This window comes from Linepithema humile, chromosome 4, assembly GCF_040581485.1.
Source record: "Linepithema humile isolate Giens D197 chromosome 4, Lhum_UNIL_v1.0, whole genome shotgun sequence".
In the NCBI taxonomy this organism is placed as follows: Eukaryota; Metazoa; Arthropoda; class Insecta; order Hymenoptera; family Formicidae; genus Linepithema; species Linepithema humile.
In genome coordinates this window covers 11,018,637-11,090,725 of record NC_090131.1, presented here as the reverse complement: position 1 = coordinate 11,090,725, position 72,089 = coordinate 11,018,637, and the positions used below count along the sequence as shown (strand labels likewise).

Genomic DNA, 72,089 nt, shown 5'->3' with positions numbered 1-72,089 from the left:
ATGTGTGCTCGACCTCGTTTCGAGTGAAAAGTTGCAAACCCACGTGGAATCGTATAAAAATAAATCGTTGAGCACCGTGTGTCAAACGGGACCGTGGTCAAAACTATGTAGTTGAAATGATATATCATATTTTTTCTTAAAGACAACTGTTTTTTTACACTAATCGATTCCTTTCATTATCTTGTGCATAAAAATGTTCAGGTAAGATAATTGAGAAATAAATATTTAACGAGATATTTTATAGTTTATGTGAAATTATGTCAAATTAAAATATAAAAATCTCGTAAACCATTCAATTTTTGGCCATCTTACCCTAATAACTTTTTACGCCGAATATTGCGAGGAATCGATTTATATGAAAAATTAGGATGGTTTCATTAAAAAAAAATGAGAGATGACCTTCAAATTTCCGAAGCGTCTCCACCTAAGGTCAAACTGATAAGATCAGTAACTACATCTTTTTAAATCCTACAACTTTTATCTAAAACATTTTTTTATAAAACTTATATTTTTTGAGATATTCTGGGATTCTGGTACTTTTTATACATCCTAGTATTTCTGTTATAATTATAAATATTACATTTAAATTTTTTGCATTCCAAATTTTGTTATCACAGTTTGAACTTTAACGTACATCACAGAAAAATTATATATAAAATTTGTAATTGTATAGAAGTTAATTTTAATGATAACATATTGCTTTAGCAAAATGTGTTACACAAAGATAACTGAAAGACTACATAGAATACAAGAACAGAATCAAGAATCGCTTTTTTTCAGAAACTTTATTGTCTCACATTTAATTTATATTTATATAATGGTTGATTTAAGTACTTGACGGACGGCAGTAGTTTGCTATGTACACATCACTTTTTCTATCATCTCTTCAGCATGCATGCATTGGTCGATACTTAAGGACGAAAGGAAAATTATATATGTATATACAGGGTGAGTCATTTTAAGTGACACATTAATTTTTTTCTTTATACCAAAGTGTTTTTTTTATACCAATTGATTCCTTTCATTATTTTGTGTATAAAAGTATTAAGATAAGATTCCCGAAAATTGAATGTTTTACAAGATATTTTGTATTTTATGTCAAAATACTGTAACTTTCAAGCCTCATAACTCAAAAAGTACTTAATGGAAAATAACTTCATTATAGTGTTTTAAAAAAGCTCTTGACACCAGCTATTAGATTCTGGAATAAAAAATGGGGTGTTCCATTTAAAAAAACAAAGTTGACCTCCATATAACCTTGGCATGTACACTCTAGGTTAAACCAATGGCACCATCTTATGTCCCCCTTGAAGTTATAAAACTTTTGTACAAAACATTTTTTGATACAAGTCTTAGTTTACGAAAAAAATGCGTCACTTAAAATGACTCACCCTGTATATGTAGTGTTATCAATGATTTCTTCTCCGATTAACATGCTTTACATAATAAACAATAAGCATTCTCTTTTCAATTGAATGCTTTAATCGCTTATGCTTTTAATGCCATATGGCGAGATGTGAACAAAACTGCCGTTTTTCGAGAAAGATGAGATGTCTTTATATGATTTGAGTTAAAAAGAACGGTTTTTATGGAAAAACCTTGTTCAGTTAAATTGTCTAAATTGTTAATATGTTATAGTTCTCATATCTCTGAACAAAAGACTCACTGAGCAAAACCTTTGTATATACAGTTTTTGAGTTATAGGCATTTGAATGTCTTTTTCACAAGATCCATTTGTATGATTGCCTACTCGAGTTTGTCGTACATACCTGCCGGCTAGCGACCAAGCGCTGAGAATATTGGTGTCGTAGCGCTAAAGTGAAGCAGCCGACCATAAGTACACCAACTTCCATCAATAAATAAAAGTAGCATACACGCATTAACATCTATGGATATCCATGCACACAAAAATATGCATACACAGGCAAGTATATATAACAAGCTAGACTAGCATATAAAGCACGGATCTTGTGAAAAAGATGTTCAAATATCTATAACTCAAAAACTTTACATATGAGGATTTTATTCATTAAGTTTTTTGATAAAAGACACACGAACTATAACATATCAAAAATTTAAACAATTTGACCAAACACGGTTTCTCCATAAGAATCGTGCACGGTCTTTTATTACAATCTTTATTTAGTATTAATTGTATTTAAAGTTCGTGCAGAAATTGAGCTTTTGCTCGGGATTCGCGGCATTTATTGTAAGAATTCGAGTTTTATAGAATCTTTACATTTTACAGTGTGAAAAGTAACAGTTTTAAGCGTTTTGATAGATCGTCGTAGAATTCGTATTCTAAGAAATCAATAAATTTAGACAGATTGATAATCCATTTAATTTAACCACTCCTGCGATAGGAGCTGGCTTTGGGTTTCACTTGGATTTCCTCCCGCTGGGTCTCCTCGACTTCCTCTTGAACAGTTTTACTTCCTCTTCCACCGAATCTAGCACGACCTGACGTTTTTGTCTCGCCACTTGTGCTGGCTTTGCTACGACTGTTTGTGACAGCTCTGAAACATATGCAATTGTTTGGTACGTTCGTTGTGAAATATAAATACATATTCTATTTGCCATGTTGCGTTACTTTGACTTGGCTGTAGTGTGTTCTACCGCAGAATGTATCGTACTAGTTTCTCGTGGATGACTACTAGATCCGGTCTGGGCTCTTCTCCTCTTTAAGGCAGCCAAAAGATCCTCGTTAGATCTAAAATTAAATCGCGCATATGTGTTGAAATTTCTTCTCTTGTGTTGTAAAATATTTACAAAATGTTTAACAAAGTGATTACCTGAAGGGTCTAACGCCACTATTATTTCGAAGTTTCTTTGTAGACGGTTCAGTTGTTGTCGTAGGAGCTTTGTGCTCCTCATTTTCTTCAAGCATGTCTTCGCCTTCTATTTCATCTTCTTCAGGTGCTTGTTCTATCGGCTTTGATGTTGTTGATTGAACCTAAAAAAAGAAAAAAATACATAAATATAAGAAGAGAAATTATTTCATATATTTAGTTATTAAAAAATAAAGATATTATAAAAATTTAATTCAATATGATTATAATTAATTAATCAGTTTGTATTAAAAGTATTATATTTAAGCAAAATACAAATTAATGTTTATGTTTATTAAATGTTGTTATGTTTATTAATGTTTATTAAAATCAATGTATTAATAAATTTCCGTAAAATTAACAAGAATATTTACAAAGTAGACTGCAGTAAACGACACTTTCAAAATTTTTTGTCACCGGACAAAAAATTAGACCCCACTTACTAGTAGCGTATTTAATATTGTATTAGCATAATAGCGTATTTAATATCGCGTTATTTCTCCTTTTGATCAAATCACAGTAGCAATTCTCTTCGGCATGGACTCCATAAATGTGCAGATGTAGGTGACATCAATGTGAAGCCACTCGATCATCAGCTGCTCTTGAAGTGCGAAATTGATCAGATGTCTGTATCGACGTTTTATTTTTTATTTCAAGTAGTCACAGATTTTCAATAGGACATAATTATGGGGACTTTGCTGGCCAGTCAAGGTATGAGAAGCTCTCTGAATATTTGTCGTACCAATCACAGACGGTTTTAGCCTTGTGCACTCGGCAATTGTCGTCTTGGAAGATTGGGGTATTCAGAATGTATTCCTTCTTGAAATGCTGAATAAAAGATAACACTTGGTCGTCCAAACATCAAATATAACCCTGCTAGTTTAAATGCACAGTCACTTCAACCAAAGGCTTTAAGTTCATTTTGAGCCACCATTGCGAGGACCATGATTTCATTCCTTTCATGAGTTATTCGCTTTTCACGTTTATTTTTACGGGTATCTAAGCTACCGATTTGTCTAAGTTTATCGTACACATTTTTAAATGTTTGACGCGCAGGCTGAGTGCGATTAGGATATCGTTCAGCATATAAATTTTTTGCTCGCAATGAATTTTTTTGACATTCACAGTAAATGACGATCATGTCAATTTGTTCTTCAAATGAATACATCTTGCACGATTAACTGATTTATCAATACGAGATATCTATCAATACGAGATATCTATCAATACGTTGCGAGAGACAAACTCAATGAAAAATTTGCAAATCGCTGGATTGGACGTGGGGGTCCTGTAGTATGGCCAGCTCGTTCACCAGACTTGACACCACTGGATTTTTTTTTATGGGGAACCTTGAAGGACATGGTCTATAAAGATGACCCAACTACATCTCAAGACATGCAACAACGAATTATTAGAGCCTGTACGTTAATAACTCCCGATGCTATTAAAAGAGCAAACAGTCAATAATCAGAAGAATACAGTGTTGCATTGATAATAATGGCTATCATTTCGAACATTTTTTATAAACGTTGTCACTTCATTTCAGAATAAAGTGTAAAATATCTCGTAAACTATTGATTTTTCGATATCTTTACCTTAATACTTTTATATGCAGAATAATTAGAGAAATCATATTATGTAAAAAAAACATATCATTCCATTTAAAAACACGAAGTTGACCTTGAAATCTCCGAAGCGCCTCCACCTGTATAAAAATTATTATCGTCATATGATAGCCCCCTTTGTACCGTGCAATTTTGGTTATATACATTTTTCTCTAAACCTTATAGATTCGAAGATATTAAGGTGCTAATAGCTATTGAGACACCCTGTATAAAACACCCCCACAACATCACGGACCCTCCTCCAGCCTGTACCACACTTTGCACACAGTCTTTATGGAAAGCTTTATTCGATCTATGATGCATTCTACGTCTACCATCACTAGTGTATAAGCAGAAACGTGACTCATCAAACCAATGGACACGTTTCCAGTCCTTTACAGTCCAGTGTTTGTGGCGCTTAGCCCATTGGAACCGTACTGCTTTGTGCACACGTATGAGCAGGGGTCTTTTGCGGAGTGCTCATATCCATGATATGTAGTTATCTTCTCAGTGTACGTTTTGAAATCGGTTGGTGTGGGCCAGCATTGATAATTTGGAGTAATTGTTGCCTACTTGCAAAGCGGTTGACACTATGCGCGACACTCGGCGTTGGTTCCTGTCTGTGAGCACTTCTTTCAACTACAGTTCTCTCGCCGGTTTGACGTCGACCGCAATTCACACTGCCTAAAAACACGTTTGATTGTACTGCGTGACACATTAGCATAGTCAGCTACTTTCTTTACACTGTGTCTTTTGGATCACCTAAATGTAATGACCCTCTTTTGTCACTGATTCACATCTTGCTTTCGACTCATATATTCATTGCACACAATGAACATATTGGGTGCATCTAGTGCTACAAGCGCTCACTTAGTGGCTAAGTAATAGTCGATGTGATTAGTTTTTACCTTTGAATCCATGGTGGATTCAAAGGTAAAAACTAATCACATTCGACTGCTACTTAGTTGCTTAGTGAGCGCTTGTAGTACTGAATGCACCCATTGCAACACGAACCTGACTACTGAGCTGAATCTGGCTACCCAACACTACTGCTATTGAGACTACAGGGCACATGCCTGTCGATGCAACATTCAGTTCACTGAACTTTCCGATTTCTGCCGATGTAAATATTAACTATTAGCTCTTTTCGTGGAGGGATCTAATTTTTTGTCATTTTTATAATACGTTTTACATATATTACATATATTGCATGTGGCACTAATGTATAAAAAATAATAGGCTTACTGTTGGTTTTTTTTTCCCTATATTCGCAATATTAGTACGTCCTCTCGAGGACAAAAGTCCTCCCAGTCGACCTCCTGCTGGTTTCGTCGGCACCGACGTCACCGGTGCGGCCGCCTCTTCCTCGTAATCATATTCCTCTTCAGCTGATCTGCAGACAGCTATTATATAGAAGGCTAATATTCTGCAAAGAATATGTTATATATATTACAATTTTTATTTATATCAACGCCTGTTTTTAATTTTGCTTTATCTTTGACAAAATAATATATAATTATTTTGTTTTCTGTTTATTTTTTATGCTTTGCACAAATTCGGTTAACAAGAAAAGTACGAATATAATATATAATATAATCCTTTTTTATTAAAATTTTCTTAATCATTTGTTACTCATTGTTATTTACAAATTGCATATTTCTTATTATTATTGGATTATGTTTTAAAGTTAGAATGTATACTAAATAAAAAAAATATATATATTATATTTATATTGTCGTTCTTCTTTTTTATTTTAAAAAAATAGTGTGCGGAACATATTTATTCCATTAAATTTTAAATGAAATAAAATTTTAAATGGGAAGATAACTGGGATATTTATGTCATGAAAAAATTGAAGAGTATAGGAAAAGTTTCAAATATATAACACGATATGACGTATAATTGTAAATTACAGACCGATAAATGTTACAAGAGTCACGAAAAAATGATGCCGTTTTGTCAGATGCATGACAGCTACAGCTTATAGTACGCAATTGCTCTTATGCAGATCACATCCTTAGAAAATGACTTTCTTGGTTGAGGAGAAAAATATCAAGCCGAAACATTATATGAAACACCACGGCAATTCGTGCTGTCGCTCACGAACGTTAAAAAAGTATGTAATTTTAGCACTAGCGTAACGTTATCGCAAAACGAGTTTATGGTATTTACTGTGGTTTGGCAGGTTGCACTTAGGAAATAATAAAATATGCAAATCAAACTATTGCTCTGAAAATTTATAGAAACTAAAATGCAAGATTATATGATTGTTATTATAGATTTTTTTTTTATAGAATTGTTACTTTGTGACAAAGTTGTACAAGTGACATCTTGTCAAAGTAATATTTCATATAATGGTACTATATAATTTAAATAAATTCCAGTATCATTTCTTCTATAATCCAATTTTATGTAATCTTAACTTTTATTATTTTTAACGAAATGTTTATTTACAATCTCTTTTGACAGGAAAAATATTCTTAATATTTTAATTATATAAAAATTTTTATATAAATTTTGACTTAATAAAATATAAAAAATGTATTTATTATTCTTATCTGTAATTATAAAGTTTTGCAAAATTATTTTTAATATATGTTTTTAGAATTTATATCCTTCGGTTGCTCGAGTATAAAATCTTAATTTGCGAAAAAATATATACAAAATGAATAAAATTTCTTTAAAATGAAATCGGGCGTGTTAAGGAATCACGCGTACGAGTGTTTTGTGTAGGACGCATGCAAAACAGAGTCCGGCTACCAACTTTCGCCAGGATCAAAAAAAGAATCCGAGGACGAAAGATCCTACTCTCATGACGTACAAGCTGTAGCAATTATTACGTACACTCGACGCAACTCGATGTAGCGTACTCACTCGTTCGTATGTCGCGTTTACTCGTTCGCTCGTAGATCCGCATACACCAAGTGGATTTTGACCTGTGACATTCATGTATACGAGACTCACTTTCTCTGCTCGACTCTCGTGTAACTCGCGCACGCCGCGTGCACTCGGTATTGGCCGCGTCGTTACAACGGGACGTGAGGCGGCTTACAAATGTCAAGAAAATCAACCGAACTGTGGGGGCCCCAGGTAAAGAAAAGGAGAGAAATTTCGAGGGATCTACAGGAGTCCAGCGATCTTGATCGATAGATCGCCGCGAGAATACTCGATGCTGGACGATTGCAAAAACACAATCGAAATGAGAACGTCCTGGGTCTTGAAATTCCTAAATGGATAGTTTGTAATGGATAGATTAATTTTTCGTGTTTATTTAAATATTTTTTTACTAATATTTTCTATGTTTTAATATTGTGAAATATTAATGAATAAGAATTATATTTTTATGAATCAAGCTTTCTTATTTAAAATTCAAGTGTTATTTTCTGCATCATTAAAGTCAAGCAGTAATAATCAGTCAACAAGAGGTCCAAGATTATTTGCGCCCAAGATTAAATTATTAATTTTTGCGTTTATTAACGCATAATAATTGCACTTACACGCACAGATTGACATTAGCTATATGTGATGCACGCAATGTTATTTTTAGAATGGAAATATTTAAAATATCTTAGTTCTTTGCAAAATATTTAAATTTATTTCTATTATGTTTACATTAAAATTACAAACATATTTTATATTCTTTTATAAAGTAAACATACTTAAATACCATCAAAAAAGAATCCAAAATTTACTTTAAAAAAAAGTTAATAATTTATATATAGTTAAAGTATGATAGTTAGTTTGCAAGTAAATGGAATTTTATTACCCTTGCGTTATATAAATAATATAATATGATATAATATAAATAATTTTAAACAACAATGTGATTATTTTTGGGTTTTCAACTTTTATTAAATATTATCGTTTTAGGACGTAATGATCAAATTTGTAGAATTGTTGAACTTTCTTAATGGATTTCTAACTACTAAAGATGTTTGCAAATCGATAAGTCTGCCAGAACTTTTTAGCACAAGATTATTTATTTAAACAACAAATATTTGCAAGTTTTAATGTGGTTTTATAATATGTTTGTAATAAAAGAATATTGTAAACTTATTTGTAAACTATTTGTCAATTTTTACGTAAATTTAACAAATAATAAATTATTAGATCAAATAATGCAATTTGAAACACCATTATGAATGATATAACTCTCTGCTAAAATATTATAATATGTGTGCGCGCGCGCGCGCGCGTGTGTGTGTGTGTGTGTGTGTGTGTGTGTGTACATATTACACAATACAAAATAAACAAACATAATATAAAAAATAATACAAAAGAATTAGCATAAATAATTGAGTTATTTAAATTTTTTAATTTTTATAATCGATTTATTTAGGAATAGAAACGCAAAGTATTAATTCTTTTATTTCATTTTTTTTCCTAAAAACAAGCTTAAATTTCGCGACTGATATCTCACAGTATCCTTACGCGCGCGTGGGCACGTGTTTTCACTTTCATAATTTCGAGCTTTTCTTTCTTTCGAAGGTTGGCTTTTAGCAGTTTCTCAATACAAATTTCTTTATATTTCTAGCTATGATCATGATTATCTCATTGCAAAAAAGTCATGCACACGAATAATGATTAAGCTCTTTGTTGAAAGGACATTTCGATGATTAAAAATTATACTGAGATTTCTCTTTGTACGCGAAACCGATTTAAAACAACGTACCATTTATCGAAGTGTACCGTGTGATGATAACTTTTCTTCTATAAATATTTTCGTATTACAGAGACATTAGAGCTAACACTTAATTAAGATTCTAATATATTTTTTACATCATAGATAAAAATCTGATTCCTGAGTTCTTCGAAATGGAACACTGTTACTGCTATTATTATTTGCCACGCACAATTACACGACGCGTATCTTTCACCGTTAACAAAGATATTTCTCGTTTAACGGGATTAGAGTTTTTGTGTATACTCTATGATCAATAATATATATTTATGTCTGATAACTTTCGATTATTCGACATTTTTGTAATACATTTATATGCATGTTATTTGCTCATTATAATAAAATTATTACATTATAATAAAAAAACCAGCCAAAGATGAATAATAACAATTTTAAGTATGTTGTATTTTAAGTATAATTGTTAGCTATAGTCTGTCTTTGTTTTATTTTTATTTTTTTAATTTTATTAATAGATTTTGATCACAATATTTGTAAATATTATTTTTTTAAATATGTGTTTATAAAATATGTAAAAAGGAAAAATATTTGGTTAACGTCACATTACATTTTATTGCAACTGATATAAATTTTAGCCTTCAATGTGCATCAGAAAAAAAATTACGAGTTCAAGTTATGATAATTGTTTATTATAATCACATTTAATTCTGATTTTGTTAATATTATATGGAATAATTTGATATATCCGTTTTAATTTGATATCTTGAGATGTGTATTTCAATTAGAATATGTAATAATTTACAAAGAATTTATAATTTATAAAAAATGTATTACTTAAAAAGAGGAAAATCCTATGCAAAAAAACAGGAAAATGCAACTATTGACTCATGATTATTATAAGATATGATTATTAATAAAATTGCTATGATACATTTAAATTTGATTATATCGTAGTAAAAATATTAGTACATTTTATTGACACGTTTCTCTTAAAATCGTAACTTTATAGTCACTTGAAATTATATCTTGTGTTTCTTTAACTTTTTTACGACGCTAATACTAGTTAAATAATATTAAATTTTTACTAGCTATTTAATGTTAAATTTTACTTTAGTTTACTTTAATAAAATATTTAAGAAATAAAGCAATGACACGAAAAACGGTTCAAGAACTGAGACTAAATGTTATATAAAAATATTTTTTACACTATTTACACAATTGTCTTTAAGAATATAAATACAAATGACAGATGTTTCAGTTAATCATTTAATCTTTTTCATCTTAACTTGCGATTTCACTGTCAACGAGTACGAATAATTTATAACACATTATAATATACATGTAATACCACTCCAGCAATAATTACAAATCACGCTCAATTTACATGTCTAGAGTCTTTTGAGTGACATATTAACGTTTTCTTTAAATCGACCATTTTTGCGCTTAAAACATCTAATTTATTATACGATATATTATAATTTTTTAGATTTTGTATTCTTAAAGACTATTATGTAAATAGAAGAAATATAACATTCAGTTTTAGCACTTGGGTAATTTCTCATGTCATTAAATTTTTTTAACTATAAGAGCTTTTTATAATTTATTTTTAAAAAACGTTATAATTACTATTGTTATTATCAACCTAAAACTTTATCTCGGAAATGTATTTGAATAAAAATTTTGCGAAAATAAGTAATAATTTAATAGTAAAAAATAGTAACAATTTAATTATCGTTAAAAAGAAGAGCATACATCGAAAATATGCAATTTGGTCAAAGTAATAATTAATTGAAAATTTCAATTAAAAGTTAAAATAAAACACGAAAGAAGTCGCACTTAAATTGCTCACACGTGGAATTTTAATTCTCCTTAATCTTTTTATCAGTGAACTGCTTTACAGTAAATGAGAATAGTTATTCGGTGTAAAATAATTAATCAGCATTATCTTCGCTGCCTTCATTGACCATCAAATAAAGAATATGTTTTCGCGTTAGTATAGTCATTCAAAATATGAAAATTTCGATTTGTGCCTCGTGATTTTATCGTAACGCAAGATTTTTGGACTTGTTAAAACTTTGTCTTCTAGAAAGTAGTAATTAAAATCACGTATTCCGCCTGCACTGGATGTCGTTAACGTTGTGCGTGGGTCCATAATGTTTCCATCATGCATAAGTCTTGGTTGCTTAATGTCTTTCATCTTTTTTTTTTATTACTTTTTGTATTTTAATTTTATTCCTATTTTCACTTATATTTTTTTTAATTAGCAAAAAAATTATTATATTTATCGTATATAGTTAAAAATAAAATCACACAGTTTTACAGTAATTTTTGTCAGTTAAGATAGATTGAATCAATATATTTTTTCAATTAAAAAAATTATTTTTAAATCACTAAGTTATTTCTTTTTCTTTTACCTTTTAATTTGACCAATTCTATTCTCTCTTTTTTTTTATCTTCTCAATTTTTTCTTTATATCTCTCGGAGTTTTATCTTTTTTATTATTTCTACAACTGTAATTCTGTAATATAAATTTATACGTCATTTAATGCATTTTTATAATATGCTTAAGAAGATTTACTTAGACATAATAAATGCCTTTTTCTTTCTCTGCTAATTTATAATTCACAATACGTTACTTGTTAAAATAATGTCAAGGAAAAAATAACAGTAATTCTATAATTGAGGAATTGGTGATATTTATACGAATATCTCGCTTCTCGATTGAGGGACATGCATATATTAATTTCGGTTTCAATAATAATCGCCGTTATGCGCTTTCGCTCTCGCTCTAATTCTAATCAATTTCCTGGTCAGAACTAGGAAAGGACTTGAACAGCTACTGCAACCGTTTGCATAATGTGCACCTCTGCGTCCCGTTATTAATTTACTTAGTTCGCAACCACATTTGTATATGAATTTGATCGAAAAGACGTCGAACGTGAGCGTAGTGCAAAGTAATACAGGCGACGATTTGTAAAACGCGATGATTGAATAACTTCTTACCAAGTCGGAGCATGTATTTTGTAGTCTACGATCGACAAACACTATACCAGACAATCTGAGCTATATTGGTCACTAAACACCATATAAATCAATTCATGTTTGCGATCGAAAGTTCGAACAGCCACAATTTTTGCAGGCGTTAGCAATTTTGATTACAGGTAACAGAAAGACAGATATTAAGCCTGAAATAACATGTAGGTACATATACCTTTCGATTGCGAATCGACCTTGGAATTACCTAGGTTAGTCAGCGAAACTGATCTACAAATTATGCGTCGTCAGAATTGACCGGTATAACAATACACAAATGAACGATTGAATCGTTACTCATTAACTTTTTTCGCATTCTTATTTCTTATCAATTTTGTGTTTTCAATATTATTGTCCGAGTATAAAACGTTTAATAATACCGACCAATATGTTAATGTTTTAGCAAAAAAAAAACATTTTTTTAATATACAGGCTGTCTCAGAATGGTGAGACCAATGCTTGTCAAAGATGAAAGTAAACTGGACAGAAAAATTCTTTACCATCTTTTGCAATTCATAATAATTATTAAAGTAATAATTAAAAAAGATTGGCAAATGAGCGCGCGTTTCGCGCAGCTAAACCGTGGGACGTATGTTCTATACGTGCCAACGATGTCAGCGTTAAGTGTCGCATGGTAACAAAATGTTTGGCCGCGCGGTGTGGACAGGGGTAATGCGTAAAAGAAACTTTGCTTTTCGTTGCCATGCGACACTCACCGCTGGCACGCCTAGAGCATACATCTTACAATTTTGCCGCGCGAATCGCACACTCATCATTTACCAATCCTTTTTAATTATTATTTCAATAATTATTGCAAATATTGCAAAACGGTAAAGAACTCTGCTGTTCAGTTTACTCTTCTCTACTCGCTCACGAGCGTTGGTCTCATCATTTTGAGACACTCTGTATATCCAAAATTGCAAAAAATTTATTATTTTATATTTACCTTTTATTTATTAATATTGCATAAACAGATATCTCATGTGAAAATTGTGAAAGTTTGCTATATAAATATAATTGATTGAAAAATCTAAAAACCCGTAATTATAATTATGTTTCGTTTTATCCTTGAAATAAAACTGTTGAAAAAAATGTTAAAAAATAAATAAAAAATAAAGTGAGTCCACAATTCGATCTATTTTAAATTACAAAATTAAAGATAAATCTCTTACAAGTTATAAATTTTTACACTAAATCGCTCAATTATCTTACTGGTTGAATTGCGAACTGTACTTACGTGAACAATGTAAGTTTCATGATGCTGATAGCCCGAGGGGAAAAAAATTCTGCGGATGTGAGTGCCCTTTCGTGATTGTGATATGTGTCCTCTCTGTAGGGCCGACTATTTCCATCAACGAGGCCGCAAGGAATGAATATCAGACAAACGGTGGCAGGAATCAAAAGAGTACACCACTTGCAATCGCGGAGGCTGTGTACTTTGGAGTGCCGAGTCGAGTTTCCCCTTCTCTCTATATATATGACACTCTCACTTTGTAAGTATATAACAACCACCCATAGTCCGAAGCCGAGTCCGCAATAGTCGTACGTGTTGCACTCTGATATATCCTTAATGACACACGCACATTCACCCTCACATTGCATATAATGCCGCAAACACACCGGATTTATTCTAAGTTGTATAAAGTCAGTAAAGAGATAAATTGAAATAAATGGTTAGATATTTGTGTTTAGGAGTTTCGAGAAATAGCGTGTGGGATATTTGTTGAGTGGCATAAAATAAAAAGTATAAAAAGTGATAGTAAAAAATTAATAAGTTATAAGTAGAATATATATCTCACTGATTACGAAAAAATTAAGCTTTTTTTTGAAACTTTTAAATTAAAATATGAAATATTGCTTAGATTGTGGATTACACTTTTTTCTTAATAAAAAACAAACATATTTATTTTTTCTGTATAATATTTGATAAAAATTTTTCATCAATTTTTCTAATCTTTTGACAAAAAATTTGATTGCTCTTTCAAAATAGTACTTAATGTTTTTCATATAATAAAGAAACATTCGATTAAATACACAATTTCAAAAATATAAATTCGAAAACAATTTCAAAAATTTTACACATGATTGAAGGAGAAATATATATAATATACAACAAAAAAATAGAAAAATAGAAAAAATAGAAAATTAATTGTATACTTTAACATATTTTTATAAATTAAAAAACATCTATAAATTAAATTGTCAAGAAGTCTGGTAATAAAAAATAATACAATGGAAATAAGGCATTTTGCATAATTATTACATCGTTTTGCTTATTGTCAATGCTTTAAAAATGCAATTTTAGCCGAATTCTTCTGCTAAATATTTTAATACAAAATGCATTGGAGCAGTGTAAAGATCGTGATTTGAAAAAAAAATTTGATTGTGAGCAATTGAGCACCTTTTCGAATCAGTTGCAGAACATTTTCCGGCAATAACGACGTGCACATTGCCTGATAAATTGACGTGACAATGTCTTCAAAGATATTATTTTCTTTTGCGTAAGAAACGCGGTAAATATCAAATTCCAATAATATTTTGGATAATCAATGTACTTCTTTTTAAGTGAAATAATGTTACACTCGATAATCACCAAATCGATAAATAGACACGACTTTTAATTTTTTGTTATTTAATTTTGTTATTTAATTAGATTTATTTATTGTACATTATAATATATTATAATAAAAGAAATAATTAAATGTATTTATTACAAGTTTAACGCTATTAACATTAAAAGTTTTTCGCATATGAAGATGTTTGGTTCGAAATCATTATGTTAATTTAATAGTTCTTTGCATAACGTTATTAAGTAATTCCGTAGTCATGTAATTTTCTAAAATCGTAATGCACATCACATTAAATTTATCTTCCGTGAAATCTGAAAGAAACGAATAAACCTTAATTATTTTTCTCCCTCATTTTTTTCTGTTGCCTTCAGTTTGAATCCCAGGGAGACAGAGCTCCTCGTGTAACTCGTCTTTTCCCTTTCATTTGCGGTTTAGGAGACGATTGGCACCGCATATCCCATCATATTTTCACCACGCATATTCCTTTTCACTGTTCCTCTGTCTTTGTCTTTCACATTTTTAATATCTCAATTGCCCACACATCGTACACACATGTGTCGCGAAATTTATGCCAACCGCTGGAATCCGTGGTTCGTCTTCGTTCAATGCAACGTAAATTCAAATTCCAACGGTTTCTCGCCGTATCCATGGCACGGCAAAGATATTGTCCGGTTAGCGATTGAAACAAACAGATCGCGATCGAAAGAAAATGCGCGATTGCACTCAAACAACCGATATTCACGAATTACTCAATTATTTTTCTTTTTACCCGATTCGCGAAAATGTCAGAACGTTTTGATAGTCTTTCGGGATGTGAAAAGGTTTTCACGAGAGACAATATGTCTTAGATCAAACGGCGAGCAGTGAAAGTATCAAGATTCCTACAGCACACTGTAGACAAGAATATTGTGGTAACCTGCAACTGTTGTTGCTGGCTCCTGCGACCGAGCTCTATCATGTCATGTTTCATTTTGTCACGAAAGAAAACACGAAACCGGTGTCTCGTCGATCGTGAAAATCGAATCGATCCTCTTCTCTTCGTTTTGTTCTTGTGCGATTGGTCGTCATCCATATTTTTTTATATCAAAAAATAATAAAAATAAATTTTTATATCAAATAAAAATAAATTTAAATCAAAAAATTTATATTAAAAAAGAATTTTATAATACTTATAGAAATGATTTTCATTCAGCTGTACGAAGCTATAGCTGAATAAAAATCATTTCTATAAGTATTATAAAATTTTTTTTATACTCAATTTTTGAAAAAAAAAACTAAAAATGACTAGAAATAAAACAATAAATTGATTTAACAAAGATTGACAGACAATAGTGAAGTTTAGTTTTAACTTCAGAATATTGAAATTATATAGAAAATATCTCTACATTAAATTTTTAGAAAATATCTCTAAATTAAATTTTGCAGAGAGCGAGAATTTACACTAAAAAAAATCTGGTTGTATAAATTGAAAATCTGGTAGATTCAATCAGTATGTCTAATTGGAAAATGAATAAATCAAAATTTTTTTAGGAATTACCAAATGAGCATGATTAATTCCTTCCTGTTGAATATATCAGAATTTCTTAATAATGATACTAAATTTATTCAGTTCACAAAACTTTTTCGTGAAAAAACGAGTTTTTTGTTGGATTATTGTGGTTTTTCTTTGATTGTTGTAATTAAAATAAGAGATTGATTATACAAAAAAATATAAATTTTTTAGAAATAATAACATAATAAATTCATATATAAAGTACACATACACAGAGAGAAAAATGTGTGATATTTAAGACTATAATTACATAGTAAAATATATATTATAGTCAGAAAACTCATTTTTATAGGAACTGCTACTGTAATGATAGCAATAATAACCATATACTCATAGTGCTGCCAACCATATAATTAACCATATAATCAATACAAAAATTTTATTATAAGTTATAATAATTTAAAATATAAATGAAGTAATATAGTAAAATATTGATATTGTGAAACATTAAAATTGTAAATAGTAAAAAAAAATAAATATTTCTATAAAATGGATATTATATACTATAATAAATTAAACTGAAGGGGATGCTAGAGTGAAAGCCGAACTCCAACGCGATAGCGCCATTATTTCGATGGAATTAAAACAGATATAGACATTATCGTCATCATATCTGTATTACGTATTTGTTTATATTGGTAACTCATTACACTGACGTGTGGTCTATGTATATGTGTCGGATGGTTGCGTCAAATGACGCTCGCACTTCCTTCCTCGACTGAAATTCTGTCGCAAGGCTGCAATATAATGTACACCAGGTCACACAAATGCCTTAACACATGAAGTTGCACGGGTGTCAAGACATATCGAGTCGGCGTGTTCCGACTCTACATATTTTTACATCATGACTGGTTATGAACATAACGGCAATGCTGTTTTGGCTATTTCAAAGCAACTGGAGCAATTGATAAGTAAAGGTTAATATTTATAATATTTAATATTTATATCAATATTTATTAATGGTGGAAAACAAGTTAATATACAGGGTGTCCCATTTTAAAAACCCCACGTGAATAACTTTTCAGAGAGACATTTTCAAGAAAAATGATTTAGACCAAAGTTGTTGGGTTTGGAGGGGGACATCCAATGATGACATTGGTATAATCTAGGGTGTACATGCCAAGATCATATGGAGGTTAATTTTGTTTTTTTAAATAAGACACCCTATTTTTTATTCCAAAATCTAATAGCTGGTGTCAAGAGCTTTTCAAAACATTATAATGAAGTTATTTTTCATTAAGTACTTTTCGAGTTATGAGGCTTGTAAATTACAGTATTTTGGTATAAAATATAAAATATTTTGTAAAACATTCAGTTTTTAAGAATGTTACCTTAATACTTTTATGCACAAAATAATGAGACAAATGAATTGATATAAAAAAAACACATTGGTTTTAAAAAAAAGTATGCAGTTGCATGTTGCAAATTACATATTTTTTCTTGAAAGCAACTATGTGTTTTCTTTATACCAATTGATTCGTCTCATTATTTTGTGCATAAAAGTATTAAGGTAAGATTCTCGAAAATTGAATGTTTTACAAGATATTTTATTTTTGTATTTTATGTCGAAATGCTGTAACTTTCAAGCCTCATAACTCGAAAAGTTCTTAATGAAAAATAACTTCATTATAGTGTTTTGAAAAGCTCTTGACACCAGCTATTAGATTTTGGAATAAAAAATAGGGTGTTCTATTTTAAAAAACAAAGTTGACCTCCATATGATCTTGGCATGTACACCCTAGGTTAAACCAATGTCATCATCAGATGTCCCTTTCCAAACCCAACAACTTTGGTCTAAATCATTTTTCTTGAAAATGTCTCTCTGAAAAGTTATTCACGTGATGTTTTTAAAATGGGAAACCCTGTATATACTGAATGATGAAGAAAAGTGTAATTATTTATCAAAATAAGAGGAACTTATATAAAGCAATTAACTGATTTGAAAGTATTAGCATAATAATAAGAAAAAAATAAGTAATATTTTGATTTAATAATATTATCTGTGATTTATGTATTTAAACGAATATTTTTACTTACATGAGAAGTTTCTAAATTTTCAGCAAATTCTTTGACTACACTACAATCACATGCTAATACTTTCAAATCTGTTAATTGCTTTATAAAAGTTCCTATTATTTTGATAAATAATTACACTTTTCTTTATTATTTAGTATATATATTGTTCGTTTTTCATCAACAATAAATATTCATATAAATATAAATATTATAAATATTAAACCATCAGTAAATATTGATATAAATATAAATATTATAAATATTAACCTTTACTTGTCAATTGTTCCAGTTGCTTTGAAACAGCCGAAACAGCATTGCCGCTACGTTCATAACCAGTCATGATGTAAAAATATGTAAAGTCGAAACACGTCGACTCGATATGCCTTGATACCCGTGCAAGTTTATGTGTTAAGGCATTTCTGTGACCAAGTTTACGAGACGAAATAGGCATATACAAGATGACAAATAAATATGAACTAAATATGATAAAATAATATTTGAAAAATACATATATAATATTATATATTTCGCTGAAGAAAAATGTTATATGCTTTCCTTATTTTTATCCTTGTATAATAAATACAAAATTAACTAATTAATCAATTAATTAATACACTACGTACAACAATTAGAGGATCACTGTAAAACCTGCAAATTTTATCGATTTATAAGAGGCTGTATCTCAGCTTTCAGGAATTGCAAGACAATTTTTCTTGGTGCGTTGAAAGGGTGAAACCTCGACTTTAAAATGGCTAAAGCGATATTTTCCGTCCGTTTTTCATTAAACTGTCTTTTTTATGAAGACCAAAAGCAGATAGTGTTAGAGTCCTGCAGCCTTTCACAGGCAAAGCAAAGACGAGGCAAAAAATGTCACCACATAAGTTTTAAAGTCAGGAATTTTTCCTTTAAAATAACGCTAAAAAAATTGCTCTAGTATGCCTAGGAGCTGAGTTATCGGGCTCCAAAGTGAACCCTGCACTTTGCAAGATTTTGGTTAAGTACCGCCGACATTTGCGTTACCCAATACGCACCACGAGGAAGTTGCTCAGTCGGAATTTGCACATTTTTATGTGTTTGCGTGCGTGCATGCGTGCGTGCGTGTGTGTGTGTATTTAGACTGCGTGAATTGTGTGAAATCGTGTGTTTGAGTAAATTTTTCCGAAAAACTTTTTCGGTGTGTGTAACTCAGTTAATATTGAGTGTTTAAATTTCTGAATGTGAATGATTTGTTTTGGGTGCATATGCGCGCGCACCATTGCACACACGCACTATTTAATAAGAAGTATATTGCCGCCTTTTCGGTGAATTACCTCAAGCAATCAATTTTTCATATTGATACATTCACTGATTTTATGTTGTGGAATTTCCTGCCAATTCTCCAGGAGAACCCGCGCACACGCACACATGCATGCATCTCAAACAATTCACATTCAGAAATTCAAACACTCGACATTAACCAATTTACACACACCGAAAAAATTTTTCGGAAAAAATCACTGAAACACACGATTTCACACAATTCACATGCACACACACACACACGCATGCACACGCGCGCGCGCGCACGCACACACACACAACAGAGGTGTAAATCCGACCATACAATCTCCACGCGATACATCTTGGGTAATAATGCTAATGCCATCGGTACTGTAAACTTCAAGCCTTATAACTCGAAAAGTACTTAATGAAAAAATACTTTATCATAGTATTTTAAAAAGCTATTTAAAAAGCTACAAGAATATGCAATGAAAAATAGGGGTTTCCATTTAAGAAAATAAAAGTGATTTTTATGTGATTTTCAAACGACTATCCAAGGACAAAACAATGGTACCATCTTATGTTCCTCTCGAAGTAATAAAACTTTTGTACGAAACATTTTTTTTCTAAAATCCCATAATTTCCAGATATTTTACTGTTTAAAATAAAATGGGACAATGTATACCCTGATGGAAATATTTTGCTGAAAATACTATGAAATCAATAAAAAGTAAAATAAAAATTTTTGAAAAATTACTGAATATATTTCAAAATAAATCATAATTTTCCGTATAAAAATTTAATGTAATACTGTGAAATATAAGGAAAGTTAAAATACACTGCTGAAAAGTAATAAGAGTTTTTAAATATTAGACATTATGAAATTTACTGAATTAAACTAAAAACTGTTACTTTTTAATGAAAAATTGCTGAACTATTTATTAAATTAATTTGTAAAATTATTGAAAAATTTTACGATATTCTGCTAATTTTCATGGAAAATTGACAAAAAATATTGATTTACAATACATTTTTTATGAATTACTTTGAAGATTACTTATTTCTTTAATTTACTGATGCTTACCGAAATTTTGCTTTGTACAATTTGTTAGATATTGGAAGTAGGGAAAATTATTAAACTATCGTTGAAAATTACTGCTATATCGAGAATCTGATTCTTTCACTATATTTGTAAATAAATTCATAAAATTGTTTATTTGCACCTAATATAATGTATAAATACGCGAAATATTGTAATTTTATAATTACAGAAAAAGTTTTTATTTTATCTTAAAAGTAATTTTTTTTTTATTATATAAAGTCACGTTATTAAGTTTGTAATAAAGAAGAAATAATAAATAAATACTATACATAAAAAGATATACTTATGTATACATTTTTAGTCAATACCAAGCATTAGTTACATTACATCTATGTTATAATTTCGTAGCTAACAATGCAAATGCAATATAACACATGGTGTTACATTGTTGAGTACAAAATTATAACATAGATGTAATGTAACAGATGCTCGGTGTTGACTGATTGTGAGTTACTACAGTGTATTTTTTTTCTCTGTCATTGTATGCATTTAATGAACTACAATGAACAGTGCTGAATAACTTTTTTCTGAAACTGAATACATAATTAAATTTCATAAAAAATATTTCAGTATAAACAAAAAAAAAGATTTTTTATTGAATTTTTACTGAAATATTGATGAAATGATAATAAAATGGGGTTAATTGAGATAATTTTCAAATATATTTCAGCAAAATTTCGTTATATTTTCAGAAATATATTTCCATAAGAGTATGTAATTAAAATTTTGAATAACATATTTTGTAAAACTAATAAAGCCCAACAGTTATATATAAAATAATATCCACATTTTATATGTAAATTATTATATAAAAATAATCTCTATTAAATAAATTGAACTATTATTAAAAAAATTGTGTGGTTACTTTATAGTTATTTATTAAAAGTAACTAGAATTAGACTTTTTGTAACAGTTTATTTATAACAAGATGTTAACCGTTTAAGATGACAGAAATAAATGATGATTCATGAAAAGAATAACAAAGGTTGTTGTCATAGAAAATAAATATCAATAATAACAATAACATAGTCATAGTAACCTAAATCAATATTTGTAATTCACAATCGATAACAAGGTTGGTAACAAGGTTGCCACAGTACCCCCCTCCCCCCCCCCGCTTACGTTGCGAACTGCACTTTCTTCTTAGATACAGGATAAGTCTTGAGTGATTTCTCACAAGTAAAGAGTAGAGTAGTGGAATGAAAAGAATTTGCATCTGTTTTTTTAGACAAAAATGCTGGTTTAAGACGATCAATAGAAATATTGGCTAATTTACCTGCAACATCAAAAGATTTGCAACGTGAACTAGCCTCGGAACCACGTCTGAGGGAGCACGCCCAATGGAAATCGGTAACCCGCGGTACTCCACGTAATTCGGGAGTTAGGTAACTTGCGCGGTATCGGCAATAAATGCACGATTCGGTAACCAGGTCGATAACAGCGGTAACAGCGGTAGCCCGAAGGAGAAATACGGTAACTAGAGCGGTAACTTAAAATCGGTATCAGAGAATGGGCGCCAGATGCGTATAATCGCACCGCGGTAACAGTAACTTTAATAAATCACTCAATTTGTTTGGCCGCTCCTTGCTTAGTATATGGCAGAGGGGCGTAGTTCGTTGATTTCTATTGGAGATTCTGGAGAAGAGATGTCGTCAGAAAAACACCACGTTTAACAATAAAAGTTAATAACATTTATTATTAAAGAATCATGAATTAACATTGCAGAACAAGCTTCAGAATCTCTTTAAGAGAAACGGTACCGCACGCAAATCAAAATACAATATTCGCCAAACAATGCGTCACAGAAAACAATACTCAAACTGATATTATTTGGAAAACGATAACCAAGAACGATACTTCCAAAAACGATACTCCAGAAACGGTACACGGAGACAACAGTCGAAACGATACTCAAACGATATTTGGAAAACGATATTTGCAAAAACGGCAATTGGCAACGGCACGCCAAACGATACTTAGAAGCGGCAATCAAAGCAGTACTCAAAGAGATACTCAGAGAACGATATGCAAAACGGTAGCCGAAAACGTTACTTACAACGATATTCAAACACGATACTTGGAACGCAAAACGACAATCAGAAACGGCAATCGAAATGATACGCAAAACAATACTTACAAGGAAAGGGACCCAAGTGTCCCCCTCCGATTTTGACGAGCTTTAAATATGTTGTAAAGTAGCTCAAAATAAAAGACACGTATTTTTTTTTATGTGCTTTCTCGCACGTTTAGGGTTGAAACAACCCCTACAAGCTAAAACGGTTTTTTTGGTTTTGACTGAATATCGTCAAAACTATAAGAGATATCAAAAAATGTTTCGAATAAAAGTTGCATGGTCTTTTATGAGCTTTATAACCGCGTAGCTCGATTTTTAAAAAATTTTATATTTTTTAATTTACCCTTACCCCTTTTTATTATTTTTACAAAATTCAAAATTTTTGTTATGACAAAAGTTGTAGCATTTTTTACGCTGAATACAACCATATATGATTTTATTATATTTTGAAATCGCATCTTTCAAAAATGAGCTGTCAATGTCGCACTATATGCGTCGCGCTGCGATATATGCATATATATGCATAACGCATCGTTTGTGCCGCTTGTGTAATCGATGTTTGTCGTGCATGTGTAATTGATAAGACAAATAAAATTAGAAATAAAGATTAGCATGTTATGAAACATTCGGAAAAATGTTCTGATCAAAGAACAAAGTTCACTAAAGTTGTTGCCAAAACATCCCCTCTATTTTACACTTTTATAGTCGCATTTTGAGTGCATTTATAGCGCAGCGCGTTGTCATATCCCGTCAGTGCATATTACGCTTTAAAGTTGTGCGCTTGTTAGTGATTACGAAAAAACAATATATAAAACAGCATCAAAAAAAGAACAGCAAATTCACTATAAAGTATTATTTTTTTGTACACAAATAAGGAGAAATATTTAATTGTTATATTTTTTAGAATGGTTCAATTAAATCCATTTAACGTAATAATGTTAGTATACGTAACTTTTTCGGCCCTTAATCTATCAACAAGTCCGATAACATCTGAAGAACGAGAAATGGCACATAAAATAGAATCTATGCTGAAAGAAATGCGCGATGAGAGATACAAAATGGAAGTAGAAGAATCTTTAGATTATGAAAACGATAACGATATTTCAACAGCAGAGCAATTCGAACTAGGAGATAAAGAGGAAGAAGGTGAGCTATGGACGCAAATCCTAAAGTTATATGTACTACAGATGGACGTATTCCGTATGAATATATAAAAAATGCAGTCGAATTTTGGAAAAGCAGTACAACAAGGCCAAGAACATTAGAAGGAGTAAAACAAAGATTTCGGAAAGTATATTCATTACGTCAATTACGACGATGGGAAATTCAAGTGAATCAAGGTGGCAGTAGATTCGAAAAATTAAAACAAATTTCGGAATATACATTAAATAATTTTCATATAGCTCTTGAAAATAGAATTATTGTTCACGACGCTGATTTAGCTCGATAGGCTATTCGGGCACAGAAAAATTTAAATGTACCAGAATTTACAGCTTTATCGCGATGGATACGAAAATTTAAAATAATACATAATATTGTATCTCGTAAAATAACAAAATTTATAAGAAAAACATCTATATTGTTTAACATCGATTTTGAAGAAAAATGTAACACATTTATTGAAAACGTTAAATATCAAATAATAGAATATAGAGTTGAAAATATTTACAACAGTGATCAAAGCGGATTCCAATTAAAACTTCATGCCGGTCGTACATTGGCATATAAAGGAACAAAAAAAATTGAATCTGCAGTACAATCCGTATCGGCAACTACGCATAGCTATACTATACAACCTACTGTTTCAGCCGATGGTAGATTATTATCGCCTCTTTTTATTGTACTGAAATAAGTTAGTGGAACATTTGGTCCCAGAGTGCAAGAAACAATGTTTAAGGCACCTAATATTTTTGTTACGGCTTCGAAATCCGGAAAATTAAGCGCAATACAGCGCATTATTTTAAAATTTGGTTGCAAGACGTACTTTTTCCAAATGTAGGTCCAAAATCTGTTTTACTACTAGATTCATGGACTAAACTTTGGTCATTGTCCAAATATTATTTAAAAATCTAAACCAGAATCTACAGAAGATATTATTTTGTTGACTATACCAGCTGGAACAACAGGAAAAATACAACCATTGGATGTATATGGTTTTCGTTTGTGGAAGAATTTTATTAGACACTTTTCTGATACTGTAATGCTTTTAGGTTTGGAAGTCAATCTGCATGCAAGAAACATCATTTTAAAATTACAGTCATTGACTCAATTTTCATCGCCAAGATTCAGAAATTTATTGAAATACGCATGGTATAAAAGCGGGTACGTAATAAATAAGCCCGAAGAATTCGAAACACCAGTGGAATTTTGTTTCCATAAACAGTCAAAACCAACATGCCATATTTGTGGCGCACCTGCAATAATTACTTGCGCATGGTGCAAAAAGTCACTTTGTATAAATCACTTTTTTCACGAACATCACCTTTGTGATACGTTTGTTCCATAAATTCATCTGATTTTAATATATGTTAATATATGTATTATATTCAATATATGTAGTATGTTATTGTTGAAGGTAAAGTTGTAATTGTTTCGACATATATTATTATAAAAAAAATAAAATAATAAACAAACAAATGTTTCTAGTATTGATTAATAGAAAAACTTGAAATTAATTAGATTTTTTTGCATTACCATTGAAAAACAATAAATTGCATTTTAATTGTAAGATTTTTATTTATTTATTTCTCTTTCGATATAATCCACTCTTAAAAAAGGCATGAAAAATCGATACTCGAATGTATCAAAAGTATTGTTGACGCTTATCCGCGACGCTGATTGGTTATCTCGATTATTCTGACAGTTTGATAGTTTAAGAGCAAAGATTATTTTGATGGTTATTTAAAATTTTAAAAATTTTATTAAAATATTTAGATTTTATAATTATTAAATTATTATAATAAGTGCACGGGCGCAGCGCGCGCTTGTATTGTTCTAGTATAACTATAAAAGTGTAATATAGAGGAGATGCCTTGGCAACAACTTTAGTGAACTTTGTTCTTTGATCAGAACATTTTTCCGAATACTTCATAACATGCTAATCTTTATTTCTAATTTTATTCATCTTATCAATTACACATGCGCGACAAACATCAATTACACAAGCGGCACAAACGATGCGTTATGCATATATGCATATTGTGGAATAAATAACGTTGAATATAACGACACAATTGTAAGACACAGCTCGACAGCTCCGAATATTCAAAGGTAGCGTTACAGCGATAATATTTGTGTTTTTCGTACACGCGTTTGCCTCGTGCTGTTCGGCTTCGAATGTTGACGGTTTTGCGAAGACAGTCAGTCGTCCTCGAGCGATAAAACGATACATCACGACGCGAGAATAATAGAGAGAACTCTGTAATTCCGATCCTATATCCGCCTGTGTTTTTGATGATCGGAATGTATATTATTTTATACTACATTTGGGGGCTCGTCAAAAATTCGGGATCGGATAAAACGGATTTAGAAGACGTGTATCGTGTGAGCGAGTATTTGAGAGAGTGACGTTGCGAATTTTGAGACGGTTGTGTGGCAAACGACGGTTGCGACGACGACGACGACGATAGCGAGGACGACGAAAGGTGACGACATACGTTTCGCGAGAGCATGTTTGACCCTAACGTGCTTACAGTAGCGAAATTAAGAGAAAAGCTAAAAGTGCGCGGATTACCGATGGCGGGGTCAAAGGCGGAACTCATCACGCGTCTTATGGATGCCGATCCGGCTGGCGCGTGGATGGCGGAGGAGCAGGAGCATGGTGGAAACGACGAGGATGCTTATATTGACCAGGCTCAGATAACAGCAGCCGAGAAGTTCAAGGAACCACCAGTTATACCAGCCGCCGAAGCTGGTAGTAGCACTACTTGTATGTTACTCCGATACAAGAAGAAAACGACATCGAAAGGAGAGACAATGCATTGCGACGGCGAGAGGTCGAATTTTATAAGCGCGAAAAGGAACTCGCAGAGCGCGAGCTTGAGCTAGCCCGACGCGAGATCGCGATACTTCGCGAACAAAGGCGAAACCCAGAGACAGCGGTTGTCCCGGACGCGAGAGGAGTAGCAGTTTTCCATGAGCAACCACGAGTGAGTCTCACGATGATGGGGGACCTGTTGAGCGATTTTGATGGCGTTTCGAGTGATTTCAGCACATGGGAAAGACAATTAAGATTTGTGAAGATGACCTATCGATTGGAGGACGATTGTGCCAAAATCCTTATGGGTATGAAGCTAAAGAAAAAAGCATTTGAATGGTTCCACTCGAGGCCGGAACACATAAGCATGTCGTTCGAGACAATCCTGGAAAAGCTGAGAGCAATGTTCGAGCGCTATGAAAGTAAGCTAACGATACGGAAAAAATTTGAAGACCGCGCCTGGAGAAAAGAAGAGTCGTTTCATGAATATCTTCACGATAAGACAATCATGGGCAACCGTGTACCAGTGGACAAGGACGAATTACTCGAGCACATTATAGACGGCATTCCGGACGATACGCTGCGCGACCAGGCACGCATGCAGGAGTTTCCATCAGCTGATGCACTTTTGAGAGCGTTCAGCAGAATAACGTTACGAAATCGCAATGTGACCGGCCTGGATCGGCGGGACGGGCGAGGCGTCGGACCGGGTGAGCGGCGTGAGCGGATTGTCGGGTCTGGAGAGTGGAGCGGTGGGGGAAGCGGTGACGGCAGGAGAGGAACACCAGGCGCTGAACGCTGTTTCAACTGCGGTGCCCGAGACCATGTTAGCGCGAATTGCCCGACGAAAAGTCTCGGCCTTAAGTGTTTCGAATGTGGTAAAAATGGACACATCGCATTGAAATGCCCTAAAAAAAATGGTGAGCCAAAGAAAACTGTCGTAGCAGCGGTGTCACAAATAGAACGTAAGAAATATACGAAGGATGTAATAATGGGCGATCGAGTTATCACCGCGTTAATAGATACGGGAAGCGACATATCGATAATGCGAGCCAGCAAACACGCGAAGGTGGGGTCGCCGAAACTGCGCGCATCGGAGATGGAATTTTGCGGGGTGGGCGGCTATCGTGCGTCGGCTTTTGGCGAATTTCAAATGAAAATTATGATCGACGACTTTTCTTATTCGATACTTATTCGGGTTGTCCCGGATACCGTTTTACAGTATGGACTACTTATCGGCGCGGATTTTTTAGATACAGTAGAGGTTAATTTGAGGCGGGACCTGATTTCCATTACTCCGATTTGCGATCAGGCCGCTGACGACGAAACGCGGCCGGAAGTGTTCGCGATTGATTTGCGGGACGCGAGCGAGGCAGACGTATCGAACGTACAAAGCGCCGAACATAGACATATTATAACAAATCTGGTTGAGAATTACCGACCAAACAGAATACAAGAAGTCGATGTAAAAATGACGATTATTGTAAAAGACGACGAACCAATATACCAAAAAGCGAGACGGTTATCGCAGTCCGAAAGAGATATAGTTAACGCCCAAGTTGACGAGTGGGAAAAGCAGGGTATAGTCCGACCTTCTATTTCTGATTTCGCAAGCCCCATTGTTCTAGTAAAAAAGAAGGACGAGTCGCATAGGCTTTGCGTAGATTACCGAATGCTCAATACGAAAATAATCAAAGATCGATACCCACTTCTAGTTATATACCCACTTAAAGTTATATAATCTTTTATTATTTTGTTCGATGGTTTTCTCTACGTCACCAATGTGCGCTATCGTGGTATTTAGTACCTTCAGTTGATTTTGCGTAATATGTGTAATCGTTTTTTCGTTATTTCGTATTAATGCTAATTGTTCGTTAATTCGTTTTTCATCGTCGTCATCCATGGTACCGAACAATGACTTCGCTACTGTGCCTAAGCCATTTATCAAACCGCGTCTTTTGTCCGCTGTGTCCCCGTAGATTCTACTTATTCTATTTATTAACAAGCCTAATTTATTCTCGTCTTTTTTAATTATTGACAAAAGGTTCGCGAATTTGCTACTTTCCTCTCGCGTCGGATGAATTGTTTTCTGCGCGGATTCCGCTAGTTCGATCCAGTTTTTTATTTGGTCGTGGCGTTGGCCTAGTGACGATACTTTTAGCTTAATCACTAATTTCCAACTTGAATCTATTAAATTTAAATCGCCTATTTCTTCATAGTACAGTCCGGGTTCCTGCGAAAATCTCTCTATTCTCACCGGCAGGCCCGTTTCGGGTTGCGTCGCTGAAGTCAACGTTCCGCTTAGCGCGAGGTACCTACGAGCGAAATTCTCTTTATTTTATTATCTTCTGCAGGCGCAGCATATTTTATTCTACCTGTCGCGAAGCTACCGAAAGAAAGTTATTCATTATGTGTTTGACCATGCCTTCGTACTCGTACGTAGTCTCGTTAGACGTAGCTTCCGGAACACGGCGTGTGTTGGCCGTGCGTTTCCCGATGCCGACAATTATAACCCGCGTGTTCAAACTGCGTGGTGCACAATTCAAGAGGGATTTGCCCCCTAGCTTTACGAATAATCCCAAGCCTTCCACCTCTGTGAAAAAACCGGTCGCGACGGTAGCTCCCTATACTGTTCGACGGGAATCTTCTCCGTTGGAGTTATCTGAGGAGGATAGCCTTGTGCAGATGTGGACGGATTGGGGTGGTTTATAAGTGAGTGTTTTTATTATTATATGTTATTTTTTTTTTTTTTTTTTTATTTTTCTATAAATAATTTTAATCTGTTAACATGTACGACCAAGCTTTTTCTGGCTGCTTTTATTGTATAATTTACGTCCGAATTCTTTTTAATTATTAAGTACGGACCTCTCCATAACGCATCTAATTTTTTCGACCTGCTTCGTCGCAAAGCCTCGTCGTATAGCAACACTTTGTCTCCTGCCCTAAAACTATTTTCTTTAGTCTTCTTATCGTATGTTTGTTTCGCTTTTATTTTTTCTTCCTGTGCATGAGCTTTTGCTACTTGGTGTGCTGCGCGCATTTTTTCTTTTAATTCTGATATGTAATCATCGTACGTGTACGTGTTCTTTGCTGGCTGCATCAGAGCCGTAGGGAGTGTTGCGCGATGCCCGTATACTAGCTCGAATGGAGTATATCCCGTGGCTGTATGTGGCGTAGTATTATACGCGAACATGGCGAATGGTAACCAGGTATCCCAATCGGTTTGATCTTCGTTTATATAATTGCGTAAATATTCTGCTAATGTTCTGTGTGATCTTTCCAATGCACCATTGCTCTCTGGGTGATACGCGCTGGTTCTAATTTTTTCAATCTTCAACAACTTGCATGTATCCTTAAATACTTCGCTGAGAAAATTTGTTCCTTGGTCAGTCAGGATTTTTTCAGGGATTCCATATTCCAAAACGATTTTTGTCACGAATTCTCGCGCTATCGTGCTTGCCTCTTGATTATTTATAGGCATTGCCTTACTGAATTTCGTTAGATGATCTTGGAAAGTTAATATGTACTTGTTTCCGCTTTCCGTTTCTGTCATTGGCCCTATTTTATCCAATGCGCATTTTTCAAACGGTTTATCCGGTGTATCTGTGAGAATCATGGGTGCTTTATTCCTTATCTTTAGTTTATTCTTTTGACAATATTCGCATTTTGCGATGTATTTCTCGACGTCTTTCGTCAATCCTTTCCAATTATGCGTTAATCGTATGCGCTAGATAGTGCGCTGGATTCCTTGATGCCCGCCGATCGGTGCATCGTGATATTCATATAATATTTATTGTTTCTCTCCCTCTGTATATATCTTTCTTTCTTCCTTCTTATCTTCCTCTTCTTCTTCTTTCTCTTCTTCGCTTTCTCTCTCTCCGTCGACCGTGTGTATGCCGTGCGCGACGTTGCGACTTAACGCGTCAGCATTTGTATTGCTCTTCCTGGCCTTATGTACGATCTCATAGTCGTATTCTTCCAATTTTAATCTCCATCGAATTAATCGTGAGCCTGGGTCGGTTACATTAAATAACCATACTAGTGGTTTATGGTCGGTTACGATCTTGAACTTTGTACCATATATATACGGACGAAAATGTTTGACCGCCCATACTATCGCCAGTAATTCTTTTTCGGTCGTATTATAATTTTGTTCCGCCTTTGAGAGAAGTCGGCTAGCGTACGCTATTGGACGATCTTGTCCTATTTTTCCTTGAGATATTATTGCGCCTATCGCAAAATCAGATGCGTCTGTCGTGACTATAAATTCATTATTAAAATCAGGGTAATTTAATACCGGTGCAGTAATTAACTTGCTTTTTAGATTTTCGAACGCGTTTTCTTGCTCTTGCGTCCATTCAAATTTTACTCCCTTTTTTGTCAATTTAGTGAGAGGTTTCACTATTTTAGAAAAATTTTCTATGAATTTTCGATAATATCCGGCTAATCCAATGAATGACTGTATATCTTTTACTTTTTTCGGTGTTGGAAAATTTTTTACCGCTTGGATCTTTCCAGGGTCAGGTTTAATGCCTCCCTCTGTTATTATGTGGCCTAAGTAAACTACTTCTTTTCGAAGAAATTCACACTTGTCCGGCTGTAATTTTAAATTATTTTCGCGAATTCTGTCGAATACTTCTATTAAGCGGCGATTATGGTCTTCTAGACTAGTGCCGTATATGACAATATTGTCTAAATATACTAGACATCGTAAACCTTGAATTCCGGCCAATATTGTATTCATTAATCTTTGAAATGTCGCTGGAGCATTTTTAAGTCCGAACGGCATTCTGTTGAACTCGTAGTGTCCATACGGCGTCGAAAATGCTGTTTTTTCTCTGTTTTTTTCCGCCATTGGAATTTGATGGTAACCAGATGCCAAATCTAACGTTGTAAAATATTTTGAATTTCCCAACTGATCTAATATGTCAGTAATGTTCGGTAACGGGAAAGAATCTCCGATCGTTAAGTCGTTCAGTTTTCTAAAATCTACGACAACTCGTAATTTGGCTTTTCCTGATGCATCCGGTTTTTTAGGCACTACTAAAAGTGGCGCGTTCCACTGACTCGGACTTGGCCTTATTATTTTGTTATTTAGCATTTCTGTCACTTGTCGGCTCACCTCCTTTTTATGTTTCTCCGGCAGCCGATAAGGTCTCGTATTCGCGGGCGCTGCTCCGGCTCGCGTGGCGATCTCATGTTTCATCGCCTGTGTGCTAGACAGTGGTTCTCCGTCGAGATGAAAAATATCGCAATAATTTTCGCTTATTTTCAGTATTGCTTTTTTCTCTTCTTTATTCAAATGGTCTATTCTTAAAAGATTTTTGACCTTGTTTTCACGTGACCTTGGAGTTGTTTCTTCCTTAACAGTTCCAATCGTGTGTACTTCCTCTTTTAGTTCCTCGAATTTTTCAATGTTCACGAAGGGCGTTTGAAAGTCTATTTCCTTGTCCGTGGTATTAATGACACTAACCGGGCAACAGTAGTCCTCTGCTTCCACTATGCAACTACCGATGATCACCCCTGGTTGTGTTTCCATTGCATGCACTATTCCCAGCGCATTTTTGCTTGTTGATGCTTTAATTATTGTCTCGCTTCTGGGAGCTAGTTTTATGTTGTTATGCTGAAATAGTTTGAATGTTGTTCCCTCGACCGTCAATTTCTTTACGGGATAGTCCCATTTCGTGACGTATTTGTTTAAAAAGTCCGCTCCTAGAATACCTTCGTATCCTATCGGAAAGTCGTCTTTTACTACATGCATTTTATGCATTATTGTTTTATCTTTTAATGTTATATGCGCTTTTATCACGCCTAACGTGTCAGCTTTCTGTCCCGTGGCACCGACTAATGTTACCGTTTCGTCATATAAGGGTGTTTCTTCTAATAGACTTTTTATTTTAATCAGAGTTAGTGTAGCTCCAGTATCCACAAGCATTGTTGCGTGTTCGTTTTTCGCTTCCACTATTGGTAACGCGATTAAATTTAGATTTGCGTGTATTTTAGCTGTCTTATCTATGTATGTGCTAACAACGCTTTTATGGGCCGTGTCTTTCTCTTGTTTGCTGCGTCATCTTCTTCGTCGTTGTCGGCCTTCTTTGCCTTATTCTCTTTAACTGTTTTATGTTGCGCGTTCTCTTTCGCATTCCCTTTTTCGGGTCGACCGTTTAATTGCCAGCACTCTTCCTGAAAGTGTCCGGGCTTTTTGCAATGTTTGCAATATTTTTCTAATGCGTTTACTTTGTGTCCGTCAGCCTTCGGTAAACTGAATCGGTTCGCAAAACGACTTGAACGGCACCCACGCCCGATATGCCCCCATTTTCCGCACTTTGCACATTGCGGTGTCTTTTCCCGCGCTTTATTTGTGGTTTTATAATAGGCATTATATTTATTTAACGCTGGGCTTGGTCCTTGTAATTTTTCCTCAGCTGTTGCCACAGCAATAGCCTCTTGTAGCGTTCCGTAGTCCCTTGCGCGTACAATAGTTTTAATATTATCTTGTAATCCTATCTGGAAATTTTGTAACGCCAAGTTTTGTACGGTGTTTTTAATAGTGTTTTTCTCCATAATTGTGTGAGTTTTTCCCTCTATCATCGATTCATAGAGTTTCATAGCGAGTTGGTCCACTCTCGAACCAAAGTTTTGAGCACTTTCACCTTGTTTTTGCTTCAGGGTATTAAACTCTAATTGTAGGTGCGTAACACTCTTATGTGTAGTATAACCTCTTTTTATTTCTTGTTTTAATTGGGCGAACGATTGAATATTTCTCGTTTGGAAATCAAGTAAGATTTTCCCTTTCAGTTTTGTGCACAGTATAGCCTTGAGTAATTGTAGCTCCTCTGTTGGATCTATGCTTTCCATCGCGTAGGTACTAGCACTTAAAAACTCCTGTATTCTATTTTGTGCTGTCCCGTCGATTTCCGGTATTAGGCTTCGGGCTTCTTTCAACTGCATATAATTGTTAGAATGGGTTGGCCTATTCCTTACGTCAGCGGGGCCTTGGCCGTACGATACGTTTACTTCTGGCGCGTTCATCGCTCCACGTGACGCGTTATTTAGTTCACGGTTACTAGTTGATCCTTGTTGCTGCCCTTGTATACCGTATATTTGTGCGTTGAATCGTTCGTGCAAGTTAAATATCTGTTGGTGTAAATGTTCTTGCAGCACTTGCGTTTGCGCTCGCATCTCGTTTATCGCGTCTACTAGCACTCCGATCTGTGTCTCTATTAAATTCTCTTGTATGTCGTTTGTGGCATTGGTCACATTCCCGTCTATGTTGATCTGTCGCCGCGGAGGCTCTCCGTCCTCAATTCGTGCGGTTACGTCGTTTGGCGGTTGTGCCATTGTTATTTCGTTGTTTAATTCTCGCGAATCAAAGATACTACTATCGTACGTAGTCGATGCAGTCTCAGTGCGCTCCGATATTCTACTCAATGGCCTCGTGGGTGTAGGCCTATCCTGGCGCGAATCCTCGCTTACTCCGGATATTAAGCTGTTATCTAATTCGCGGAAAGAATATTCTCGCGTTGTTTCAACGTTTTCGTCGACGTTCGCGACGCTTTCGTCTCTATCGTTTACTACAAATTCTCGCGGTGTTTCGCGCGGTGCCCTCTCGGGGTTATTCAAAACGTTTATTGCGCGTCGTCCTTGGTCGCTTAACAACCAGGATTGATTCGGTTGTAAACCGGGGTCGTTTTTACTCGGATTACCGCCTAGCCAATATGGAAAACCGTGTCCTTCGCGTCTTTCGGACATTCGCTCTTATTTTACTAATGCGTCTTTATTTCGACTTACATTAATACGCTCGCTCGCATGGTGTTGCGTTGCTCGCTGCTCAGTGCTTCGCGGTGAGGTAGGTCACGTTCCGTTCTCGCTGTGCAGTGGCCCTTGCTCGGATTTCGCTGACTCTGCTTGGTCGTTGTGCTCCGTCGGACTTTCTCAGCTGCTTATTGCTCGAACTGCCTTGACTGGACCGCTTCCTTATGGAGATTTTATTTTATTTTTTTTTTTTTTTTCGCTTTCATTTTTCGCACTTCTAGTTTCCGTGTTATTTTCGGCCACGCTGTTCCCTTGGGTTGATCGTCTTGGTCCTGCTGCCGTGCCCAGGCCACCAGGGTGTCCATCAACAACCGGACTACGGTGAAGAAGACGGATCCCACCGCTGCCACCAAAATTGTTACGCCGTGCCCGTGACTCAAAGATCTCGTCGCGGGCCAACGCAGGATTCGGGATCCGTCGTGTAGGGCCAAGGGGGTTGATCCAAGGGAGATAATTATTGAACAATGTTCAATGAGAAATAAAATATCTTTATTCACTTAGCACTTGCGTATACTTTATTTAACGGCTTCCTCACAATCGTTACGATCGCGTAAGATACGAACTCGGAGTTCGCAATACCGACGTGCAGCTCGTGCTTAGATCAAACTTAAAAACCCGTGGTGACGATCGAGTCACCTTCTTTTACACAGATCATTATCAAGGTTAGCAACGTCTGCTTTCCATGAATGCTGATCTACTTCGCTTGTTTGTGAGGCAATCCGCCGATCGTTTCCTCATGCGGTTAACGCCTCAGCGTTTAATTATAATCGATTGTTACTTGTCTAAAGAATAGCATTGGTCAATATCTTTGTTAATTTTAAATACCTTATTCGTCTTTTTAAAAACGTGCTTCGAGTTGAAAGTTTTATTTGCTAATTCTTTAAACAATAGCGTTGCTAAATTAAAATATCTCGTTGTAGTCTTTCGACACACAACAGACTTAACATTTTAATTTGATTGAATTTATAATTAGGATACAAAACTCAACTCTTATTCGCATGTGTTTTATAATTTTATTTGTGTATTCTTTACATGTGTGTGTGTGTGTGTGTGTGTGTGTGTGTGTGTGTGTGTGTGTGTGTGTGTGTGTGTGTGTGTTTTATTTTTCCGGAGGGAGGACAGAAGAAATAATAAAATAAAGAGGAATGAACTGACTTACTCGTTGCAGAGTAGTTTCGGATCGGGTTGAATATGTTCGGTGGTTCTGAGCAGGCGCCCCGTTGAGGGAAAGTGTTGTATAGGCGTCGGACCCTTTTGTAAACGTGTGGGCACCCTGCTGCGAGATGGTGTCGTCAGGGTGATGGACCCTCTACTTGAGATGCACCACTTGGTCGCGGCAAAGTATCGACTAATTTTACTTTTTGATTCGCGCCCCCGAACTACTCGAAAAACTATTTCAAGAAACTGAGCTAAACGGAATAAACTGCGCAAAAACTGCTTGAAAAACTGTGTGTAATTGTGTCCGAAGCCACCAGAACACGGGTTTTTATACCCTTTCTTTGGGGTAGATCCCTTTGGAAAATCTTAAGTTTTTGGAGCGGGGATCGAATAGGAACTAGTCTTGCGAGAAGATTTTTAATGTGGGGGAGGATGACGTCATTTTTAGCTAATAGGATTGGGTTTAGATGATTAGGTTACTTGAAATGAGATAGGAAGAAAGGGGCCTTAACGAATAAGGAATAGCGTCGTTTTCGGGTCCATATATGATGGGGGTAGGTTTTTGAGGTGGCGTAACCCGGTTGGTGTTAATTAGTATAGGTGGGGTGCATCTCAGTGTCTTAAGATCTGGGTGGGCGTAGTCTTTAGACCATACGATGGAATGATGGGTGGTCTATAGAGGTGCTTGCCCCTGATTCCCGGCTTTCGGATTGGATGGTTAAGAATCGGTATATAAGTTCGCAAAGCCTTGGGTCACTGATCTAATAAATTTGACAGTTTACGACTGTCGCGTGCCCTTGGTGTCGCGTGGAGAGTGCGACTAATGCATCTCGGTTTCCCAGACCTACTAAACACGTGCGCCGTATCAGGTGTCGCGCCTTCTCGGCATGCGACTGCGGTCATTCCCCGATCGTTACTCGGTAAAACCCTATCTATTAGCTAGGGTTCCCGTAGGTGGAATCCAAGAATATGACTAGCTGGTGCCAGTTTTTTCTTTTTATCTCTTACTCTAACCGTCTGGAGTCGGTTAAGGACTCCAGCTACCGCGAAGTTTTGACTTTTACGGTTTTTCTGGCAACGATAGGCACGCTGAGCGGCCAAGGTATTTTGAAATATCCATGCTATTTTTCTCTGTGAGAAGATTCGAGCTCCTGGTGTCTCATGAGAAAAACAGCTCTGGCGTTATAATATTTTAAAAGTTTTTGTTGTTCCCGCGTTTACTAGGTCTGGTATTTAATGAAAAGAAAAGAATCGTGTAGTCTGATCAGGACGTAACACTTTGTTAATCGTGAGTATTTTCCATAAATCCATGCAGATAATAATTTTTTTACAACTCCTAAACACACAAGATGCATGTACTCGAAAGGCACTTGAGAAACCATTCCTATGGGTAGTTCTGACAATGGACTCTTACCATCTTTATGATGATCCTCATCTAAACATGCAATGTATTCTTCATTAGTTCGCAGGGAATGATTAACACCACAGAAAATATTACGTCCTTCACATATTACACCAGAAATTTTACATTTAGAGCATGGATGGCTGGACATATGGCTTCAATGATTGAGAATAAAAGCACGAGCTGGTGCATCAGCTATGAAGCATCTTAAACGTATAGATAATTTTTTTCTATGAAAAGTAATACCCCAATTAGCCAATATATTTTTTATATCCGCAATAAATTTGTTAAAAAATGCATTAGAGTCATTTGGTTTTGCAGGGCCTTTGTATATCCCTACCACTATTGGTTTGGAATGTCTAATGTTCGCGAGTCTACACTGAATTGGCCAAATATGAATACTGCCTGATTTGTCCAGATTACATCCGTCGGTATTAAAGTCAATGTCTAATTCGCTTGAAAGAGATAGTATTGGAAAGCGCTCAAGTTCTCTGGAAATGCGTGCTCCTATATCAAAATGAATGTATTCGCCTGGATCAACTTTACATGTGACAATTTTATCTCGTGGAGTACCTACAATTGTTCTCACATCTTTCTGTAAGTTACGAAAACAAGAATGTGTTCTAAGAAGAGATACAATATTATTATCTTGCACATGAGTCAAATTATTTTCTACAAAACAGGAGGCCAGTTTCTCTCGAAACGATGGCTCAACCGAGGAAGTACTAACAGAAGACAAAGTATTATCAAAAGAAAGAACATCATTATGAAGAAGAATATTGTCATCTTCAACGTTTATAGAACACGTACTATCGCAAATATTATTTTCCACACAATTAGTATGTTTTGTATTTGACGCGCCCAACGTATCTTCAGTATTAATATTATCTAATTCTCTTAAAGTATTCTTTATATACAAACTTTTACTTTGCAAGTTAGTTTTTATTTCGGATCTAATTCTTCTTTGTTGTCTATCACTTAATTGATGCCACCTTTTTCGCGAAATAGAGCGTTTTAGTAAATAAGGTTTTATACTTATCTGGTGTTATTTCTCGCTGTTGTCCAAGTAGCTATTTTCTCTCCGATGAAGAGTGTATAATATTTCTTGCTGTAGTCTAAATATTCTGTCTCACCAAATAAGAAATCTGAAAAATTTTTTAATTTCTAAATTTTTAATAGACAAAATATTCGCACACCAAGATAAAATTTTTGAGACCGTTGTCAAGGGCAAAAAATTGGCATCTGTTTTAAATAATTACTATCGCATAGCAATACAGCTCGTTTTATTGTTTTATAAATGCTAGCAAATGTAAAAAATCTAAAGGCCATATTACACATAACAAAATAAATTATTTAATAATTATAGTATTGGCTCAAATAAATTATATTGGATATATATATTGGATAAAATAAATTATAATTTATTTTAAATTTATTGTAAAAATGTTTAGTAATAAAATTAATTAGTAATGTAAAAGTATTAGTAATATACAGTAGAACCTCGATTATCCGTGGTAATGTGGGAGGAGCATACCTCGGATAACCAAAATCTCGGATAATACGGAAAATAAATACATACAAAGGCTGTTTTAACTTTTATGTATGTATGTTTTTTTATATATTTGAAAACATAACTTTATTATTAGATAAAAATATAAAATATAAGAGTCAATTGACGAATGCACATTATTCTTTGTTGCAAACATGCGTTATTGGCTTAACAAAGTCAGTAATACGAAACTGCTTTAATTTGCTCATGCGTTTTTTAGCTGCAATATCTCTCCATCTTTTTATTAATAAGAGATCACTTGCAGTAGCTTCTGATTGTTCCTCAACATATTTAAGCAGCGTAACATAAATTCGTATTAACGTATTATCCGAGTTTTTCCGTATTATCCGAGGTTTTACTGTAATGTAAAAAACCTAAAGCTCATTTTTTAACTATTTTACATGCGAGCATTTTACTAACTACTAAATTAACAGAATTAATTGTAATTTATTTTAAATTTATTGTAAAAATGTTTAGTCTTAATAAAATTAATTAGTAGTAATTTTTTAATAAATTATTAGCTAGCATAGCATGTTCCGTGCCTCGATGGCTTACGCTGAATTTTCCATTCAGGCCGTTCAATATTTTACATAAACAAATACATTATCATAAAACATTTTGCAATTTATTTCTTTTGTTCTACACTATTTTGATAATACATCTTAAATTTATTATAATATATACGGTTGGGCACGGAACGTGTTAAGGTATAAAGGGAAAAATAAGGAATATAAATTATTTTATTAAAATTATTAAAATAACTAAAACGAGACAATTGCAAATTCGCGAAATGGAGTGTTTCAATAAAAAAGACTTACCTATCTGATATTATCCCTCGCTGTTGTCCAAGTAGCTATTTTCTTACCGATGAAGATTATATAATATTCCTTGCTGTCCAATCTTTGCAGTTTAAATATTCTGTCTCACCAAATAAAAATTTGAAAAATTTTTTAATTTTCAAATTTTCAACACACTATATTCGCACAAAATATTCGCAGATGAAATTTTTGTCCGGCAGCTCTCGCTATTGCAATCAGAATGATGCAAAGCGCGACAATTGTTAAAAATGCCACTCGACAACGCTAACGGTTCCACCAATCACAAGCTTGTAAAATGTGACGCAGCATGTGTCCGCGAATCCGCAGACCGTTGTCGAGGGTAACAAATAGGCGTCTGTTTTAAATAATTACTATTGCGTAGCAACACAGCTCGTCTTATTGTTTAATAAATGCTAGCAAATGTAAAAAACCTAAAGGCAATATTACACATAAAATGTAAAAAACCTAAAGCCCATTTTTCTACTATTTTACATGCGAGCATTTTACTAACTACTAAATTAACAAAATAAATTATAATTTATTTTAAATTTATTGTAAAAATGTTTAGCATTAATAAAATTAACTAGTAGAAATTTTTTTATAATTATTAGCTAGCATAGGATATATATAATACAACTTAATACAATATATTAATAAAAAAAATTTATATTAAAATTTAAACGCATATTTTTAAAGAAGAAATCTGTATATAATTCAGCACACGCATGCTATTATGCATGTATAATTTTATTATGTATAAAGTTCTAATGTCACTTATACAACACATAACAAATATTGAAGAAAGTAGAATGATAAACTCACATACGGAACATTTTTGATATATTAAAATAAATATAACGCTTCTTATATTTAACATTATATTCATATCGTATTGCTCTATAATTTAAAAACAGTTTTATTAGATAGTATTTTTAGTAAGCAATGTGGATAGCTATATAAAAATGTGTTCAAAATAAATTAGAGCTGTTTCTTTCGAATGTTTTAGAAAGGATTAAAAAATACGTCACACGCATGTTGTTTGGCAATTTTAAATAAATTTGTAAAATTTTATTTAAATTATATCTTGTCTACAGAATGTATGTATACAAAATCTATAGAATTAACCATTAATAAAACAATTTGTGTTTTTCAAGTTTTTTAAAAATAAATTATTAATTTTATTAATTGTATTAAAGTGCCATTAAATTAAATGTACGATGTATCATAATACCATTTAATTAAATATCATCATGTGACGGCAGAGCATGCTGCATTTCTGCCGTGTTTTTGCCGTCATAGCGTGCTCGCCGACAAGTTTGATTTCTACCGACAATCTGCTGTTACACCGTGACAGCAAGTTATGTGCAATCTCTGTATGCATTCTGCCGATATATTATGCCAGCATAAAATGTTTGAAATTTGCTCTATTTATGTTGGTAAGCTATGCTCAATTTTTGCCGCATTTCTGCCATTACATAATGATACACGTTATACTCGATTTTTGCTATGTTTCTGACGACATTAACTAAAACGGCATACTCTGCAAGAATATTGACAGCATTTTGTCGATATAGTATGCAGCATATAATTTGCAAAACGTGCTCTGTCCGATTTTGCTATCTGAAATTGACTATTTGACACTTTCAGTTTTCTATTAGCTGGAAAATTCAATTATTACGTGTTTTAACAGTTATGTGCCATTTATGGTTTTTCTGTGTGGTCTGCGCACATAACTTAAGAGATATAGATATCTTTAAGTTAATATAATATTGACTATTTGACACTTTCAGTTTTCTATTAGCTGGAAAATTCAACCCTGTTGAAAAGGTCTTATATATTCTGATAAAAAAATATTAAGATTAGACTAAACTAGATTACATGCGGTTTCTGTCATCGAAATTTCTCATACATACAAGTAGAAAAGTATTTTCACAAATTAGGAATTTCCCATATATCCTAATAAATAAGGATCAATATGTTTTACTTCTAATTAGAATATATCAGAAGTTATAAGATTGACAGAACAGTTGCATTATATGAGATTTTATGAGAATATATGAACTCAGTACTTTTATATTTGAATTATTATTACACTAATTATAATCAGAAATCTTGAAAATACCCATTAAATTAAATATAGAACACATAAGAGAAGCTCAAAAGTTCTAATTATAGTTCAAAATAAATAGATGACCCTGTTAATACTAATACAAACTCATGTTGGAAAATATTACAAATCCCCGTTACATCGAATAAAAGCATGTGCAAAATGGTCGAAAGTTCGAGTTAAAATATACAATTAAAAATAGACAGAAGAACCTGTGAATTCAAATACAAATTCCTATTCGAAAATATTAAAAATATTCATTCAATCGGGTAACGGCATGTACGAAATAATCGAAAGTTCTAGTTAAATTATAATTCAAAATAAATAGATGATCTTGTTAATGCAAGTACGAACTCTTATTTGGAAATCTTGAAAATACTTGTTCAATCGAGTAACGGTATGTGCAAAATAATCGAAAGTTCTAGTTAAATTATAATTCAAAATAAATAGATGATTTTGTTAATGCAAGTACAAACTCTTATTTGGAAATCTTGAAAATATTTGTTCAATCGAGTAACGGTATGTGCAAAATAATCGAAAGTTCTAGTTAAATTATAATTCAAAATAAATAGACAATCCTGTTAATGCAAGTACGAACTCCTCATTTGGAAATCTTGAAAATACTTGTTCAATCGAGTAACGGCATGTGCAAAATGATCGAAAGTTCTAGTTAAATTATAATTCAAAATAAATAGATAATCCTGTTAATGCAAGTACGAACTCCTCATTTGGAAATCTTGAAAATACTTGTTCAATCGAGTAACGGCATGTGCGAAATGATCGAAAATTCTAGTTAAAGTATAATTCAAAATAAATAGATAATCCTGTTAATGCAAGTACGAACTCCTTATTTGGAAATCTTGAAAATACTTATTCAATCGAGTAACGGCATGTGCGAAATGATCGAAAATTCCAGTTAAAGTATAATTAATAATAAAAGTATATTAATAATAAACAGATAAATCGGTGGATTTACGGTTCTAGGAAGTTTGCAATTAGAATGATATTTGCGTGTCGCCCATCAAAATTTATAATTTATTATTGTAATAATGAAATTGAATTAATAATTTTATTTTCGTGAAGACAGAAATTTTCTTCATATATGCAATGTGGAACATCCTAATGTTTCTCATTCAATTAAAAATCGTAAATTTAATAAATTTTCATATTTAAGATATATTACATATATTTTCAAATAAAAATAAAAATTTATTAAATTCGTAATTTTACAATTTATTGCAACCTAAGGAGTGTCACTATCATTTAATATATAATAATACATATAAGTTACGATTAGTAAGTAATTGTTCAAATCAATCATATTCAAATCAAAAATGTTATCTTACTCGTTTAAGTATTATATAAAAAAGAAATACAAGGTTATATTTTTAAATTGTATTATTTATGTATTATTTATTATATATTATTATGTATTATTTCTAAACATTTTTATCTTATATATTTTTTTAAACATCTTTGTCATTGGCTTCTTTTTCGTTTGAATCACAATTATCAGATTCGTACGATGATGAGTCATTTGAACTGATCGAATCGTCAGATTTTCCCAATTCGCTGGATTCATCAGGTGTGCCTAATGCATTCCCGACATCCTCGTCATTATCTTTTTCATTTCTCACTTTTGGCACCTCATTCGCTGAAAAAAATTTTACGTTACATTAACAATATTAGAGTGTGATTATACATTATATATTGTATTACATATACACTTAAAATTCTGAAAGCTTACTTTTCTTTTTTTTATTTAAATCTTGCATTTTGCTTCTAATATATCCCGTATAATCCATCAATTCTTCGGCAATTTCCTCCTCTGACAAATTGCGCTCAGAACGCAGGAAGAATTGATATATGTCTAAAAATAATGATATAAAAAGAAAACTTTAAGAAAAAGTTTGGGAAAGACACAAATAAAAACTTCTGACTAAAGACTTAAGACTGAAAACGATTTTTGGCGCAGTAATTTTGTAATTTTATTATCGGTGACAGTTGTGATATTCTGATTAAAGATTAGCTGTCTTTGAACCAAACGATTTTCATTATTTCTATCACTAATGATAAAAATACATTCAGCCATACCAATGATATTCAATCCCTTTCTGGATGAAACTGAATGTCAATTTAGAAAGTAGTACATGCATGAGACCGTTAGTAATTCATGATAAAAAAAATTGAGGGACATACAGATATAGCCGAGGATTTCGGAAACATTAAGAGCATGGAAGTCTTTTGCATGACAAAGATCAATAGGAAGAGCAATTAAATAGTGTTTACACTACTTTGAATTACTTTAAAGATTGTATTAACACATTGTACCTTTAATTGCTAGCAGTCTTATACTGTCAAGTGCAGGCTTGGGTGCTGCTCCTGTTCGTCGGCATCCAGTACCTGTGATACTGCTTGTTTTCAATTCATCAATCGAAAATACTGCCAATGCTATATTTTTCACAAATTTGGAATTTGAATTTCCCGCATTTGTAACGCTATTAGTGTATTGTTTTTTGGAGATCCATATGTCCTGTCCAATGTGCATCTGAAAATTCATGTAGCTTAATTTCAATTGTCAAAATGAAAAACGGCTTTACAAATTATTTTTTCGTGAAAAATTGCACGATAAATAAATGATAACAGATTATGCATTTTGCTTGTGTAAAAAATAAGTAAAATTGTACTGCATACTATCCCGTGTGAAATGAGAAAAAAGGAGAACACTTATAGAAATATAAAGTACTAAGAAATAATAACGAGATTATTTTACAAGAGAGAAATTATTTTACATCTTATGCCTCTCTCCCTCGCCTTTATATGATACCGCTTTTTACCACAAACACAATACACTGTCATTTTGACTTTAAAAGTCGGGATGATGTAGTAGTTTTACATGAGATGATGTAGTACACAATGCAATTTAATCAAAAAGTAAGCTGTAAATTTTTTTATATCAATTTTTGGACGTAGAAATATTATATACTATAATATATCATATGCATATACAATTGCAATAGATATTACATACTTAAAATATATACCTACCAACATTTTATTATTACACTCTCTTACTAGACCTACTTTGGCTGTGCCCAAGGTAGATGCATTTAGTTCATTTCTTGGAGTATCTGCAAATAAAACTCTGTTTAGGGTATTTTCATTATTTTGTATTCATACTTATAAGTTACCTCCCCCCCCCTCTCTGTTCAATATTATCTTTAAACATCACAAACAAGAAGCCATATAACAATTCTTTAATTAATACATGAGCCAAACTATAATCATTAAGCAAAACTAAGAATACATAACATACACCTGATTCTTACTTTGCCACTGCGTCCAGTTTCCCAGAAGTGTTCTTAACATCGTCTGCGTCTCGTTATGACGTTTATCATTATCGTTCTTAATTTTTCTGATTTCATCAAAAAATTTGTCCCACATTTTTTTCTCACTATCATCTATGTGTCCGGCATTTTTTTTTATTCCTTCTCTCATTTCTCCGTTTTCTTGCTAGTTTAGCCGACTATAGTACATAACAGTTGTATTATTAATTTAATTTAAATTTTAAAAGAAATCTGAGTAGCAATGTTTAATTAAAGTACATCAATTCTTACAACTCTTTTGTCGACAACTGATTCTTTGTTTGTTTTCTCTTCTGAGACCGCTTGCGTTGTACAATTGTCGTAAGGCTTACTGACTAAGGTTGCAATACAAGATGTCGATGATGTATCTTTGTCGTCATTATTCTCCTGCAGTAATTTTTACAAATTATTGTCAGAACACGCACATAATATAATACGGGGTAGAGTCGTAAATCGTAAGAAATTGACGAATCACAGACGCTTATTCTTCTGTGATTTGTCTGTGATTGGTCAATTTCTTACAACTTACTCTACGACTACATTGTAGATCCCGCATAAGTTTTGAAATATGAAAAAAGAAAATGATCTCCTATATATCTCACGTAAGAAATGTACGCAATTCGAATTTCTGTAATATTAAATTTCTCAAATAATAAAATTAAAACATATTTTTATCATTAACGTATCTATTTTTCATATTTCTTATTATTTGAAGTAAATATAGTTAAACAAATTTTTCATTTCACCAGATTAAGATATAATCATAAGTTTCTACTTATGTTTATTATAAAATGTATCCAACAATGTGAACATTTTCTTAGAAATAGATTACGTTTTATATAGCAGTTATATATTTTTCAGAAAATTTATTGATAATAATTAATGTGGAACATATTTCGCACTTACATCATAAGAAATACTACGCAATTATGAACAATTTAAAAATATTGCCAACATTTTTAGTGCAGTAAGTTTGCAATGAGAATTATTCTCTATTATTATTTATTATTATCAATAAGATAAACGGCACTTTTTTAAACGTTTAATAATTAAAAGTTCTCTTTTTATAATTACAGGACAAATTAAGATATTGTTCATAAAGTGTTCGATTTTCAAAAAAACTGATGCAAACTGCTCACCATACAGATATGAGTACAAATTTCTAAGAAAAAGAGAAAGAATGAGAAAGAGAAAGAGAGAGAAAGAGAAAGAGAGAGAATTTAAAATTCAGTAACAATTTCCATCGTAGGAACTTGTTACGGCTTTCATGAATACATTCAGTCAACAATATTGTTTTGAATAAGTAAAAATTGAAAGTCTTACGGTTTTCTTCACGTTTATGCCCTTGACATTCTCTGTATCTCTTTGTTTCTCAGGCACTTCACAAGGTTCACAGTTTGCTCTTTCCTTAGGTAATATACATTTTTACATCTCTTATTACATATATCACCATACAATATTATGTTAATTTCAATACAATTACTTACATTTAATATGTGAGTGATTGGTATCTTAAATGATTCGTTGCTTATTACTACACATTTTGTTTTACTTCCTTCTGCTTTGTTTTCTTTTTGTACATCAGAACGTTTCTGTAAAAACATTTTAATATTTATTATTTATAGTATGCAATATAACACCAATTAAACATTATATTGCTAATTTTTAATAATAGTAATTAATTTTCACCCGTTTTAAGGATTCTCGCCGTTCCTTGGTTTTACGCTTTTTTGGGATGATCTGAAATGTAAAATATTTGAAATTAGCGGTTGATAAAAATAATTTGAAATAAATACTCCTAAAAATTTAATTGTTTCACAATTTAAAGGCATATAATGCTATTTTAACTTTTTACCTTTTTTACATCATCAACTACGACTCCTTTGGCTATTGTGCTTGTTTGCTTTTCGTCCATTTGTATGGCATCCGCTTTATTATTGTTAGTAATATCGCTTAATGCTCGTATCTCACTGGGAATGACAGATTCGCTTTTAATGTAGACCGAAGGAGGTAAAATTTCGTTTTTCTTGTCGGAAATCTCCATTTCTATATAATTTGATGTATTCTAAAAATAATAACTTACTATCATTAATTGTGAACCGCGTGTATGAAATTACACTGAAGTTACTTACTTCATTGAATCTCTAAAGTGTTTGGGAAAAAAGCAACATAATCTTTGCCTTCCACACTCATTACTAAAACTTTCGACTGAAAGTGTCTAATGTCAACTATATTTTCGTTGCCTTCGTTTACTATTTCAAATATGTGTTTTATTTTTGACTCATCGCGACCGTTTATGCTTCTTATTGAAATATCATAATAATGTATATAACACTTTTTGTTGACTATAAGGAGATTCTGTACTTTTACTATTTTACCGCTGTTTAAAAGAATCATTGTGTCATTTGTTTTACGGGGTCGCGTATATGCTACACTATGAATTACAGTTTGTCTGAAAATACATCGATTAAATACATCAATGCGTATTTCATTATTATTAAAAAACGTTTGTGCCAGATTTTTGAGATTTTTTTTTGGTTCAATCATGCCTATTACCGACGCACCATTTTCCGTTTGCACGCAATTCGTAAGAAGGCGATGATTAAACAAATTGTAGCAATATTCTTTACAAATTATACTTTTCGAAGAAGCATCGATGCGTGAATGCAGCGAATAACGTTTCAACCAGTTTACAGAAATTTGATAACTAATGCCTTTCGCTGCGTTTACGTTTTGCTTGAAAAGAAATATTCCATTCTCAAAAGGAAATGTCGAGCTTGCCCAAAGTGGTCCAGATATTCTGACAGATTCCACAAAATGTAGTAACGAGTGAACATTAAATGTCATAAAACTTTCACCATAATATTTTTGACTTTCTAGTACGAAGATCTGTAAATTTTTATCGCATTCAATCAAATCCTGTTCAGATATATTACATGTCAAAAGTGTATGCATACTTTTTACGAACAGTAAATAGGAATGAAAAAGTTCATTTCTCAGTATCCCTTGTATGCAAAGTACACTATAAAATAATATCCAGGATCTCCATTCAGATGCTTTCCATTTGACACAGTCAAAAATTGATCTGGGCAGCCGGTGAATTTCATGTGGAGGCTTCAAAAGTAATAATCGTTTATCTATCTTTTCTTTGTCACTTTTCGATAGGTGTTTCTTGGACCATTCCATCCAGATTTGCCGTGTTACACCTAACAAAGCACCATGCATATAGTCTGGTGGAAATCCCCAAACACAATCAAGTAAAGGGAATAGTAACATAGCTGAATAGCCTTTCACTCCATTTACTACTTTTTTACATCGCACCGCGGTTTGTACATCCAGAATGTACTTTTCATGAGTGCGCAGTAGTGGATCGGTCATTTGGGATATTGGATATCGCATAGTTGTCCCATCGTGTTTTCCCTTTATGTAGCACCAGCTGCAACCATCATATCCGTTAAATTGAATGCGGTTTTGTGCGATTGGCCTGGCAACCGAATCAACACACCATAGTGCACTGTATACTTTGAAATTAATGATTTCTCCGGTTGCATGAACTATTATGTCGACTCCTCGTTCCATTAGAATGGCAGCTTGATGATGAAATGTTGAAATATACAGGTTCATGAATTGAGGTTTTGGTTCTTTATTTGTCAACCATAGCGCCGCTAATATAATATTTTTAAATCGTATTTCTACTGGCAACTCATTTATGTAAAGCTGCAATGGCCAGAAACTTTGTTTCGAACTTTTAAATAATGGGGCGCCGTCGAAGTTCGAATTATACGTAAGAATAAATTTTGTTTTTTCTTGAATACGTTTGTATATAAGAGAATCGTAAATGTCTTTTATGCAAGTTTTATTTACATTTTTGACATTATCTTCAATGTTCTGCAATAAACTAGTTTGCACTGTTTTATCGTTTAAAATCATTTGGATTTGGTATGCAACATCTAAGCTCAGAAAATAATTAGAACTTTGCAATGTAAGGTTTTGTTTTTTTTTTGCACTTGACACAGATAGTATCAGCACTTTGAAAGGTGTCTTCTAAATTACATTGCATCAAAGGCAGACTACAAGTTTCGCAGTAATAATGCAAAGTTATTTTATCTCCAGAAGGATCATAAATTTTTGCGCGTATATAATGACTGGCATTCCATTTACTGAATTCTGGACCGGCTAAGGCTTTAATAAAACTGATAAAATCTTCCTGATCTTTTCTGGTCGATTTTTTTTTTTATAAAATATGCTGTTGACATTAGCAAAACATCAGACACAGTGAGGCCAGATGCTGGAAACATTATGCTGTTTCCGTTCAAAGCATTGCAATTAAATCGATGATTATTGATAGTATTACTAATACTATTTTCTTCGGTACAATAAAACGAGTCATTTACATCAGAATTATCAAAAAGATCGTCGGCACTTTCAGAATCTGAGTAATCGGTATCGATTTCACTTTCAATATCTACTTCACATTTATCGCTATACGTTTCTGATTCATCGGTATCAATTTGGAATTTATTAGTATCGGATTTGCAACGTTTAATCTCAAGTTCTCTCTCGAATTCGTAGGGATCATTATCGGTTGCAGATACTATGTCCACGGGAATAGTATTACTAGACTGATTCAATTTATCTGCAAAGCAATATGTTTTGCATAGGTTTTTATTTGCATTAAAATCTGTAATCGTATTCAGTTTAAAAGTTCAAGTAATGTTCGTGATACTAAAATATATAATTATATATTGTAATTTTCAAATATTAATATAATGAATTTTGAAATAAAATAATTAACGTACGTAATGTTTGTGCCCTTTCCTTCGCTAATTTTCCCCATCGCCATCGAGTTCGTTTACTCACACTTCCGCCAGTATACGCATTGGTCAACGGAAGCTTATATAGTTTTTTATTGCAATCAACCATCTTTGTATTCGAGGTTGAATTAAAATATCTTCAAAATATCGAATTTGTTAAATAAATTATGAAAGAAATGTATTAAACGCTAAAAGTATTCTTAATTGTTTTATCAAACTATGTAATAAAATAACGTTTAACTATATGACAAAATATGTACATGATTTTTCTAATATAATCGGCGGATCATAAATTGCTTCATTACATATCGCCATGAAGGAATTAAAATCGCAATGTGAAAACTTATAGTCAATCATTAAATAATCATAAAATTAACTGATCATTTGCAATTCTATATGCGATTATTAACGAAGAGCAATAAATTAAAACTATGAAAATTGCTTCTGTAAATAATATATACTACTGGACAGAACAGTAAAATGTATTGAGAAATATTAATCACAAAGTTAATAACTGTATAATAAATTAATAGTTCTATGTAATGAATATATAAGTAAGAAAAATGTATCACCACAAATTTTATGGTTGAAATCAACTAAAAATTACATTTATAAAACCACAAGAGAAGTCGCTAAAAGTATGGTATTCATTATATGAAACATGAAGCAAAAACTCTCAATAATAATGCATTTTTTTTAATATACCGTGAAGATTTTATATTCCTTGCAAAATTTCACGAGTTTACGAACCATACTTGCACGCCATTGGTGAAAGTAAATTATTATTTTACGAATTTTAATAATAATTTTTTTTATTAAAATGTAGATTTACTATAGTACATGTAATATGTAATTATAACCCATAAAGCACCAAAAAATGGGCGTCTCATAGTTTTCTCATGCAAATACTCTCTGCTCTTTCTTCATAAATGAAGAACGCAGAACCATTGCAATCATTGGCAACCTACAACGACTATACTGCAAGAGTAGTCGGAGTCGACACAAGGACCTGCGAAGCAAAATTTGCTATGATACGACCTCAGTACTAAATTGTAGATTTCGCCATATTTGATCACATTTATGTACTGCAAAAAATCGCATTTGAAATTTAGACATATATGTAGTTTTTTGCAATGGTAAAAATATAGTAAATAAGACCAAATTTGGAATTTTATACAAGGTCGCTCATCCTGCCGTCTCACCTCTTTCTGCGTACCGGCAATCCGATTACCCAAGGCGACAAAGTCCCGAAAGCGCGCATGCCTAAGTTCACAGGGAGAGACAGCTATGTGGAGCGCAAATTTGCTTGCATAGTCCCAGCTTTATGGGAAATAAGTCATGTACATAAATAATTTGTAATGGAAAGAAAAAAGTATTAATTGTTGCAACTATTGAAATAACAAAAAATTTACGTATTTTTCTGTCAAGTATGCAACGTAATAACATTGTTAAAATATAGTATATTATTTGTCGGAAATCATTAATTCAAGCATATATATTTTATAGAATTCTTATATATAAGTTAAATACTGACTGGTTAATAATTAAATTCAATTGATAATTAATAATAAAAAAGTTAAACTCCATATCAGACATAGACGTTAGCGCAGGCTTCAAGTGTACTCTGTTCGACTTATATCTTACTAATTCAATTATATGCACAAGATTGCGTGGTTTTTCTCAATGCAGTTTGTAATTTTATATATATGTAAGATAAAAATAGTAGTTTTAGTGTTGTATAACATGATATGATCGCGATGATGCGAAAGTTTGAGGGGACATAATTCCTTTTTTTTTTAAATTTTATCGCATGATCTAAGATCCGTATTAGATAAAATCTACAGAAAACCACATGTATTTTACCTTATATAGTGCGTTTAGTCGTTCCTGTATAATACTTGAAGAGTGGTCTTTGGTGTTATCATTCCTAATCTTCTGTTGAAATGATTCGTCTTCAGTCGTTTCAGTTGCGGAATCCAAAAGATGAGCTGGCAATTGTCTTATTCTTTCAGAGTTTTGCTTTTTTAGTAACGCTTCTTCGCTATCTGTAATTATATATAACGTAATTATAACTTAACAAAGTAATTACAACTTGTAATTTACAAATGAAATCCGATTCATGTCAGAGTTTAATGACTTTTTTTTTAGGTAAAAATTTCTGATTTTATTTATGAAAATAAACCGTTGATAAGTTTCGCAAAAACAAAAAATAGTACATATTATATTCCTTTAAAACTTGAAAAGTTAAAGAAATATCACTTTTGTCTTTGCATTTGAAATAAAAAGAAGAAAACTTTCAGAGAGAGAGAGAGAGAGGGGGGGGGGAGAGTGGGAGAGAGAAGGGGGAAAGGGGGGGGGGAGCAATGTTTGTAAAAGCAGTGATATATGCATGAACTTCTTATTGTTTTTATTATTCTTGATTCATATTCAAACTTTAATTTTATAGATAATAAATACACATAATCTTAATTTTATTAGCCTTAAATATCGATATTATGGTTAGTAATTTTGAGTCTTTAACTTGAATATTAAATTTTAAAAATAAAAAGAATATATATTAAATAAGTCTGTTAATAAAAATAAATGTAAATTGTAAATACATTTGAAGTGAGCATTGGCATTTATATTTCAAATAAATTTTTAAACATTTCTGTATAATAAATTTTTTTTTAGACTAATCTACTCTAATTTCCCTCATTGTCTCTAAATGCTGAAAAGTATATTTTATTGCAAATATAACATGACAAGGAAATTGAGATGTTAAAATTCATTTATTATTAAGAAAATCATTGTAATCGATTTGTTTAATTAATCCGAAAAAGGCATGGAAATACATACTTAAATTTAATAAATAATTTAATAAATACATACTTTAATGTAGTAAATAAATTTTAGATTTATTTTTGGGTAAATAATTTTACTTATTAATTATTAAGTAATTAATAATGTTATCAACAATGTAAAACAATGATTTGAACTGCATACACCAAAAAGTATACACCTAAAAACCAACCGAAGCACTATAAACACGCTAAACAATGATGTGTGTAACGCCCATGAATTATTTGTTTTCGTTGCCTTTGTTTTCATTCTCTTTGTTGAGGCGAGAGCCTGCTGATGAGACTATAAGGGGCTGAGCACAATGAAAAGCACAGGCAATAGGAACAAGAAATAACATAGAAGAGAAAGAGAAAAAAGCTATTTCTCTCTCTTTCTTTCCTACATTATTCCCTGTTCCTAATGCCTGTGCTTTTCATTGTGCTTAGCCCCTAAGAGAAACACACGTGCCTGAATTTCTTAAAACATATGAAATTATTTTTTATTTGAAATGCTAAATTAATCGAAAAAGACTAATTAATGTGTATATCATTGCAAAACAATATAATATCATTGTTGTTATCTACACAGCAATGCCAATAATATGCATTAATTTTGTTTAAAAATCGAAATTTAAGAAAATATCGTTTTAATGATGTTTTTAGTTATCAATTTTTATTAAATATTAAAGTAGAAAATGTTTTAATAAGTTATTATCTTACCTGCAACGGAAGCAACAATTCCCACTCTGATGCACTTTGATTTTGGACAGTTAATTTTATATTTTTTTTGCAAATCGCCAGGATTAAATTTAATAATATGTTTTGTTTCAATAATGTCGAAATTTTTGCTGTTTAAGAACCTCACTAAACTAAACATTATTGATTTTATCACTCGCGGTCGAATTCTCGCTTTTGTTGAAAACACGTGGATGAAAATAAGTGAGTACTGGAAACTAGAAGCTCGGTAGCCGGTAGCACGCAGTATGCGGTAGCATTGTGCAGGAGATAACGCACACAAGCGTGACCGTGTACATGTGCGCCTGCGTAAGCACTGCGCAACAGCTGAGTCACATATATGAAATTTCACTTGTGTGCGTTATTCCCTTCGGCCGGCTTCGAGTTCCATCCCAGCACTTCTCTTCTAGCGAGCCTCACACTTCTTAATAGATGATTTCCACTTAGCGACACAAGTCGACACAAGCGTCATTCTATCTTTATTGTTTAATGGTGTTGAAAAGAAATAGAATGATGCTTGTGTCGACTTGTGTCGCTAAATGGAAAGCACCTATAGGAAAATTTCAGTCCCGCATAAATTTGATTTTCGCCTTAAAATTCACAGTTTGGCTTTGTCATTTTTTTATATACAAATAATAATAAATATTTTTACAAGTTAATGACAAAAGGAAACGTATTGACACATCCGCGCGCGCTTATACATTATATTGTAATTTCTTATTTGTAATGTAATTAACCGCGTTATAATAAACGAACATTTCCAAAGAGAACAGGAAGTCAAAATAATAATGTCAATTTGATATACCATATTGACCAAAAAATAACAAAACAAAAAATGTAAATTTGGTCAATATATATGATGTGAAATTGACATTATTTTGACTTTTCTGTTCTCCTTAGGTTATTTAGTAATAAAATGAATAATATTACATATTACATAAATATATAAAATTCATGAACACATTTATGATGAACATTTGACTGTCTCAATACTATTGGACTCATATATACATTATTGAAAAGTCGAGTATTAATAAATGGTATCTAATCAGATTTTTCTCATTTCTACTCATTTAATTTTGTGAGAGATTTCAAACTTTATGGTTCATTTTGCACATATTCAATTTTTCAGCAGAATTTTATGAGTATATGAAATATTATGCATATTCGGAAAATCTATTATAAATATAAATGAAATATATTATATATAATTAGATCTTTCGTATTTTTACTACCATAATTTTTAAAAGATAATATCATCCATATAGAGATTGTCTTATATACCGTCATTGTAATATAGTTGAACATTCTGATATATGCAAATAAAAACACGTTATGGGTACCTATTACGATTTCACAAGAATACATACGGTTTCTGTCATCAAATTGGCGAATTAGATCTAATATAAAATGTAAAATTTGTATTTAAAATTCTTTATACAAAATAATAAAACCACATAATTGTTGTCAGAATTTACCTATATGAATAAATGATTCTTAGGAAAGGAATAATCTACTATGAAAATATAAACTTGAATGTGCATAATAACATATTAGAGTAATAAAAACAAAATTATAGAAATAACTTGTACGATCGAATATAGTGCAATATAGAAATTACCTTTTAAAATATATATAAATGAATATATTCAAAATTACTTATTAAAACTGTCATATATACATTACCTTTTTCATAGAAAAGTCCTATACAAACTTATAACTCATTAAAAAGTATTTTGTCTCATATAATCTAATAAATAGTTTTTATGTGCCGTTTTTAAGTTCTTATCTGACTTATATTTTCTTATAAAATCTCATATATTTTTAATTAGATTTTATGGGATTTTATGGGATCCTTTCAATAGGGAAGTTACATGATCGATATCTGAGTCATTTTGAGTAATGTGATGACGGGATTAGTTTTATACTTGTAGTACATTGAAGAATTCGACATGTATTTGTTCCAAAACCAAAAAAAAATCACAAATTTAGTCGTAAATAATTCTACAAGTTACATAAATACTAGTGATGTGCCGGATAGTGAAATTGCCGGATATCGGATATCGGATATCCGACAATGATGTAAAACCGGATACCGGATATCCGGCAGCCTAATTATCCGGCCGAATACCGGATATTTGCCGAATATCCGGTACTAATTCCTGAAGAATATGCTTCATAAGTGATAATAATCCTTATTAAAAAAGGCATGGAGGTTGATACTCGAATATATCAAAAATCTCGAAAGTCTCGAAGTATTGTTGCCTCTTTTCCGCGACGTTGATTGGTTATCTCGATTAATATTCAGTATGACAGTTTGATAGTTTGACAGCTAAGGTTATTGACTTTTAGGTATTCGTATTGTTTAATTTGAAAGAAGAACAAAGACAGACACATGATGATGATTCAAAAATTGTAGTTTAATATTAGTAAATTTTTCATGATGAACAATAACATTTCAGCATTCTGCGGTGACAATCTATTTCGATTATCAGAATAAACTAACTTTCCTGCACTAAAAAGTCTTTCTGAATTGACAGAAGAAGGAGGAGCACTCAAGTATTTTATAACCAAAGTTTTGAGATTAGGATATTCCAAAGCATGTGTTTTCCACCATATTAAAGGATCCTCATTTCTAGATAACAATGGTAACACGAGGTATTTTGCTAACTCAGCATTGTAGACAGCAGTTTTCTTTTTACTTCTGTCACTTGGTTGTCTCTCAAACGATGTTTTGCTTAATGAATCATCAAGATTGCTATTATCAGTATCAGATTTTGAATTATTTACTATATCGTCGAAACACTTCCAAATGTCCTCGTGTGTTTCGCTTATGATATCTCGTTCTTGAAGAGAGCTGACGTTATGACTCTGCGTATTGTTTTCGGTATCATTAGTGACTCTTTTATTCACTTCCAATAATTCTTCAATAATCCACTGTTTGGCCTTATTTTCGTTTGGACAAAATTTTGTTTTGAACCTTGGATCTAATACGGTAGCGAGTACAAAACATTTTTGATCCTTGACATTGAGTCCTACATAACAATGGAAAATATAATTATTTATTTCGAAGAAAAAATAATAATGAAAATTTATTAAAGTAATAAACATTATAGCAATACCTATAGGATTAAGAAATCGTTCTTCCATCGCTTTTTTGAGCTCTTCTTTCAACATCACTATTCCAGTATCCTTTTGTCGTTTTGAAAGATACGAGTGTAGAGTAACAATTGCCGGAATAACGTATCCAATTGTCTCACAATCTGAACTGGCTATTTTAGTCATTTCTTCAAACGGTTGGAGAACACGTATAACGTTTTCTACCATATTCCATTGCATAGCCGTAAGGCTTGGTATGTCTTTCTCCGCAGCATATGCAGTTACCGCTTGTCGTTGTTCATGAAGCCTTGCCAACATATAAAATGTAGAGTTCCATCGTGTAGTAACATCTTGAATTAACTTATGAATTGGCAATTTCAAATTTTCTTGTATGTTTTTGAGTTTCGAAGAGGCAAGTGAAGAATGGCTAAAATGTCCAACAATTTTTCGACATTTTCCCAAAATTTCAACGAAATTTCGATTTTTAAAAATACAATCGTGAATCACGAGTTGTAAAGTGTGAATAAAACATCCTACACTCTCTCCTAACATATCTGTAAGATAAAATACACAATATCGATAATTTTAAATCAATTAATCAATGGTATGTCATGGTTACATTTTTGCAAAACGAATGTATTTGTAAAATTGTTTAAAAGTGCATACCAGTTCCTATAATCATGTTACAAGCATTATCCCTTAAAATTAGATGAATTTGACTAGAACTTATATGCCATTCTTCCATCACATCATTTAATATCTGACCGATATTGAAACCAGTATGACTATCAGGAAAGTGTTTCGCGCTGAGTACAAGTATTTCTCTGTGCATATCATCACTTCGTATGAAATGAGCTGTCAGGCTTATAAATGACTCGTTGTTTACTGAACTAGTCCAAATATCGGTGGAGAACGATATGTTTATCGCAGTAATTAATTTTTCTTTAATACATGTTTTCAAATTTTCATACAGACGTGGCATAATTTTTTCAGAAAAATATGTTCTACAAGGTAGTGGATACTGCGGTGCCAAATATTTTATTAACTTTTGAAAGCTTTTTCGCTCAACTAGTGCGAATGGTTCAGCATCAAGAGCCATCATTTCGCCTAAAATATAACAAAAATAAATAGTTGAGAATTTTAAACTGTATAAAACTAATTTATTATTATAATACGAACGTTTGTTTATTAGAAACAATATTAGACATAGCTTGATATTGATGTTACTTACGAATTTTAGCATTAGCATAAATATTTAATTATTTAATATTTATTTATAATAATATTATAAAATATATAGCGTTTCTCTTAAATATATATAAAAATAAAAAAATACTCACAGATCTTTTTGGTTATGTTCATTGCTTTTGGATCATCCAAAGACCATATTTCTTTTTTCTTAATTAAAGATTGTAAAGTAGGCTGATGAGATTTTGAGTGTGAGATTGATGATGAAGAGTTTAAGTTTAAAACTGGTGGATCAGCTTCGATATTTGTATTTCTATTTATGTTTTCTATTGCCAGTGGATGTTTACTTTTTAAGTGATTCCATAAAGGTTTTGTAGAGAATAATTTAGGTGTTTTTCCTCTCATAATTTTTTTTTGCGACGATTCGCAAAATGAACATTCTGCTTTTTTTTCATCATCACTACATATTTTAAAAAATTTCCGTACGTTGGATTTTCCTTATGCCATTATATTTTATAATTGAATGCAACAATAAAATAAACGATATATTCTTCAGATCATCTACACCATGTGGAAGATAAATTTATTGATAATTTTCTCTAATCACTTTGCTATTAATATCTTCTCGTAGATTAGGTTAGAAAAACACTAAAGGCCCTTACACAATGCCAGGCAACAGGCAATAGGAACAGGAAATAACGTAGAAGAGAAAGAGAGAAAAGCTATTTCTCTCTCTTTCTTTCCTACATTATTCCCTATTTCTATTGCCTGTTGCCTGGCATTGTGTAAGGGTCTTAATGCCCTTCGCCGTTATTGAAAATAAACGTTTAAAAAAATCGTACAAAAGAGCCAACCTGAAATGATGATTAGCCAAAAAAAATGATTAGCTTTATTTCTAGAGGACTCTGTGCCTTGAATCCTGAACTAATGGTGCCAATTTTAAATATCAAATTTTGATTCGGTATCCGGCCGGATACTAATGATATCCGGCTATCCGGCCGGATAGTACAAAAGGGCCGGATAGGCCGGATACCGGATAGTTGCCGGATATCCGGCACATCCCTAATAAATACTACACATTTTGTATATATGTACATGCAGCGAATGTATAGATATTTTTGGATAAATAGTAGATAAAAATAAATTCTTAGAAATAATATTATTTCTAAGAAATAAAAATAAATATGTTATACGTTTTAGGGAATTCAATAACATGAGAAAGCAGCTAGAAAATATGCCGATGAAAGAAGATTTCATGTAAGCTTTCTGCATATGTATTTTGATAATAATATTAAAGTATATATGTATATGTGTATGAATAATAAAAATGTCTTATATACGGTACATGCGATCATAGTCAAAATTAATCCGATACTTTTTATACATCCTGTATAATATAATATAAACTTTTATTGTTACTGTAATCAGAGTATTCTTTTCGACACTATTGTGTCCTAAACTTGCCGATTAAACAGTATTTTGCAACGTAACATTATTGCACGATAATGACTAAAAAATGAAACTAGGAAGCCTTCATAGATCAAACTTTATTTAAATTATGTATAAAAATGCCCTTTTTCTTTTTATTTATGCATTTGTGATCGAATACATATATATTAATGTTATAAAAATACTATAAATGGCTAGAAAAAATGTTAACCGTTTAAATTTTTAAGATGAGGATGTTACTATTATTAATACTCTCTAGGCTATTATACTCTGTTTTAGAACCATCACCCAAAAACTTGATAAACTGTTAAAAAAGCAAAGCAATAAAATGCCAATGAAACCACACTGTATTCCATTAAAATCCGTCAAAGAAGTACAGAACTTCGACAATATTGACGAAGAACAGTACAACGAAGTAGTAGGTCTTAAAGCATAATATATTACAGTAATCATATTATAGTAATGACATGAATATATAAAGAACCTTTATAGATATTCTAGTGTTTCCCAGAACACAGAATTCTATTTTGTTTCATATAGAATTTTTTTTCCTTGTCATTGTGTAGAAATTAAATACATTATCATATTTACATTATCCTATACAATGTATTTTAGGTGACATATCTCAAATACTTGGGAGGACAAACTTTAGACGAAAGTGTAAAATTTTGCATGAAACAAATAATAACGGACGAAGCATTAAATAAATATTCCTTATGGGGCGAAAAGGACCGGAATCTCGAACTCTGTAATACTCAGTTATTATATGCAGTATATGGTAATATATTTTTATTTATAATATTATTAAAATGGCATTGAAAGAATAAAAATTGAAAAACAAATGATGTATCACTTATTACAATATTCAACTTGTTTTCAATTTATGAAATATTTATAATCACTGGAATATATTCCTTCTTAACGTCTTTTTGTTATTATTCTGTTCATAAATTTAGAAGCGGTAGCAAACAGCCCTTATTTTGCGGTACCCGACCAACAAAAATTTTATGATGCTGTGAAAGAATCCATAAGATTCGCTAAACAACAACTGCGAAATTCTGTTCGTAGACAACCAGAAGAGAAAGGTCGCCGAACAAGGCGGCGCGAGGAAGCAGATGCCATATTTGGCACAAGAAACAGAGAAGAGGAAGAAGAAATAAGCAATAGAGAAGAAGAAGAAGAAGAAGGATGATGATGATGATTAGATAGTAATGACCAGAAATAAAATATTTTTCAATATATATGCATAATTTTCAATTGCAACAATTTATTTATCCTATCATTTCTTATCCCGATTAATTTCACTTAAAAGTTAAAAAATTTTTTATAATTATTTTAGTAATACAAGTTTATATTTGCCGATCGGATTATATTTTCGATATTTTCGCTGTGTGTGTGTGTGTGTGTGTGTGTGTGTATCTGTTTGAAACCCTTACTCTTTTCAAACATATAAAATAATAAGTAAATAAATCCTTCTTTTTGTTATCATTAGAAAGAAGAATTTACTTATTTATTATTTTACATATCTATTATACAGGGTGTCCCAAAGCACCCTTAACAACTCTCGTGAGGTGATAGAGGAGATCGAGACGAACAAAAAAGTCTAATACCATTTTGCGATATTTGCAATAATAACAGAGATATTTAATGTTAAAGTCAGGCGAATAAGAGCGCGCCGCGAGAAGCGCTCGAGCCGCCTGAGCCGTAGGACGGCCCAGTGTGCACCATTATAGGCCGTCGGCGCGCGGTAAGGGGAAGGCAGCGCGCCACTGCCCATGGTTACGTCGTCGTTCCCGCGTCTTACCGCGCCGCGCCAAAAGACTCGATAACCGATAGTACAAAATAATAAATAATGAAAATAATAATAAATAATAACAAATATAAATTAATAATTAAATAATAATATGTATAAAATGTTTGAGCACGTTTTCCGTAAATGGACGATAAATGTATGGGCAAGCGTAATTGCGAATAAAGTGGTAAATATATTTTTGTTAATTGAAAAATTTTTCTCGAGTAATGTCCTTGTATAATGTATCTCTATTGTCGATTTTGAGATTGGGCCATATTTCCTTCCGCCGCGTCTCAACGTTCATTGAAAATGAATTGCCCGTACTTCTGGAAGATATACCTTTACAAACGCGGCTAAGGCTGATTTATCAGCATGATGGAGCTCCCGCACATGATTCCCGTCGTACGCGGGAAATTTTAGATGCGCGATATCCTGACAGGTGGATAGGTCGTGGCGGCCCAATCAATTGGCCAGCACGTTCGCCAGATTTGAACGTGCTGGACTACTTTATTTGGGGATACATAAAAGCTGCGGTAGAACATTGTCGCAATGGTACCGAAGATGAGGTACGCGAGGCGATCATAGCAGCCTTCAACACTATTACCCCCGAAATAGCGCACCGTGCAACGCGACAAATTGTTCGAAGAGCCGACCTCTGCTTACAAGCACGAGGAAGGCACTTCGAACAATTATTGAATTAAATTTTGAGAGTGGATTAGGTCTACTGGAAAAACCACTATAAAAAAAACGCGCCAAGCTATCTACCTCAGAGTGGTGTGGAAACGATAGCGTTTTCTTGCTACGAAATAATTTTATTTCGAAAAAATATTAATAGAATTTATCTGTGGAGAGAGGGGGAGAGAGAGAGAAAGAGAGAGAGAGAGAGAGAGAGAGGGAGGGAGGGAGGGAGGGAGGGAGGGAGGGAGGGAGGGAGGGAGGGAGGGAGGGAGGGAGGGAGGGAGGGAGGGAGGGAGGGAGGGAGGGAGGGAGGGAGGGAGGGAGGGAGGGAGGGAGGGAGGAGAGAGAGAGAGAGAGAGAGAGAGAGAGAGAGAGAGAGAGAGAGAGAGAGAGAGAGAGAGAGAGAGAGAGAGAGAGAGAGAGAGAGAGAGAGAGAGAGAGAGAGAGAGAGAGAGAGAGAGAGAGAGAGAGAGAGAGAGAGAGAGAGAGAGAGAGAGAGAGAGAGAGAGAGAGAGAGAGAGAGAGAGAGAGAGAGAGAGAGAGAGAGAGAGAGAGAGAGAGAGAGAGAGAGAGAAGGCACGACGTTTAACAAATTTAAAAAAAAATTTAAGAGTTCTAATATCACTTTTATAGTTCTACAATTTTCGATAAAAATTATAAAGTTCCGCATTCTTTATTTTAAATTAATCGAAATTGAAAAATATTTTAACTTCGCAAATCTAACGTCGTGTTAAATTTGCGAAGTGTCGTACTCCTCTCCTCTAATTCTAAGCACTAAAACACATTAAATACTATCATTTTTGGCAAGAAGCATTTTGGCAGTTGAACAGCTATCAGGAAGTCTTGCTACAAATTATAATATTTAATGCGTGTTAGTAATTAGGGAAGAGAATGTCGTGTTAGATTTACAAAGTTAAAACGATATTTTTTAATTTTAATTTTTAATAAATTAATTTTTTAATTCTTTTAATAAGAAATGTGTATGTACATAGAATCTTTTAATTTTTATCGAAAAACTATTAAAAGTGCTATTGGAACTCTTAGTATTTTTTTTAATTTGTACACAGGGAGAATTTTCTCTTATAATTTATACTTTAAAAATCATGATAATCGTGGGACAATTTGGAAAGAATTTTATAAGAATTTTTATGATTAATATTTATCACAATAAAAAATTAAAATATCTATCACAATAAAATATAAAATATGTTTAATTAATTTTACTATGTAGTTTAGTAAAGTTAATCAAACATGTGTATGATTTTCAGGATAAAGTCTAAGAGAAAATTCTCTCAGTGTAGAGCGTTTTGCCAATTCTGTAGACACTAGAATTATGTGAAGCAGAGCAGAATGCAAGTTGTAATCGTTATCTCATGTATTGAAATACTATACGATATTTTACGGAAAACGTGCTCAAACATTTTATACATATTATTATTTAATTATTAATTTATATTTGTTATTATTTATTATTATTTTCATTATTTATTATTTTGTACTATCGGTTATCGAATCTTTTGGCGCGGCGCGGTAAGACGCGGGAACGACGACGTAACCATGGGCAGTGGCGCGCTGCCTTCCCCTTACCGCGCGCCGACGGCCTATAATGGTGCACACTGGGCCGTCCTACGGCTCAGGCGGCTCGAGCGCTTCTCGCGGCGCGCTCTTATTCGCCTGACTTTAACATTAAATATCTCTGTTATTATTGCAAATATCGCAAAATGGTATTAGACTTTTTTGTTCGTCTCGATCTCCTCTATCACCTCACGAGAGTTGTTAAGGGTGCTTTGGGACACCCTGTATAATAGATATGTAAAATAATAAATAAGTAAATTCTTCTTTCTAATGATAACAAAAAGAAGGATTTATTTACTTATTATTTTATATGTTTGAAAAGAGTAAGGGTGCAAAAAATATATTTAACCGTTTTCGACACGCTGTTGAATTTTTGCTGAAATTTATGAGTCGGCATGTGTTGTTGGCAACTTGCTGTCATTTTGCTCTTTATGTACAGCGATAAACCATTGCAGCAAACACATAGCAACTTGACAGCAACACATGCTGAATTCATGTGATATCATACCAGAGGCAAATGACTCACACACCTTGTTCTAAATTTGCTGAAAACTAATGCCCTTTGTTTTCGGCAACGTGGCAGCAACAACACAGACAGGTAGCTATCAGGGGAAGCATTGGTTTTTTGTGTAGTATGTATAAATCAAGCTTGGAAATTACTTATAGTTTACTATCTAATAAGCGGTATAACTACAGATCAAAAGCGAAATTTAACAATACAATGTTTAATGGTATTGCATGAAGCTGGCATGTTAGTAATATCATTGACATGTGATGGTTTGTCAACTAATCTAAAAATGCTACAAAGTCTTGGTTGCAAATTTGATATACAATCAAATAATTTCCAGACATGGTTCAAACATCCATCTAATGATACTAAAGTCAACGTGTTTCTTGATCCATGCCACATGTTGAAATTAACACGAAACGTTCTTGGCACTAAAAAGGAACTTTAGACAGTGCTGGGAATAAAATTAAATGGAAACATTTTGAAGATTTGCATCAATTGCAAGAAAAAGAAGGTCTACATCTTGGTAACAAACTGACAACTAAACACATTGATTTTCATAAAAATAAGATAAAAGTTAAATTAGCGAGTCAATTATTAAGTACATCAGTTGCAAACGCATTAGAGTTATGCAGAAATTCGTTACAGTTATCACAATTTCAAGATTGTTCGGCAACTATAAAATTTACCTCTACTTTTAATGATTTATTTGACATTCTTAATTCTAAAAATATAAAGACAACGTGGTTTTAAAAAACCGATAAATAGTGATAATTATTTAGAAATTAATAAAAGACTTGAAAAATGTGCAAAGTATATTAAAACATTAGTACTTGTTAAAGAGCGTAAAAAAATACTTAACTCAAAAGTCAAAACAGGTTTTCTCGGATTTATCATAAATATTAAATCATAATAATTTGATCATAAATATTAAAAGTTTGCAACATATGTATAAATTTAATTGCGTTGATAATGATCTATTAAAATATATTCCAATGTATAAGTGTAGCCAAGACCATCTGGAATTATTATTTAGTAATATACGCGCACATGGTAGATACAATAATAATCCCACTGTTAAACAATTTAAATCTATTTTTAAAAATTAATAGTACACACAGAAATAAAAAACATAACAACAGGTAACTGTATACCTTTAGAAAATATTCCCATTTTGCATACACCATCAACACATGATTCGGTTAATATTATTAATGCTACAACAAATAAAAATTTATACCAAAATTGGCTTAACGTTTTTCATACAACATATATATTGATCAATCCCGGGGGTTGAGCTACCCACCGGGCGCGTCTCCAGGTGGCGAATAGAAGGATGCCCAGTAGGTGTGAGTTTTCTGAGGGGACTTAGTGCTGCTGGGTAGTGGCGATTATAACCTGGCCCCACGGAAGTAAAACCCTGTGGAGGGTAAGGGAAGACCGTTGCCGCGGACCAGCTTCCCAAGCCAAGTTGTAAGCCATCGTGGCGATGGTTGCATGCCACTGGGGGAGCAGTGTCGCGAACGATGCCTCTGGGAAACCGGGCGAAACCCCAGAGTATCCAGCCTTACCCACGCATGCGGGGCTCTGCGTGGGCGGACCGTGTAGTTCCCTAGCTACTCGTGGGACCACTATGGATTCGAATTTAAAATTAAACGTAGAGAACAAAGTGGGAAGTCGGAAGGGCTCGCGTGACGGGTCTCCGAGGGAAGGAGCTAGGACGGTGACGGACGGGACCCTTAAGGGCTCCGGAAGTGAGGCCGGCCCGGCTGCGCGGCAGGAGGTTTTACCTCCAGCGAGGAAGAATCGGTGCGGGGCCGAAAGAAGGAGGGCGAAGCGGATGAGAGCAGCGGCTCTGGAAGGGGCTCGCTCTCTTCCCGTGGCTTCCCCCTGTACGCCGGTGGAAGTGGTGAAGGGGCAAGCCGACGGTAAACGTCGGAAGGGTTCCAAGGATACCCCTTTATCGGGCGACCGTCCGCTGAAAAAGCAAAGGACTTGCGACGGGCAACATGCTTACTCGGACGCTGCTGACCCTCTGGCAAGGATGATTGTGGCGGAGGGCTACCCCGAGACAGGGATCACTGCTGAGCAGTTGACTCTGTTGAGAGATGCGGTCTTGGAGGAGATCGACGGAATCCAGGAGGGTCCGGTGCCCAGATTCCACGGCACTTCTCTAAGGAGTGGTGCGGCGGTGGTAAGATGCGCGGATGGGGCGTCGCTGGATTGGCTCGTGGGGCGGATCGGCGGCATCACTCCGTGGGAGGGCGCCAGGCTCAAGGTGATGGGCTTGGACGCGCTTCAAAAGCAGCACAGGGCGGTGGTTTGGGTCCCGGGACTTCCCAGGGGCGCGGCCACGGTCCTGAAGCGGCTGGAGAAGCAGAACCCAGGTCTCGTCACCGAGAGCTGGAGTGTTTGCGGAGGGGGTAGGGGCCACCAGGGAGGGTGGGAACCTGGTCCTCGGGGTCCCGGGGTCCAGTGTCCTCAAATTGAAGACACTGGACTTCAAACCATTCTTTGGGCTCGACAGGGTTGTCTTTCGGGTAAGTGGAGCCCAGGGGGGGGGGGGGGGAAAGGGGGATAAGGAGGACCCTCCTAAAATGGTCTTGCAGCCAAATGGCGGGATCGAGAGGGATAGCCTTCACCCAGGTTAATCTGTATCACAGCAAAGGGGCCTCGGCTGTTTTGTCCAGGCAACAAGCTGGGAGACAAACATGCATATCACTGATGCAAGAACCCTGGGTAATCCGAGGTTGCATCAGGGGTTTGGCGGCCTGCGGTAGGCTCTTTAGGGCTCCATCAGTGGACCGGCCCAGGGCCTGCGTGGCCGTCAAGGGCATGGAAGCCCAGCTGATACCTCACTTGTGTTCCAGGGACGTTGCGGCTGTAGAAGTGAATTTCACTGATGACTCCGGTGACAGGAAGAAAATGGTTATTTGCTCGGCCTACTTCTCTCATGACGAGGGGGAGGCGGTGCCGCCTGTACCGGTGATAAAACTGGCAGAATACTGCCATGAGAAGCGGCTTCCCCTGATCATGGGATGTGACTCTAACGCGCATCACACCGTGTGGGGAAGCTCGGACACCAACGAAAGAGGGAGAAAAGTGTTGGAGTTTCTAGCATCTACGGATCTGGAAATTCTCAACACAGGAGACAAGCCCACCTTCTGCACTATAGCGAGAAGAGAAGTGCTCGACATCACTGTCTGTTCCAGGCAGTTGATACAGGAGGTAGTGGAGTGGAGGGTCTCGACGGAGCCCTCGCTCTCTGACCATAGGCAGATCTCCTTCAGGATAGCTAAGGCTAGGGGGAAGGAGGTCAAATTCAGGAATCCAAGAAAAACCAAGTGGGACTCCTATAGGAAAGACCTGGCCAACAGTCTCAAAGGCTTCTTTAAGAAGCAAGAGACAAAGGACGAACTGGAGACCTGTGTGGACTACTTGCAGAGGTCTCTGGTAAACTGCTATGAAAGTAACTGCCCCGAAAGGGCGGTTACAAATAGTAGAGGAACTTCTTGGTAGACCCCTGGACTGCAGGGTCTCAGAGTGGCGGCTCGTAGGGCCTGGAACAGAGCCAGGAACATGGGCCGCTAATCCGACTGGGAGCTCTCTAGGAGGGCACAGAAGGAATATAGAGACTCTGTGGTTAGGGCGAAACTGGAAAGCTGGAGGAAGTTTTGCGAGGAAGTAGAGGGAATGCCTGAAACGGCAAGAATCTGCAGGATCCTCGCTAGGAACCTGGATGCGACTCTGGAAGCCATCACACTCCCTGATGGGACGGTGGTGATTGGAGAGCGATGTCTGGAGCATCTACTAGAAGTGAGCTTTCCGGACTTCCATAGGGAGCCGGGAGAGCTATTTACATATAAGGAGCCGGGCTCACTCAGAAGAGCCCGACAAGCAGACTGGCGAATGGCGGCCAAGATTGTCATGCCCGAGAAGGTCAAGTGGGCAATTAACACCTTTAAGCCCTACAAGTCAGCGGGACCGGATGGTTTCTTTCCGGCTCTTCTACAAGAGGGACTGAAACAGATTGTGGGCCCACTGACCCGAACCTTAAGGGCTTGTATCGCGATGGGCTACACACCCAGCGCATGGAAACTGGCCAGGGTAGTTTTCATTCCGAAGGCGGGAAGAACGAGCTACACCAAGGCAAAGGATTTCAGGCCAATTAGTTTAACATCGTTTCTCCTTAAGACATTGGAGAAGCTGGTGGACGCGTATCTGAGAGAGACAACTCTGTGGAATCACCCTCTCCACAAGAATCAGCACGCGTATCGTTCGGGCTATTCCACCGAGACTGCTCTACATCAGACGGTAGCGTTTATTGAGGAGCAGCTGGAAAGGAGGGGCTACGCGGTGGGTGCTTTCTTGGACATAGAGGGCGCCTTTAACAACACACCGCACGAGGTAGTGTGTGAGGAAGCCGCCAGAAGGGGTGTCCCGATAAAGCTCGTTGAGTGGATCCGGGGCATGCTAGGGAGGCGTGTGATGACTTCGCTGGGAACTGCGAAAGTCTGTGGATGGGTGGGAAGAGGCTGCCCGCAGGGCGGAGTACTTTCCCCACTTTTATGGTGCCTGGTAGCAGACGGTTTATTAAGGGCACTGGACGATAGAAGCTTCACTGCACAAGGCTACGCGGACGACGTGGCAATACTTGTGCAAGGCCCGTTCCTAGAGACGCTTCTAGAGCTCATGCAGGGGGCACTGGAAGTAGAAGAGTGGTGTCAGAGAACAGGTTTAGCGGTGAATCCACTGAAAACCGGTCTTACTGTCTTCACTCGTAAATACAAGGTGGGCACCATTGTGGGACCCACTCTTGGAGGAGTAAGGTTAGTTCCGACCGAATCGGTGAAATATTTGGGAGTTATCCTGGATAAGAAACTGTTTTGGGAGGAGCACCTTCGTAATCGGTGCAAAAGCTTGTGCCAGTATTTTTGAACGTGTAGAAGGACCTTTGGCCAGACTTGGGGCTTGAAACCGAGTATGATACACTGGATCTACACAGCCATACTTCGCCTCAGACTCACATACGCAGCCGTAGTATGGTGGACTAGAGTGCAAAAGAAAACAGCCAAAGTTGCGCTGGAGCATGTCAGGGCTCTGATTTTGAGAGGAGCCCTGGGTGCTATGGTTACGACACCAGTGGCGGCGATGGGCGTAATGTTCGGCATCGAACCATTTCATCAGGTGGTGGTGGCTGCTGCAGCAATGGCGGCATACCGTCTGAGATGCGAACCAAAATGGAAGAAGGGAGCCCGGCATACGAGGCTGCCGGAAGACGTTCTGCTGGATCCGATATTCGAGATGCGACAGGACAGAATACCTATTATTCGGGCTTCTGATAGGCGCTTCAAAGTGCATATACCGAGGCCGAAGGAGTGGGAAAAGGAAGGTGGAAACTTAGGGGCTTGAGTGCATGGAGGAAATGTCTGGTATACGGACGGCTCCAAGACGGACACGGGCTCCGGAGCCGGCTTCTTTGGCAGTCGAGAGGGATGGAAGGAGAGCATTTCTCTCGACAGTTATGCCACGGTATTCCAAGCGGAGATTGTGGCTATCCTAAGCTGTGCTCAGACCTTACGGAGTAGGGTAGAAGCGGGAGAGCACATCAGAATTTGTACGGACAGCCAGGCAGCCATCAAGGCGCTGGGGGCTCCGACAATAACGTCGCGGTTAATTCGGGAGTGCAGGTGCGTTCTGAACGAACTGGCGAGAGAAAGAGTAATTACCGTTACCTGGGTGCCGGGTCACTCGGGCATCCAGAGTAATGAATGTGCGGACCAGCTGGCAAAAGCGGGTTCAGAATTAACGATGGTAGGACCGGGGCCGGCCCTGGGAATCCCCTTTTGTTTAGGAAAGGGGAGGATCAAAGAATGGCTCCGCAGAGAACATCTAAGACACTGGAGAGTGGAATCTGAGTCCAAATGCAGACAGGCTAGAGCTCTGATGGGAGATACTCCTAATAGGAAACTGACTTGGAGCATAAGAGCTCTGAGTAGGAAAGATGCCAGGACAGCGGCACACATACTGACGGGTCATGGCACCTTAAACTACCACATGTACCAGCTTGGGCGTAGCGATACATCCAAGTGCAGGGCATGTGGAGACGACGAGGAAACAAGCCTTCATGTACTCGGTGACTGTCCTGCACATGCAGGATTGAGACACAGGATGCTGGGCTCAGCACTACTTGGGCCCGAGCAGATCAGGGAGCTACCGGTGAGGGATCTGATTCTCTTTTGGAGAAAAACAGGTCTCTCATAAGTAAGTTTATGAGGGGAGGCACAATGGACAATGTCTGGATGCCGCGGGCGGTGCTTCGAAAGAAGAACGCAGTCCCTGATACCAAGTATTATAAAAATTCGTTAAATTCTAAAAATTTTCAAAATGTTTTGGTGGCCATATTAGATCCGCTATTTTGTATTTTCAAAAGATAACTTTAGACTCGTATACAGTAACCCGAAAAACCCCTTAATACCAAGTTTTATAAAAATCAGTTAATTTCTTAAATTTTTTAAATTTTTGGAGGCCATATTGGATCCGCCATTTTAGTTTAGACTTATGTGACAGTGCACAGATAAACAGAGTACTCGAATGAATAATCGCTACACTTGAATAATTACCGTTTTTATTTTTTTTTTCGGTTTTCTAAAATTTTAAGTATGATCCAATTGAATTTGATAATTTTGCCACGCGCCATTGGAAAGCTTACATTTTTCTGTAAATTTTAAGATTTTTTCAAAAATTTTTAGATGAAATAAAAAATGGGCAGCATGGGTGTAAAGTTGAGAAAGAATGCCCCATGTATAAATGTATATACCGGGTGTTTCAGACCACCCGTCCCACCCTTTTAAAACGTAGGGATGTGCTTGTACAAAAAAATGGCTCAAACGAAATTTGCATGATTTCGAAGGATCTATCTGATGGTGACCCCTTGACTTTGACCTCGCAGTTGATTTTCAAGATCATTTGAAGGTCAGAGTTATTTTTTAAAATAGAAACCCCTATTTTTGATTCCAAAATCTAATAGCTGGTGTCAAGAGCTTTTCAAAACACTATAATGAAGTTAATTTTTATTAAGTACTTTTCGAGTTATGAGGCTTGTAAATTACAGTATTTTGACATAAAATACAAAATATCTTGTAAAATATTCAATTTTTGGGAATCTTACCTTAATACTTTTATGCATAAAATAATGAAACAAATCAATTGGTATAAAGAAAACACATAGTTGCTTTCAAGAAAAAATATGTAGTTTGCAACATGCAACTGCGTGGCCGTGGATGGCCCGTCGCAAGATGACGACAGGGGGGGCACCGGGACCGGATACCCCTCTCGCCGGTCTCTGGGGTTCCGAAGCCCCTGAGGCGGTACGGTTGTCCTCTGTGTCGCCATAATTTTTCATCAAATATAATTTTTTACAGAGTTGTCTTCTTTGGGTTTGTAATCATGGTTTTCCTTTCACTAAGACGGTTGTCGACCAAGACTGACGAGCCCGTCCTGCCCGGGTTTTATATTCGGAGTTCTTCCTTCTCCTAAGGTGTGCTCTTGGACCCCTGTTGCCTCACCCCAATCCATCCTGAGACCAGCGTCCCGATCCAGAAAGGGAGGTCATCGGCGTGGTCTCACCCCAATCCATCCTGGAACCGAAGTCCCGATGCGGAAAGGGAAATCATTGACCCAGAGGAGCCTTGGCACCACGACAAGGTGGCACACCGTCGCCAAGGCACCCTGCCGATCTGTGTGAAGCACATCCAAATTTGATACTGCTTCTCCAAGGTACCAAAAAAATATAAAATTTACCATAAACATTCAGTACCTTCTATCAAATTTTCTTGCTCTTCCAATGGCAGCTGCAGATCTTTGTCTTGTGCCATTTCCTCCAGGATGTTGTCGTCGTCCACGTTGTCTTCGGCGTCATCTTCATCCATGTATTGGGTGTCCTCGATATTGTTGTTGTCCTCCCTGCTAAAAAATAAAATTTTTTTAAATTTCTCAAAAATTTTCAGATGTTTTATAAAAATTTTAAAACTCTCAAAAAATTAATATACAGGGTGTTTCATTATAAAACATCCACGCAAAGTACTCCGAAGATAAGGGTGATAGCAAAAAATGACCTTAACAAACGTTGTAGGATTAAAAGGGGGCCAACTGAGGGTGACCTTGACTTTGACCTCGCAGTTGATTTTCAAGGTCATTTAAAGGTCAGAGTAATTTTTTTAAATGAAAACCTCTATTTTTGATTCCAAAATCTAATAGCTGGTGTCAAGAGCTTTTCAAAACACTATAATGAAGTTATTTTTCATTAAGTACTTTTCGAGTTATGAGGCTTGTAAATTACAGTATTTTGACATAAAATACAAAATATCTTGTAAAACATTCAATTTTTGGGAATCTTACCTTAATACTTTTATGCATAAAATAATGAGACGAATCAATTGGTATAAAGAAAACACATAGTTGCTTTCAAAAAAAAGTATGCAGTTGCATGTTGCAAACTACATATTTTTTCTTGAAAGCAACTATGTGTTTTCTTTATACCAATTGATTCGTCTCATTATTTT

At 34.4% G+C, this 72,089-nt stretch overlaps 5 protein-coding genes, 1 long non-coding RNA gene and 2 pseudogenes across 16 annotated transcripts; 5 read left to right on the top strand and 3 right to left on the bottom strand.

Moving 5' to 3' along the window:
* Positions 1-2,176: 2,176 nt before the first annotated feature.
* On the bottom strand, positions 2,177-14,148 carry LOC105679306 (uncharacterized). 2 transcript variants are annotated; one of them, XM_067352819.1, is made up of 5 exons: positions 13,342-14,148; positions 5,678-5,825; positions 2,793-2,953; positions 2,591-2,710; positions 2,177-2,516 (listed from the first exon to the last, which is right to left on the bottom strand). In XM_067352819.1, exons 1-5 carry the CDS (start codon positions 13,704-13,706, stop codon positions 2,345-2,347), a joined length of 966 nt encoding a protein of 321 aa, XP_067208920.1. In that variant the 5' UTR covers positions 13,707-14,148; the 3' UTR covers positions 2,177-2,344. The 2 variants fall into 2 exon arrangements, with proteins under 2 accessions (XP_067208920.1, XP_067208919.1); XM_067352818.1 differs by having other exon boundaries at positions 5,678-5,858; positions 13,342-14,132.
* An 8,428-nt stretch (positions 14,149-22,576) lies between these two features.
* Positions 22,577-24,996, top strand: LOC136999743 (uncharacterized). The gene is made up of 2 exons (XR_010890062.1): positions 22,577-23,527; positions 23,583-24,996. It is a non-coding gene; the product is annotated as an uncharacterized lncRNA (long non-coding RNA).
* A 1,845-nt stretch (positions 24,997-26,841) lies between these two features.
* Positions 26,842-28,395, top strand: LOC136999499 (uncharacterized). Its single transcript, XM_067353839.1, has one exon. It carries the CDS (start codon positions 26,842-26,844, stop codon positions 28,393-28,395), a length of 1,554 nt encoding a protein of 517 aa, XP_067209940.1.
* Positions 28,396-36,847: 8,452 nt separating this feature from the next.
* LOC136999498 (uncharacterized) lies at positions 36,848-38,867 on the bottom strand (annotated as a pseudogene).
* A 1,860-nt stretch (positions 38,868-40,727) lies between these two features.
* Positions 40,728-53,601, bottom strand: LOC136999741 (uncharacterized). 8 transcript variants are annotated; one of them, XR_010890059.1, is made up of 14 exons: positions 53,222-53,601; positions 51,546-51,727; positions 49,668-49,819; positions 47,001-49,549; positions 46,724-46,933; positions 46,558-46,608; positions 46,356-46,460; positions 46,192-46,275; positions 45,121-45,255; positions 44,833-45,029; positions 44,552-44,634; positions 43,835-44,051; positions 43,251-43,373; positions 40,728-43,157 (listed from the first exon to the last, which is right to left on the bottom strand). XR_010890059.1 is itself a non-coding variant. In XM_067354377.1 (13 exons), exons 9-13 carry the CDS (start codon positions 44,999-45,001, stop codon positions 42,970-42,972), a joined length of 780 nt encoding a protein of 259 aa, XP_067210478.1. In that variant the 5' UTR covers positions 45,002-45,029; positions 45,121-45,255; positions 46,192-46,275; positions 46,356-46,460; positions 46,558-46,608; positions 46,724-46,933; positions 49,668-49,819; positions 51,546-51,727; positions 53,222-53,601; the 3' UTR covers positions 40,728-42,969. The 8 variants fall into 8 exon arrangements, 3 of the variants coding, with proteins under 3 accessions (XP_067210478.1, XP_067210479.1, XP_067210481.1); XR_010890057.1 differs by having other exon boundaries at positions 47,001-49,504; XR_010890060.1 differs by having other exon boundaries at positions 46,192-46,270; positions 47,001-49,504.
* A 107-nt stretch (positions 53,602-53,708) lies between these two features.
* On the top strand, positions 53,709-60,213 carry LOC136999742 (uncharacterized). Of its 3 annotated transcripts, none has more exons than XM_067354383.1 (5): positions 53,709-53,945; positions 58,724-58,780; positions 59,252-59,390; positions 59,588-59,750; positions 60,041-60,213. In XM_067354383.1, the coding sequence occupies exons 2-5, from the start codon at positions 58,737-58,739 to the stop codon at positions 60,130-60,132; spliced, it is 438 nt and encodes a 145-aa protein (XP_067210484.1). In that variant the 5' UTR covers positions 53,709-53,945; positions 58,724-58,736; the 3' UTR covers positions 60,133-60,213. The 3 variants fall into 3 exon arrangements, with proteins under 3 accessions (XP_067210484.1, XP_067210482.1, XP_067210483.1); XM_067354381.1 differs by having other exon boundaries at positions 59,929-60,213; XM_067354382.1 differs by lacking the exon at positions 53,709-53,945 and having other exon boundaries at positions 58,078-58,780; positions 59,929-60,213.
* A 4,341-nt stretch (positions 60,214-64,554) lies between these two features.
* On the top strand, positions 64,555-67,062 carry LOC136999629 (uncharacterized; annotated as a pseudogene).
* LOC136999497 (uncharacterized) lies at positions 66,250-67,044 on the top strand. The gene has a single exon (XM_067353838.1). The coding sequence runs from the start codon at positions 66,250-66,252 to the stop codon at positions 67,042-67,044; it is 795 nt and encodes a 264-aa protein (XP_067209939.1).
* Positions 67,063-72,089: the final 5,027 nt, after the last annotated feature.

Coding starts and splice junctions, on each gene's coding strand:
- LOC105679306 (XM_067352818.1), bottom strand. CDS start 13,706: ATGCAATGTGAGGGTGAATGTGCGTGTGTCATTAAGGATATATCAGAG. Junction 5,859..13,341: donor ATGAAACTTACATTGTTCAC/GTAAGTACAGTT, acceptor TATTCTTTGCAG/AATATTAGCCTTCTATATAA. Junction 2,954..5,677: donor TAGGGAAAAAAAAACCAACA/GTAAGCCTATTA, acceptor TTCTTTTTTTAG/GTTCAATCAACAACATCAAA.
- LOC136999742 (XM_067354381.1), top strand. CDS start 58,737: ATGAGAAAGCAGCTAGAAAATATGCCGATGAAAGAAGATTTCAT. Junction 58,781..59,251: donor CCGATGAAAGAAGATTTCAT/GTAAGCTTTCTG, acceptor ACTCTGTTTTAG/AACCATCACCCAAAAACTTG. Junction 59,751..59,928: donor GTTATTATATGCAGTATATG/GTAATATATTTT, acceptor TCATAAATTTAG/AAGCGGTAGCAAACAGCCCT.
- LOC136999741 (XM_067354377.1), bottom strand. CDS start 45,001: ATGAGAGAAGGAATAAAAAAAAATGCCGGACACATAGATGATAGTGAG. Junction 44,635..44,832: donor AAACTGGACGCAGTGGCAAA/GTAAGAATCAGG, acceptor TTTTATTTGCAG/ATACTCCAAGAAATGAACTA. Junction 43,374..43,834: donor AAGACTGCTAGCAATTAAAG/GTACAATGTGTT, acceptor CATTATTTTTAG/ACATATATCAATTCTTCCTG.
- LOC136999499 (XM_067353839.1), top strand. CDS start 26,842: ATGGGGGACCTGTTGAGCGATTTTGATGGCGTTTCGAGTGATTTCAGC.
- LOC136999497 (XM_067353838.1), top strand. CDS start 66,250: ATGCAAGAACCCTGGGTAATCCGAGGTTGCATCAGGGGTTTGGCGGCC.